Source organism: Telmatherina bonti (assembly GCF_933228915.1).
Source record: "Telmatherina bonti genome assembly, chromosome: 2".
In the NCBI taxonomy this organism is placed as follows: domain Eukaryota; kingdom Metazoa; phylum Chordata; class Actinopteri; order Atheriniformes; family Telmatherinidae; genus Telmatherina; species Telmatherina bonti.
The window spans coordinates 24,187,811-24,259,226 of record NC_136620.1 but is presented as its reverse complement, the minus strand read 5'-3'; the positions used below and the strand labels follow the sequence as shown (position 1 = coordinate 24,259,226).

The window sequence follows — 71,416 nt, the reverse complement described above, 5'->3', positions numbered from 1 at the left end:
TAAGTAGTTTGCAGCAGGGAAATGGGGAAAAACAACATGCAACTAGAATCACTTTCCATCATATTTGTCCTTTCCACCACACCAAAGAGGAACTGCAGACATACAGAAAAAGCTCAGTCTTACCAAGAAATACATGAAGATAATTTATTCTGGGAAAATTCAGATTTCGCCAATGTTGTCACTTTTAAATTGGGAAAATTGAGTATTTAAAAAAAAAATAGTATAAAAATAATATAAAGTAGAATCACAAAAATAATTCAACTATATCTGAATATAAATTAAGTATTTTCTGCTGCAAGTGCAACATAAGCACTATGACAAAAGCACAGGGAGTATTGTATTTATTGAAAGCACTAAACAGTAATTTCCCCCCTGTGGTTTTCATACACACCTCCTCCCCTGCCACCAGTTTAACAGTGATTGCGTTTCCTACATAGTATTAACCTCCTCAATAATTTTTTGGGTGTAGCTGCACACTTGAATTGCAAGCTATCTCTGAAAACTGAAACAAAACCCATGAGCAGAAAAACTTAAATACTGGCACTTAAATTTCCAGAGCTTATACACAGAGTTAAAGCAAACAGAAGTAAACTAAGTCAGGTTATCAGGAAAGATGAACAAAGAAGAAATGAGCCTGAAGAAACAGGAACTACAATATAAGGCATGATTTCATAGTAAAGACAGAATGAAAACTAAATAGCTGAAGCTGTGTCCAGTTTGTAATGTGGTGCACAGAACAATTTTGTTAAAGTGATCAGTTTAGGTTTCTAAAAGTCCTACTGATACAACCAGAATAAAAAAAAAAAGAAAAAAAAAAGAAAAACAGGTCGTAATCATCCGGGGAGCATAAACAGCTGCACTGTAAAATCTGCCAAAAACTGATTTGTACAAATGTTTAGACTGTGTAGAAATGAAAAAGATCAGAGATTTAGAGAGTCTCTGGGACTATTTAATATCAGATAAAATTCAGGGAAACATGCTTTTGGATTGCAAATCAGGGGCCCTTTCTACTCATTTGTCATTAGATCTCAATGTGGATTTAGGTCTGGATTTGGTTTAATTCAATGTGATTGAAAAACAGTCGAAAAAACTTTTAAATGAACCAAATTATTCCCAAGTCTACATGGAGAATACCCTATTCACCCATCCATTTTCTGCAGACACTTGATAAATTTATCATCATCAAGGGGCTAGATCTGTCCCAGCTGCTTTTTAGGAAGCAGCAGAGTATATCCTGGACAACTTCTCAGTCTACCACAGGGTCAACACAAAGACAAACAAAACAAGCAACCTTTCATACTTGTGATGCCAGGTTACGATGGTCTTTATATGCATGGACAGATGCATCTGTTTGGTGTGAATTGAGTGGCAGATATTATTCATGTTTCTTATTAACATTTTGCACACGCGTCAACAATAATTTGTAGAGAATTTCTAGGCAGCTAGACAGCATTTGTTTTCTTCAGAATCTGTTTGAGTAAAATATGCTGTTCTAAGGTTTGTTGGAGCAAAACCGGTTTAATCCAGAGGCATTTATCCAAAGATTATCCTCGTTTGTGGTATTTGGTGACAAACCGGTGTCAAAATAAATTTGTGACCTTTGTGTTGATATTTATGCAACATCAAAAAGACATTAATCCTGCTTGACTTCAAATTATTGTTGTGCACAAGAGAAATCTTAATAAATAGCTTGCCAAAATTTTTTAATAAACATAAAAGTCGATAGTCTTGTGAACATAAATAGTCATTTTTATTTACATTGTTAGGTAATACTGTAGAATGCTGCAGTTGTATGAATCAGGTAATGATCCAATATTTTTCAGTATTTCAGATCTAACCACAGAAGGAAGGAAGACAATGCAGAACAAAAGAGTAATAAAAACATCGAGGCTGTAAAGTCATTATCATATGGAATAATATGTTTAATAGTTACAATATGACACCTACATTAAACTGTTAGAAAATAAAGAAACACTTTGGAAAATTTTTTGGACTATATTGTTGACTGTATCAACCCAGTTTAATGATACTCTGAGAATGTTTAAATGTCATCACATCCTGGGCTTTAAATGAATGAATGAATGAATGAATGAAAACTTGTTTTCATCAAACCTGCATCCTGGCACAATAGCGTCCTGTACAACTCATCCAAGAGTGAATAACATACACATAAACAAGATCAGGCAGACTGAGGACGCAGCCACGAGCACAGTGCACATTTTTTGCAGATGAAGTAAGAGATTACATGAAGAAAGGATGGGAGGGGGACACATAAAAAAAAAAGTGACGTCTCTACACAGCACCTGAAAGGGCACAATGAAAAAACACACCTCAATACAGAAAAGCACATATTCAGACAGTCACAACCCAAAATAAATACGTGGGAGAATTCACATAAAAACAAACTGGAATTTCCATCATTTAGATATTAACTTATGAACTTCATGTGAAAACAAATGAAAGATGCATTTAAGCAGCTCAAAGTTGGCAGCGCTAAGCTGAACTGGTCACTGATGTAAGCTTCTATGAAAATCACTGCTGTTTACATTCTCACTGGGAAATATGTATGGCTTAACAGCTGTACCTTCTTTGACAGAAAGATGTCATGTAGTTTATCTGAACACTTTACTGAAACTATTTTGAGACCTTCAAGCAGTTGGGATTTTCATTGAGAGATGTGAAGTTTCATTTAACACATGTAGTTTGCTGTCACTAAAGATTATGAATTCAAGGACTGTAAATCTGAAAAGACTAGATGTTTAGTTCAGATTTAATTATTCATAGAGTGTCCACTAAAATGACCATAAAATGACGAATGAGACCATTTCAAAGAAAGGAGTTCAGGATCTCTTTGTGGTCTCTGGCTGTGGAGCAGTAACGTTTCCATGTGGCTGTGAAATGTTTAAAAATAAAAAAGTTATCAGTAATAATAAAATGGGAATTAGAAGTATTTTCCAGCTTTTCAGAGGAAGCAAACAAACAAGCTTCCTGAATATCAACAGAAACGTCCGCAGATAAACTGGAGTAAAAAAAGTAGGGCACAAGTCTTTGTTGTTGTTTAGTGTTGCAAAAATATCATACTTTAACTACACACCCTCAATAATTTAGATATTCATAGGTTTAATCCATAAATACAGTAGACAAAAGCTATTGTTGCTTTTTTTTTTAATTCAAAATTAAGGATGTGTTTTATTTTTGTTGTTTGTTTTTTGTTTTTTTGTTTTTTAAGACTTTCACAAACGCAAAGTAAAAACAAAGAAAAATTGTCATGGGTGAATGCTTTGTCAGAAGTGTGTCCATTGTCTGCCTATCACTGCATGCTGCACCCTTTCTGCCACTGAACAACAAAGTTTTAACCAATTCAATGGAAAGACAAAGGAAAAAGGAACCACAGAATACACAAAGAAGCAGAGACACAAATTCACATTGTTTATTGAGAAGTATAAAAAACATGGGAGGAGTATGTAAGACAGAAAATAACCATGTTTCATTTTTATCAGATTGAAATATGAGAGAAAAGAGACAGCATTACACTAAATGCATCTAAGAGCAGCTTGTTACAGAACTGCACAGACTGCATTTAGTGAATATCATTCAAGCTGTCAATTAAAAACCATTATCTTGTTACTGTCAATACAATATGAATTGATTACAGCTTGAACATGCTTCTTTTACATGCGCTATGCAGATCTCTGTGATCATATATCACATTCAATAAAGTTACAAAAATGAAAAGAATGAAGGAAATAAAAACATGAATCAAAATCAGAAAAACATCTCAACCAGATTGACATTTAACAGAATCCTGTAGTTAAGTAAAGTGAGCTGAAGGACATTGTTTGCATTGGACAGAATCTCAAAGCTTTGTTGCAAAAATAATGTCTGGGTTTTGTTCTTGTTGTTTGTTTGTTTTTTTGTTGTGGTTCTTGTAATCTTTTTGGAGATGTTGGCAGCTATAGTGGTTCGGCACATTCCTGAATTTGCATAAACTGTCTTGCATCAGGTGCTTCAGTCATGCTTTCCTATCAGTGGTTCAGCCTGATGTACAGAACCATAACTTTATGCCTCTCACTATCAATTTTCTGATACACTTATGCCAAACCCATTTGCTGCTGCAGCTGCCTCCATTAACCCAGCCCTGAACCATGATGCATTTGTTGCTGCGTATTAACGGCAGTCTCATATAATGTTCGCATATAGCATATATTTGTGAAAAATGCACTTTTCATCCTGAAATTGAAAGTTTTTTGTTTGTTTGCTTTGTTTACAGGTAGTCTGCTGTTTTCTTACCTATACTGGGCACCTTAGAATAGCTAAACATGCACTTGAAAAAAAAATCCCAGAGTGTTTTTAATGAGCATGAGTAATGGTCAAAGCTGTAAAAATTGGCTGCATATATTAAATCAGTCTGACTTGTTGCCAGTTTTCCAATAGACAAGTGATACCACCCATCTTTGTCTGTATTTACAGATGCTAAGATCCTCATCCCCTGATGTTCTTTCTCATTTCTCTTTGTACTTCTTGAAGAGGGCATACAGGACCTTCAAGGTGGCAGCAGTATCCTGAGATACAATATCTGTCACAACATCCACAGGAGACATAATGCAGTATCAGCGAGAGAGTGAGAATATGACAATACTTTCACCAGCATTAGCTAATTGCTTCTCTCACAATCCATCCTCACAGACCAAAGATCAGGAAGACCAAAATAAAAATAAAATCATGAGATGGAAACTTGATCAATATGTCCTTGGTGAGGTTAAATCCCAGCAAAACTGCATGACATTTTGAGATGGGCTAAGTGAATGGATGTGACCTGAAGATTGACTCCACCACTTGCTAACCTAATTAATGCACCCAGCACGCTCCTGTTTTAGGCCCCGAGTCCTGTGATTCTTTTTTTCTATCACAGTGATTATAGTATTAATTAAAAAGACACTAAAAATGAATTAGATTACCCTCTTGCCCCTGGCTTAGATTAATTGTGCTGCTCCCTACATAAACAGTTGGCATGCTGAGGATTTATTTTACAGTTAGGACCAAGAATATATGGCACGTGTGGCAATACTGAGGGGAAGTTTTAGTCATCACTGAAGGGAGGCTGAAGGAAAACAAGGAGCTTGGCTTGTCAGTAATGGATTTGGGGAGAAGAGAAGTTGATCTGTTTGACTTCATGGTCTTAAAATTTCAAACGAGAGACACTTTGCCGCTTTATTTCTCACAATAATAATATGTAGTAAATTAATTAAAAGAGAAACAAAATTAATTAGGATGTAGCTAAATTTATATTCAACTGAACCGTAAAGACTGATGACTGGGTATTTTGCAAAGCAGAATTCACAACTTTAAGATTAATAGGCTCTCCATATAAGTGTGGGTGTTTACTGTGTAAAGCCTTCATTTAAACAGAAGCTTCCTATGTTGTTGAATCTCCTAATTACTAATTAAGTTCTTACTTTTAAAAAGTACACACATTTGCAATGTTTGCTCACATACTTCTGCATGATTTGACTTGTTTTCTGACCTATTTTCATTTGTTATGTGGCTTTTTATTCAATGTGCAAATTGGCAGTCATGGGTGAAAGTCAGGCAAGTGTTTAAATGTAAACTGTAAAATTTAAATAGTTTAAATAAACTCACTGATGTAATTATGAAACCTTAAGTGAAGATTTAAACCTTTAAGGTCTTGGTCTACTATTTGGAAGGGGTAAATTGGCAGTAACTTAGAATTAATTTCTTTAAAAAATTATTAGAAATAAACCTACCTGAGCCATCTCTACCATTTGGTTTGGGTATGTTAAAGCCAAACTAATTGTTTGTTATAAAACAGCTGTCTCAAATGTCAACCCTTCCAGCTATTCTTACATTAATATTAACTTCTTTTAAACATCTCAACCATTTGCTTAAAAGACATGTATTATGTCCATTCTTGTCCAAAACAAACGGAAAATCACAGAGAAACATTTTTCACTGGTCTTTTTGTTCATATCAAAGTTAATGGGTTAATTATTTAAAAGCATTTTTTAAAACATCATTACTCCTAAAGAAAAGCAGAACTTGAACATTTTTTACAACTGTGCTTGTAATGCATCATAAAAATCTCATAGTAATGTAAAGTTTTTAAATTGTATCTTTCTAAATGCATTAAACATAGAACTTTATGCAACAAAAAAATTGTTTCTGATGTGAAATCTGATATTTAGCCGTTCTAAGTTAAATGTGACAAACACACTAATGAGCTTTACAGGACACCGATACAATCACAGTAATTTGGGCATTTACCTGATAGTGTAGTCATATAAGAAAGCACTACCCATGAATACTGATAACATCTCTTCCTCTCCAGGCAAACATTCATACAGTGAATGTAGCCGCAGGAGCAAGGTTAAATCTCTGTGTCTATCTGCGGACCCTTGAGTGACTTTGTCCTCTTGAGACTGTCTCCCCTACCGCTCCTCTCTAAATGAATGATGATGGCCTCAGACTGAGACAATCATCCGCAGTGATACTTATCAAGACGTGAGTCCTGCTCATTCATATTCCGGAAGCAATTCCATCTTGTCCTCCACAACACTCACTCAGCGAAGCGATAGAGATTTACTCTAACTACCACACAAACTCCCCTTCTTGCCTGTTATACAAACAGATTTTGACATTTCTGTGTCTTTCAGATCATTGCTCTTGATAAAGAGCATCAATTCAATGAGTATGAGCCTGCTGTCTTGAAGCTTGAGTAGTTTTTGTTAAGTAGCAATCATATTTTCCTGACAGGCTTTGTTTTGTTACCATTTTCTTACTTTCTGTGCCCAGAATTTTAAACTGTAAATATGTCAGTGTGTTCTGTGAAAACCAAGTGGTTTTTCCTCACCTTGCGGATCTATACTGGGCAGCTGCAGGTCTGTATCATGCAGGAGATCCATCGCCAAGGTAACATTATGAAGCTGAAGTCCAAACAGAAATACGCAAAAAGCCTTTTACATTTATAAGGCAGTTTAATTCATGTTGGATAAGACTTGTATTATAACAGAATTAAACAACTCATATATTTCTTAGCCAAAATATGACATGTCTATCCTTTTATTCTAATTGTGTTAGACTAAGTTACAATTTGTGTGCATCATAAAATTATTATATTTGGTTATTTAATTGTCAAAAAAAAAAAACTTCCAGCATTATTTCTATTATTCATAATACATTATCAAATATTTTCTTTTCTAAAAACATATATCAAGTGCCACACTGTCGTTACTTTGTGCATTATTCATAAACCCATATCTGTGATGAAAGAGGCATAACTTTTTCTGCGGCTGATACTACTGCCGCAAGAAAATTCAGATCAAAGATGTCAGTAAAAGCGAGCCATGACACTGGAGTAATTATGCATCTACATTTATGATGGTAATTGCATAAAATATTCATTACATTACATCATATTTTGTTATAAGCACTGGCTTTAGCCGCTGGTTAGATGAGAAATTGGACATGGGAAAAGTGTGAACTGGATAAACGGGAATTAAAATAAAGCAATCTGTGAATATTTCAATCATCATAAAAAAAGACATATATATATATATATATATATATATATATATATATATATATATATATATATATATATATATATATATATATATATATATATATATATATATATACATATTTATATATACATATATATTTGTGTGTGTGTGTGTGTGTGTGTGTGTGTGTGTGTGTGTGTGAATGTGGAGTTTACAATTAAGTCATTTCTATTTTGTGCCTGCAGACATGATGTGGAATGGGATTAATATATTATTATAATAATTTTTTTATTTTATTTTTTGTTATGTTAATTTTTCCCATCAGAAAATGGCAAGCAAAATTCACGTCATCAGTGTGTCATACCATCTCAGACTCATTGACAGGGGTTAGGTTGAAGTCAAAGAGTGGGATGAAGAAGCCCTCCAACTGACCAATCAGCAGCAGCAGAATGACCCCATCAGCAAACTGGAATAGAAAACATTCCGGACAGAGAACTTGTTAATCAAAGATTTTCTCATTGGGGAGAAAATTAATTTAGTTTGATTCTATGAAAATTTGGAAGAAAGTAGCTGTAAGTTTGTACCTGTTTGTCCATGTCAGCAACCTGCAGACCCAAAGTTGCCATGTTCTGGTTAACAAAATGTAATATCGCCTGAAAATGGAATAATTATGTTAAAAATGATATATTGCTTGAAAGTGTCTTCGTCAAAGCTTGACATCACAAATTGTTACAAGGATTACATCGTCAAGTCAAATTGAGTGAGTCTGCATTTCATGTGGCTGCCTTATAACAATTTGTGCTGATGGGATTACTGAGATCATAATGGTGTGTGTGTGTGTGTGTGTGTGTGTGTGTGTGTGTGTGTGTGTGTGTGTGTGTGTGAAGACAGACAATTGAATGATTTTACAAATGATGACAAACTACCTAAGTAATTATTTCTACAGCCAAATTCCAAGCAAGCAAATATGAGCTATTATAATGACCCAACTTGTCAGCATGTCTTTTTTTTGTTGTATGTTTTCATTATCAGTCAAAAAAGAACAAGTTCAAAACCCTAATAAAATAAAGCACAATATATAATTTTTCAACTGAAATGGAGTCCAAGTTGTTGAACCTATTCATGACCACCAGGTGAGTGTAAACTTCCTGGTGAAACAGGGATTGTGATAATATGGGACTGCCACATGACATCAAAAGGAGTGGAAGACGATCGTCTCTGGATACACCAAATTATTGGCCTACAAGAGCGCTCCCTAGTCCCCAGAAGGCAGGCAAGAGAAGAATATCAAATATCTCCATGAGCACAGACACAGTTATATAAGAGATTCTCCAGAAGTATGCCAAGGATATCATTGTAGTTTTCAACAACAATGACAAAAAACTGTCTGAGGAATAATGAATTATCCAAAATATTTACCAAGACTGCTATCCTTTATGCTTGTCTGTAATTTTAGTGTCAGTGATGAAAGATGTGTTGACTTTGGTTAGGTCTGTATTTCTACTCTTGCAAACTTAGGGTGTTTTTTTTTTTTATTCAAATGAAGAAACAATATATTTTCTTCGAGGTGATGCAACCAATTGACCTTTATGTGATATTTTTCTGGGATTTACTAGTTGTTATTTTGCACTGTGTTGTAGGTTTAACACACAATATGAGATTTATTTTCTGGATACAAATCTTTTCTCACTGAAGATGAGAGCACCAACACCTTAAACAATCTCAGTGTGTCTTCTGCTGCCCTTGTTATACCTTCTTCACTGTGTTGACCTTGTGAGCCTCCAGCTTAAGTAGTTGCTCGATGGGATCTTCCCCTAGGTGACGAGATGGTGAGAAAAAATGTGTTAGCAGGCTTTAATAGTGTTTGGATGACATTCAAGATGTCACATCAGCTCAACCTCTGACCACTCTCACTCACTCTCAGGATTGTTGGAAGAGGCTGAGGCTGTGCCCCTGCAGAAATAAAAAAAATAAAAATAAAAAAGCTCAATTTTTATCATGTTCACAGAATGACACAGATATAAATCTGCTCACCTGTCTTCTGTTAGGACTTCTGTCTGCACAACTGATTTGATTCCACTACTGCTGACCTGGGTGAAAATTAAAGTTAACCCCAACTGTGCAGCAATCCCACATGGTGTGTTTTTGTGGCAAATCTGGAGCAGAGAAGGTGCAACAGCTTGAGCTGCGACTCACTTCGACAATTACGACTTCAACCTTCACATTCGGTGGCAGATCCAGTTCGGGCTGGAAACATTTCACCATGGCAACCAGCAGATGAATAGTGGCCAGAAGATCTTTGTTGTGGATGACTGACAGGCAAACAACAGGGAACAAAACACATAAAAAAGTCAGCCTACACTGATGTGGCAGAAGACATTCAGGATGGAAACAGGGTAGGCCGCGACGCTCTTGGAGTCATAGATAACTGTGTCTACCGTTATCAGTGAACAATGGAAAGTTCAATCTTATGAAATTATTATAATTATAGGCCTGATGTGTCTAATATGTGTAATGTATGGTACTACCCAAATCTAATGAACAGTTTTATGCTGGTAACATCAAATTAAACCTAATTTAAACTGGTATTATTCATCTCATCTATCCATCTTCTTTCTTTGTTCAGTTCGTCCTTAGAATCAATTCAGTTTTGATATGCATGTATCACCATAAATATGTTCAATATCCCAGGTTTTTATTTTTGATCCAAACTGATGTTGCTAACATATGCCAAATTTATGAAGACATACTTGACAATCATTGTGTCATCATTGGGATTGTCATCATCCTAAAGATGCAGTTTCATTGAGGTTTCCAAAATCCAACATTTACGTTTATTACATGTACATAATAAAACTTCAGCACCTTGACTCTAGACCAGTAATTCTCAACCAGGGTACACACAAGGGGGTCCCCAAAGAACAAGGTGAGTCCCTAACCTAATGCTTTCACTGTTCAGAGGCAGTGTCATTTAAATGAAGGCCATGTCCACACAGAGACAGGTTGAGGTGTGTTTGCTTCAGTTTTTTTTTTTTTTTTTTTTTTTTTTAATCATTTGGGTGTTTCAATCAGATGGAAACTCTGTTTTTGAAGCATGAAAACACTAATCATTTCATCAATGAGGCATCTTCAAGACATGCCACAATGCAAATTAATAAATCTTATTTGGGAAAAAGAAACAAAGGTTGTGCATTGGTAAATAGCTTAACTTTGGTTTTATCAAAGGAAAACAGTCAGCCAGAATGCTTTCTTTGTGGTGAGAAGCAGATAATGAAAGTATAAAACCGAGCATGGTTTCAACATGTGGATGGGCGGGTGTGGGGGTCCACAATTTTACCTCAGAGGAAATACGTTTAAAACCACAGATTTAGACACTACATTATTAACTAAAGGTTTCTAGTTTATACTGAAATAATCTGCATAGGTTTAAAATTCCGGTGCAGCTGCATGCGAAGAGCTATTAGCTCATTTTCAACTCAAGGAACAAGCGCCTTAGCTGCAAGAACGGTGGATGGAAATTATCTCTGAGAATAACAGTCTGGCACAAATGATATTTTTCTCTGTTATTAATAAAACTCTACAGGGTCACTGTTAAATGAATAAATACATAAAACTAAACTCCTGAACATTAGACAAGGAGGAGGGGCCTGTTGCAGGGCTATGAGTCAGGATGCAAGTGGATTTAGGTGCTAACTGCTAGGATATATTTAAAGAAACTAAAGTTGCTGAAAAACCAACAGAGAGAAGTTAAAATGACACAATCCAAGCCAAAACAGAGTAAAGAAATTCTTGCACTTGAAAAAAAGGAAACAAATATTTCGATTGAGGGAGTTCATGAACAAATGCTGAACTAGGGTAACAATTAGAAACCGAAAGCAGGTGTAACAGGAAGCAGGAAGTGAACACAACAGAATACATTAAGTGGAAAACCTCTAAAAATAGAACTAGAAGCACATGAGCTGGACCAAGGACAACAGGACTCAAGATTTGCAATTTTGCAAGTTCCCATCAAAATTGAACTAAACCAAAAAAAATAGAACCAAAACCCACATATCATGGTAGAACAACCATTCAATGAGATCTGTTTTCATTACAACAGTTAAAATAATGCAATTACAAATCATGCCACTTTAGTAAGGTTTTTGTTGGCAGAAGAAATAAGCGATCAATCATTTGTAAAGCTAGACGTTACTGCATCTTCGCTCTTGTAGATCATGCCAATAAGTCAATTTCTAAAACTCAGAAAATCAATTTACTCTAGGCTATGCTCTGTTCTTTCCATGTGTACTGACAGTATGAGAAAATGGCATGAACATCTGAAATTTCAGTGATAAGTTGCATTAAAATTCTATATTATTTGTACGTTATTTGTACTTCAGGTTTTAGTTATTCAAAACCAATTAAATACTGCGGTGACCAGTACTTCCAACAAACCCCATATTGTCAGCAAAAGTTATCTCTACTAAAATCCGTCACAGGTGGTGCAAGCTTAGATGCCATCCTTGAGTTAGAAACAAAGCATGTTGTAATGTGAAGCTGGTGCCAGATTGAACATTTGTTCACTTGTTGCTTTGTTGTTGAATCCCAGTCAGATGCATGACTCACGTTTGACGTTCCATTTGATCAAACTGCTGTCCTGCAGACCCAGCCTCTTGTCCAGCTCCTTTAGGATCACTTCCAGCTTGCTGATCTGAGCAGAGCTGGTCAGTGCTATTTCCTCCACATCCAAGTGTACTCCAGCCAGCCTGACTTCAGAAATCAGGACATCTTTATTTAAATTAAAGTTCAGATTAGGAGAACCTAAAGGCACTATTTTTCATCCATTTAAATTTAAGTCTATTCATTTGAACTACGTTTGAGGGTATGATTAATGTAATATCAAATGTGAATTATCTCACACAGCAGGTGATGAAGTACCAGTCCATCGTACAGATCCTCCTCCAGACTTTGAACCACTATGTGTTCCGTTTTCAAAGTCCTATTGATCCAATCAATCAGTGCCTTCCATGACACAATTAATCACACAGTCAGAGACATCAAACATTTTCATCTTTGATCAAATGTGTTTGCAACAGATGAAAAAGCAGCATGGGATCTGAAATAATCTTTCTCAAGTTTCTGAGATAAGGTCATTTAAATAGAATAGGTTACAAATAGCTCATATTTCACTAGTTTTTTTCTTTGGTTTTTGATATTTTCCATCATCTCCTACAATTACTGTTATCAAATTTTACTAATCCTTCCACCTTTGTTACTGCAAACATCAATCATATTTTAAAAATATACACAGAAATATGAATGAATGTGACTAAATATACGAAAGACAAACAGTTAATGATGGAAAAGACTAAATGGGCACAATTACAACAGAATTCTTACCTCCTTTAGCTTTTCAAGTAAAGGGTCTTTTAAGGATCCTGGCTGAATGAGTTTACTCTTCTGTCCTTAATGAAAAGGAAAGACAAACTGCATTTGGAAGACAGTCTTTTTCATAATATAAATATATCTTGCATTGATCAGACTATATTTCTTGTAATTTTCAATAGGATGAATAGCAGTTTATGAATATGAGACATCATGGCTTTAACCCTGTTGTAATTCCTCAATAACATACATGTGGACTTTACAACGCACTTGACCTTTCCCAGAAACACACCTATCATGAATTTATTCCTAAAGTACACTTTCAGGCCTGTCCTCATATTTATATTCATTACTATGCAACATTGGGCTTGGAAAGCTACTTAAAGTTGTATCGTGTACAATCAATAATTTCAGCATATCTTTGTAAATAATATATTTTTATGAACTTATATATATATATATATATATATATATTACAACAATGTGAAAAAATAGTTATTAACTTGCTCTAATAAATAATGGTATTTAGCTTATGAAAGAAACACTTTATAAATTCTGATTTTTACACAGACATACAGGTTAGAATCCCTGTTGGTGCATTACTTTATTTATATCCAGGAAGTAGCAGGTGGAAGACAAAAGTGTAAGTGGTTACTGGTGTCATGATACGTTTTGTGTTGTGTTTTTAGTTATAGTTTCCTGTTTTATTTTGTGGTTTTCCTTGTTTAGCTCCCTTATGTCTTGTTTCTTGTTCCGCTTTCCTGTTCATCAGATTCACCTGGAGTCATTAGTTAAGTCATACCACCTGTGTCTTGTTCTGTTTGTGTGTATATTTATACGACTGGGTTTCTGTTATCCGTTGCTGGTTCATTTTGTTAGCTCCATGCATTTCCTTCTTTTCCTGGTGTGTGTTAGTTTATCCTTAGTCTGCTTGAGTTTAGCCATCCGAATTTGCATTTTGTTTGTAAAACATCTTGATTCTGCATTCCGGCCTGCTGTCCTGCAATTGGGTCCACACCTCCACCATGGATCTTAACAACTGGGCTTAAATTCTTTTGATGACTTTGTTTTATGTCTATAAATAATAATAAACAACTGTTTACATGTTTGAAAGTTAAAGACAATTGTACCACATAAACTTCCATCAAATTAAAAAGGATCACACTCCTTTATTGAGGTTGTAAAGTTCAGTTCACACTTTAAATGTCTGAGACTGGTTGAATTTGTAGTCATTCTGTCCTACACTACTCACAAAAAGTTAGGGATATTTGGCTTTCAGGTGAAATTTATGGAAAATGCAATATGTTCATGCTACAGTGATATAATATCATAAAAGTAAGACATTTAAGTAGAAGGATGCACTACTGATTTCTTCATCTCAAAAAATTCATTCAACACAAAAGGTAACAACAATGGTAGTTACACCACAACAAAAAAATTGAACGTCTCAATATCTCATCATGTGCCCTTGAGCATCAATTACAGCTTGACGACGACATCTCATGCTGTTCACAAGGCAACTTATTGCCTGCTGAGGCATGGCATCCCACTCTTCTTGAAGGGCAGCCCTCAGGTCATTGAGGTTCTGGGGTGCAGGGTCTCGAGCCTCTACACGACGGCTCAGCTGATCCCACAGGTTTTCAATGGGATTCAGGTCTGGAGAGAGTGCAGGCCATTCCATTTGAGGTACACCAGTCTCCAACAGCCGTTCCCTGATGATGCGGCCTCAATGAGCAGGAGCATTGTCGTCCATGAAGATGAAATTAGGCCTGGGCTGTTCATGTAGGGGCACAATCACTGGATTAATGATGTTATTCAGGTAGTATGGGCTTGTCACTGTACCATTCACAAAGTGTAGGGCAGTTCTGTACCAAGTGGACACCCCTGCCCACACTGTAACACCGCCACCACCAAAAGCTCGCCTGGTGACAACAGTGGCTGATGCATAGCGCTCTCCCTGACGTCTCCAACATCGTTGCCGGCCATCATTTCTGCTCAGTGTGAATCGACTTTCATCAGAGAACAGCACTGAGGCCCACTGGTTCCTGGTCCAGCGTAAATGCTCCCTGGCCCATGCAAGACGATGATGCCTGTGCCTGGTGGTGTGGTCAGGTACCCGTGCAGGTCGTCTAGCACGCAGACCACGCTGATGTAAACGGTTTCGAATGGTCTGATGTGACACTTGGGTGCCTCTCACCTCTCTTAAACGTGCCTGGAGTTGAGTGGCATTCATCATCCAGTTTCTCAGGGCAGTGTTCACAATGTAGCGGTCATCAGCACGGGATGTGACCAAAGGACGTCCACTTCTAGGCCTTTCTGTGACTCTTCCAGTCTCTCCATATCTCTGTTGCAACCTGCTGATGACACTCTGTGACACTCCAAGCTCAGTGGCCACTTCTGTCTGAGAACGTCCCGTTTGAAGCATCGCAATGGCAAGGGACTGTTGTTCCATTGTTAGGTGTCGTCTTGGTCTCATGATGTCAAAATGTGAACAGCATGATGAGGACAACTGTTTAAACACCAGCTCTAATTGAACCAGGACTTTTATTGGTCAATTCAAGGATCACACACCTGCCATGATTTTTGCCGTTAAGCTCCTTGTTAGAGAACAGCAACTTGTACAAAATTTATTGAAACATTTAACAGTTGGACATGTGCATTTAAAAGCTTAGAGAAAATCACATTAAGTTCACCTGTATAGGTTTGAATGCATTTTAGGCTTGTTGTGAAATTTCACCCAAAAGCTGAATATCCCTAACTTTTTGTGAATAGTGTATGTAGTTTGTGATGTTCTTAACTCATTTTTAGCTTAGTTTATGTTATAAATTTAAGAAAAGTGGCTCTATATATTTCTATTTTTTTTTATTAGTTTCTTATTTCTTATTATATTATAAATGAGGAAACCATACCTTAATATATTCACAAGCCTCAATGAAACTAAAGCTGAGTATGTGAAACAATCAGCTGAATATCTGCCTAATGCTCACCACATCATGTTGACATGATGTGATTTTTGTCAACAAGAAAATAGGCAGATAGGTGTGACTGATCAAATTATTTACCACTTTGTCAAATGTATTCATACCCTGAAAAGATTGTAAATTCAGTGTGTCTTCCTCTTTGTGATAGTCAAAGAAACCAGCCTCCATCTCTCTTCCTCAGGGTATGTTGCTGGCCAGTTGGTAAAACCTGCAAGAATCAGCTGTGCTCAAATACCTTCAGAGAAAGTGCTTAAATGTAAGGCAAAATGGAGAAACCATCAATGTGCTTTGCAGAAAGTCCCTCACTCAGCAGCAGCTTAGAAAGTGTCCTTAACCATATTGGCTCCACTTTGAGCTGCTGTTGGGAATTGACTTGCTGACCAGCAATGCTGATTGTACTGACAGGCCACTTACTGTAAAGTGGGAAATTTCTACTTTTTAAGTTCAAAGCAAAAGCTCAAGCACAATTCACTTCAATAAAATGTTCTGAGAGGATTTTTTTTTTTATATATATATAACTGAGGGTATTAGAAAAGCACCGAAACTAGTGATCTGGTCAAAAGTTGTCACATCGAGAAAGAAAAATGTCTCATTTCTTCACTTCCTGTTTTTAGTTTTTCAGCGGCACAGACCGCTGATTAAATACTCTATATTCCAACAGTAATGTAGGGTTTTACCTCTGCTTCTGAACATTTTGAACCTTGTGGTTTGAGAAAAAGCACAGCAAAAATATATAGTTACACATTCTGACAAAGCAGACATGACCTGCAGCATGTCAAACGGTTGTTTCCTGCATCTGGGGGAGAGAAAAACTTCGCTGAGCAACTTTTCTTCCCTGTTTGTTTTATGTGCATGTGGCTTCCCTTTCCTGAGGTTGACAGTAAGTTTTAAACAAGGTCATAAACAAGAACTTCTTTTGAATAAGCTTACCTTCAGCAACAATAACAGCAACTGCACCAGAATCCAGGGACCACTGCTGAACCAAATTTCCTTATTGATGTCAACCCAAATGTCACATCAGTGATATAAGAAGCTCAGGGTGCAGTCTAACCTGAAAGGAAACTCCTGTGACATCCAGCAATGTAACAGGCCTAAATGCATTTAGTTAAAATCGTTGCTGTGAGGGAAAATAGTGTCTCGGAGTCAAAAGGGAAGATAAGCACGAATGAGAGGATGTGGCAGAAAAGAAGGTAGCACTTCCTCTTTCTGATACAGGCTTTGCAGCAGAGGTTTTTTTGTGATAAGGACGCTTGTGTTCAGTGTCACGCTCTGTTTTTGAGACTTTAATAAAGATAAGTACATGTCGAAAGGAACAGAACAGGGAGGACTCTTGGGTACAAATACCCACCTCAGGAGAGCCGAGAGAAACGTGACACTTGGAAGCCTGAACTACTCAGACTGACTCACACATCTCCATCTGTGACTGGTCAGATCAATTTGACGACATCTGGTCTCCAGCCTTCTCCGTCCTACATCAAAAACACCCAAAATAAAAAAGAATTTAGGATGGAAAGTGATTGAAACAACAAAAATAAAACAATCACTGTGAGTGTACCAGCCTTGTTGAGGAAAAGAAAAAGGACCACCCATCAGCCAGACGAAGGGGCAATTTGGGAGATGTGGAAGGTTACCATAGCAACAAAGGTATGAGACAAGAAAATAAAGGCCTAAAATAAACCTATAATTCCTTTAGCTAAACCCAAATTGCAGGAATTGGTTGTTCCAAAGCCAATCTTGCTCCAAAGCCAAAGCAAATCTAACCTATCACACACATAAGAGATCAAATGAAATTCTCATTCTGTTTGATTCAAAGCATTTATTTCTTGATAGGCAAGATGAAAAAAAAGAGCACATGGCTGAGCTACCCAGTGCTATCTCAGTCTAGATTGACTCATCCATTCTCTCAATTATTTAGTCTGGCTGTAAAATGCATGAGCCGACGTGAACTGTACATCTTAGCAGGTCCTCAGGTGGCACCGCAGGGCCTACTCAGCACTAGGAGTGCAGTAAGGTCCAGGTCTCCCCAGACGCTCATCTGAAAGACTAGTCAATATGAAAATACTCTGACAGAGACTCTCCTGGGACAGCAAAAACACACTGCACTTAAGGCAGAGGGAAGCGGCAAGAGTTTTTTTTTATGGCTTTAGTGCTGAATGTATAGTTTGGAATCATTTAAAGTTTCTCAAGCTATAAATACATTGAAATAGAGGTAGAAAGAACATAAAACTTTGTAAAATCAAAAAACATATATAACGTCAATCTTATGATTCAAATTTTTGGCAATTTGGGAAGGACCTTTTCACATAGTCAAAAGAAAAACTAAATAACTAAATTATGTCGTTATATATTAGAAGAACTGGCATTGGTCGGCATCTTCTGTGAGTTGTAGATTGTAGTTTTCTTCTTTTTCTGTCTTTGTGCACAGCGAAGGCAAACAAGAGGAACACCAGCGTTGTTATCTGTTAACAACTTGCTAGCAGGTAGTTGACTTAGTTTAAAATGTTGAGGCAAGATTATTTTATAAGGTGTTCTGTTATTGATTTGGTTGTTTGTGTTGCATGAAAACAGAAATATTGATTGTGAAATTGAATAGGACCTGAAATGAAAAGAAAGACAAACAAAAAAAAAACAAAGACAACATTAAAATGTTGAACCTACGGAAATGTATTATGGTTTAGAGAACATAGTCTATATTTTGCCTTTGTCAGGAAGACTTTTACAAATGCTAGGACACAGGAATGTTTTCCACTGTGTTGCATCATCTTTCTTTTACCAACATGTTTTCTGAGTTGAGGAGATGTTACTGCTGTTATTTTTATGAAAAGCAGTTTTTCTATTCTTGCTTTTCCCTGCTCATCATTTGGCAGCTTCTTTATGATTGTTTTATACGTTTTGACATATTTGGACTTCATGTAGGCCACTTAAAACTTTAGAAAGATGGCACAGTGTTTTGTTCAATATAACACTTGGCACTGTCTTTTAGAAATACAGACTTTTCCACAAAGCTAAGTTTTCTGAATAGAAGCATGTTTGCACAACACTTATATCACCATTGGTGTTTGGAAGCTGAGGATTACCCACACCATGTGTGCTAAGCATCCCCACTGGTGCCAAATGGCCCATCTTCTCCTTAGCCTACAGCTCAGGGTGGGCAGCTCCGGTCCTCCAGGGCCATAGTTGCCTACCTCTGGCGCCCAGGATCCATGTACCAGTATTCAAGTGCAAAATCTTGATTTTGATCTATTTTAAACTTGTGTCCAGAAAAGAAGGCAGCATTTTTCGATGTTTGTGAACACTTGTTTATTACTTGACAATGGTTTTCAGAAGCATTCCCTGAGACAATGCAGGGATTCATACATGTTATGTCTGTTAGTGATTTAAAAATGCTTGAGGGGTTAAAAATTTGGGATTTTCTAAATACTTCAATGACTTATATGGCAAACCTTTCTCCATTATTACTCCTCAGAGTAAAAACAAGAATGGAGAAATTTGTGGTCAGTTAAACAAATTAATTTTGAGGTTTTCACTTAAAACTTTTCTAAATTCTCATTTATAATAATAAAAAAAAAAAAGTACAATAGATGTGTTGTCTTTATACTTTTTTCATTCAAATATGTCATTCAAATTATCTGAAGATCATTACATTCTGCCTGAATTAAATGTTTTTAAAGATACTTTTCCAGAAAGTATGCAAGTTTTCCTCAGTTTTTCAAAGTAAGCATACTGAGACAGTTTACAAATGTAACAGCATAGCCAACTTTCCAAAATATTCTGCAGTAGCAGGTAATTAGCTCATTTGAGTATACAAACACTTTCCAACTTTACCATTTCCCCATATGGCTGTATTTAAATGTAGAGCTAAAGGTCACAGTACTCACTGCATTGCGGATAACTTTCAAGGATGGAATAAATAAATACTGACATTTAGCGACATGACGTTTAAACATGAGCATTCAGAGCTACATTCCAAGCAGACACCGCCACCCTCCACTGCCAGATCTTTTAAAGGCGCACATAATGATGTTTTTCAGTCCCCGGCGGTCTCCTCCAGTGTCCAGGCTGCAATAATGTCGGCACAGGCACAGGACATGTTTAGAGTAGTACTAGGAGGTAAAACTGAGAAAAGTAAAGTTCAGTCAGAGTTTTTGTAGTTGCTGAACAGATTGTAGAGAACTCTGAGGGTTGACTTGAGGTTCAGGTTGACTACATCTGAAAAGCAAGAAAAGGAAAGCAGAAACTATTAGTCTGCCAAGTCTACTAGTATTGAACTGAGCTGCTTTTCGGTGAAAATGCAGGCCTTTGATGTGCACAAAAACATATAACTGGCAGAAAAATTGGCTCAATAGAGCAAGGAAGCACAAAATATGAAGGTTGTTCTTCCATAAAGTCATATTTTATCATCTAAAAAGGTCTTATAGGCAAATGCTTTAGTACAGTTTCTCTTTAAGCCAGTTATTTGTCATTTTGGAAAAGTAAAAAAAAAAAAAATTGTAATATTACCAAATAATCATTATATGATATGTTACTTCTTACTGAGAGGTGCAAAGTATGTGTCTCTGTCTTACCATTGTGCTCTACATAAAATATTGTCTGCAATGTGAAATGTATCACGATTAGCTTAAAGTTAAGTGAAGCCAGACAATAGCTGCAAAAATCATTTCAGCATTTTTTTACAGGTAACTTATGAAACTATGCACACCTAAACACACCTATGTTAGTCAGAGGAGCTATGATTTATTTTCTTATAAATTTGAAAATAATTATTTTGAAAAAAAAAATAAAATTGAGTGTTTGGGTTAATGCGACAGAGAAACCATTTTACATTATGTTAATAATTTGCTGCAGGCTGTACTTGTTTTTGTTTGTTGCTGAACATACATATAAAATTTCAAAAGGTATTAAATCTGAATCATTGAGAAAAAATTTAAAAAAAAAAGTAACATAAGGGATATAAAATTTGGAGAAGGCAACACTGCTTTTTCAAGACAACATATAAGAAATATAAGAAAAATATTTAAGTACAGTAAATTTAACTGAATATTTTGACACAACTTAAAGACTCAAGTGTAGTCAACTAATCCATGACACTACTGGTGTCACTAGCAAACCTAATTTTGGTCTTTACGTATCATCTATCATGACAACAAATAAAAAAATAAAGATAAAAACAGTGAAACATTGTTAGCTGTGTACAGCTACAGCTTGAACTTAGGACAAGGTTTCCACCTACTGGACGGTTATTAGTACAGCTACTACAAATGTTAAAGACTTTTTTTCAAATTAACCTGGTGTCCTGTTAAATTTAGTCAGATTGTCACGCCTTACTTGAGTTTGTAATGATGAAATAAAACAGGAAATACCTTCTGGTCGGGCTTTTGGTTTCTTCAGGCCTCCATCCTGCATCAGCTCAAAGGCAAATGCAACATTATGCACCTGAGAGGGAATAAAAACATTTGATCCTTCCCTGCAGTGATGTTTTTCCCCAAAATTGTTTAGTTTGACATATTTTATTATAAAAAAGAAATCACCTTCTGCTCAAAGCTCTCAGGGGTAAGGAAGAAGTTGTACAATGGGACAAAGTAGTCTTCCAGCAGTCCCATCAGTAAAATCAAGTACACGCCATCAGCAAACTGGACACATACACACATGCACACAGACATTCACAAACAGAGAATAAATATCCAAAAACTACACATAGGTAGCTGTCAGATAATATGACTACAGCAATACCTCACAAGAGACTATTTGATTTGACCATTAGAAACTTTGGGCTCTTTTGCAGATAGAAACAGGAAGAAAAATACATTTAATGAAAATAATAACTTCATGACTGTGCAGTGTCAGTAATACAGTGATATGGCAGATGTTACTTGAATCTCTTACCTGAGATTCCAGCTCAGTAACCTCCAGGTTCAGCTTGTTCAGGTGTTTGTTCACAAAAGTGATGAGTGACTGGTAAAAGGATCAGCCATGAATTGTTGTTATAATGAAACACTAAAAACTGACATTTTAAAACATCAAATTTCAAAATAATGAACAAAGAAGTGGGCTTATTTTACCGTTTTCACCACATTGAGCTTGTCAGGTGCATGATCCAGCAAAGTGTCAAATGCATCCCTTTCTAGTGGAGAAGAGATCATATTGTTTTTTTTTGTTTGGTTTTTTTCCCCATGTCAAGATTTTTTATGACAAGTCATCTGACTTGCTAAATGGACTTGTGAATTGGAGTTTTTATAGTATTTTAGATTAGCACTATTTAACTTTCTGATCTTAAAAATCTGTTTCTGACTTATTTTCCCATTCATTATATACATCCCTGGACTTGAAACCATCATGGCTGCATTCTTTAAAAATGCATTTTACAGTTTTTTCTGGGACACAGCATTAAATTACAGCAATATTTTGTTTTGTGGCATCTCACGACAGAAACTGGATATCAGTTCTGGCTGTTTTGATGTGCAGCATTATACATCTACATTTAGTGAGTTATGTCCACTACCTTTTTTTTTTTCTTTAATGAAGCCTTTTCATCAAAGATATATCAGTAATTTTACCACAAAAATACAGATTGGTAGCTTGGACTTACCAAATCTCCCCATCATCATTCTGAAAGTAACAAAAATATAGAAAAAAGGCCATTTTAAAGTAATGCCTGCCAGATTCTTTGGCTTTCTGTTATTATTTTCAACATTTGACATGTTTCATATTTCACAATACAATGCTGAAAGATATACAACTGTGGCAGCTCTTACTCTGTGGTGCTTGTCAGCTCCTTGGTTACTACAGCAGTCTGCAGGATTCCTTCCCGTTTCTGCAGAGGCAAAAATACCAACAATTCAGCCGTGACATAATAGCAAAACATAGTATTGCTGATGTGATTATATGAAAGTCACGTAGGCAATTAGGTCATTAACAAAAAACAGATGATGACAGATGTACTTTTTAAAAAAATATTTTTAAATACATGCTGATGCTGTATTTGTATCACATAAAACCTTATTTCCAGAGTGTTTATTGATATTTATTGATTTGATCATCATTTTAAAGGCTGTTCTCAGTATTTAATTGATATATGAAAGTCAACTGTGTCTGTCTAATGTTGACATGTAATTCACCTTTTATTACTGTCTACCATAAGAACCAGCATTTTTAATCACAAAAATGGGTATACAAATACTTGCTTTTGAAAATATCTTTAAAATGTGTAACATCGTTCCACAAGTTGGCAGAACACTTTACCTTGACTACCACCACCTGTACAGAGACGTGCTCAGGAAGTCTGATGGGCGCCATGAAGTGCATTGCCAGAGCCACCAGCAGGTAAACTATAGAAACCAGGTTTTTTGAATGGATTGCTGTGAAGACAAAAATAACAGAGCTGTCAGCTCCATCACACGGATGGTCGGTTTGGCTCAGAATATTTTTGTTTGGTAGACAAAACTAACATGAGAATTTAATACTTGCTATTTGGGACAAATTAAGAAAGTTATTCAGTTAGCCACTTTAATTCAATTCAGCTTTATTTGAACGGTGTAAAGTCACGACAATGTCTTCTTAAGGCCCTTTAAAAACACAGCCCAATTTATTTTAATCTAATTTAAACCAATCCATTATATAATCCACAATTGTCCAATTTGCACTTGTTTTCATAAAAGCCAGTTCTTAAAAACAAATGCCTAGTTAAGAAAACCCAGCAGATTGCATCAAATCTTATTTTGATTCAACATCTAGGTTTTATAACTTTGTAACTTCTGGCAAAGTCATCTTTCTAACTTTTCTTTGCATCTGATAATTCTTCTCCTCCCACGAGTCCTCCACAACATTGCTGGAATACGGTGGTTTGTTAATGAATAACTAAACTCAGAGGAAAACTCACAGTCCACACTCCATTCAATGGTCCAGCCGTGAGGTCTCAGCAGATCATTGACAGCTTCCAAAACAGTTTGAAGCTTCTGCTTCTGGCCAATCTCTGACTGGGTCACTTCCGCCACATTTAACTTCCTGCCAGACAACTTCTCTGTCACCAACATGAGAGAGAAAAGTAATGAAATTAGGTGTGGTCAAAAGCATTACAAAATAATGGACAATTACGAGGAGAATTATTCAAAGCTGGATTTCATGATTCTGTGTTGCAAAATTTTACAATACTGCACAGATACAAGTAAATATACTTTTTCTCTGATAATGGAGGCTTGCGTCACAAGTGTGGTTCTTAAGAAAATTATTATTAATCATACAGCGTCTTCAAAAGAAGAAATAAATCTCAATGAAGTTATAAGTACTGCCTCAAAAAGAAATGGAAATAAGTAAATAAATGCAGAAAAACTCCAACCAACGACACTTTTGTTCATGCCAGTGTTAGTGTGGAAAATTATAGACATCAGTCTTGTAAGAAACTTGTGAACATAGACAAGAATAAAAAATTATACAAGGAAACTGTGATTTATTAAGTAAATTAAACAAAAGAATTTGGGACTCATAGTTTAAGAGCGTGGGTTTAAATATTATTGAAAGAAAAAAAAAGAAAATGTACCAAGCAGCAGCACGAATGCAACAAAAGACTGATTATATAACTTGTGAGAACGACGAAGGAGTGTGAAAGCTAAAAAACAGGCATCAAGAGAAAGCAACAAATCCCACATAACCTGACAAAAGGGCTTTCTTATGCGCTTATTAACTCCTACTCTTGACACATTTTGAAACATATGTCATAAAATGTGGAAAAAAATTGTTCTCAAAAGCATTTACGGCAGAACAAATATCAAAGTAAAAAACTTTTGAACCATCATTTAGACTCATTGCCAGGAAAATTAGAAACATGTGCCCAATTTCATGATATGTACTAATTATAATAGAGTATACAGTACAGTGTCCGTACACTTCTAATGAGCTTGAAAGTCAATAATTGATATAAGTGCCTTTTTTCTTTATTCTGCTCAGTCTGCTCAACAACGACATTTCCAGCAAGGCATGAACTTAATAAGCAGTTACTAAGCAGCCCACTTATTTACATAAGCTAACCATGGCCATAGTTTTTTTTTCCTTCTACACTTTTCTGTTCATTTGAAGGTATACTGTGTTAGACATCTAGTGGTAAAGATGGATATAGAAATTACTTCAAATGTCAAGTGCAGTTGTGAATGAATAATGGCCATTAGTGGTCAAAATTCTTCCACACATGAACACGTTTTCATCTGTGAGTGGATCCAGTACTTCTGATGCAGTAATGACTGCTCTACAGGTAGGTACTTAAAAAAATTGTGTACATGTGTTCTGTTTTCCTCTATGCTCTTTTTAAACCGTTACTCACACCAGAGCTCTACCACCTATTGAAAATAGCAGCTACTGCAGTTCAGAGGATTTTTACTTCACAGTTATTTTTCAATTTAGAGATACCACAGTAAAAAAAATGTGTCATAGGCAGCTTGCATGTATATGGACCACAGACTGTATATAAAAGATGAACACATCCCCCTTGATGTCACCCATAGGTTTCTGAAAAGCTAAAGTTGCCATCCAAAAATGGGCAAAGAGTTGGAGCTGAAAGGGTGGCTGTGAGCATAGGGTGGGTGATAAACATCTATCAAACTCCAACCTGCATGTAACTAAAAGCTAACTGAGATAACCTGAAGTTAACCAGCTAACGAAGGTAGGGATGGCTAAAGTTCAGTTACGGTGTTAGCTTGCTAAAAACTATGGTTGTGCAAAACTCTGCCTTTTTGCTATTGCATATCAGGTACCTGTCAATCAAAAAGACATGCCCCCAATTCAGCTGAATTTTACTTTACTACTTTATGGAAATCTGCTCCCTTTTGGAGCCAACCCGTTAGCGGATGAGGGGGAAACTGCTATTTTTACCGCTTCCGCATAAGCTTTACTTTGAACCCCCAGAGGTTGCTGCCTGATATGGACCCACAGCAAATAAATTTAAATGGCTCATTCTAGGCAAATAACAGTTATCTTAGTGATAAGATATCAATAAAAGCTGTTTTTAATATTTTTATTTGACCTTAGATTATAATTAAAAAACTCCACCTTTAACTTTTTCTCTTCATTCAGGCACATTTTGTTCAGGCACTAGCTTGTGAATACCTTGTACACTAAATTAAACATTCAAATAATGGATGGATGACACATCATTAGAATTATGTTCATGCGGAATATACTGATTCCCTTTATACTACATATGATTGGAGGTCCAATTCTTTTCAAAGATACTGCTCCCTTAGCACCTCCATAATAGATCTTAAATTATTACCAAAGGTTCCATTTTAGCCCACTTTAGCAGCTCTGAATGGTTTGTGTGTTGGAAAGCATTTGTTCTATTCAGTATTGTTGCCCTTATGTCATACATCTCTGTTACAAACATTATTACTGTTTAACATCTTAATTAAATCTTTACAAGTGAACAATTAAACATTTAAAAACAAATACCTATATATGTAAAGGAGCAACGTGATTGCAAGTGATCCAATTCTGCCCTGATGCCAGTGAGTTGGCATATTTTTTTCTGATTAGATAGTGCAGCTTGTAGTTCTAGTTGCACAATGTTGATCTTTAATGACTTGTATGCCAGAGAATAAGTTATTTTAAATGGCCAATTAGGATAACAAAAATCCTGTCACTTGTCAAACTGCAATGTGGAACATTACAAGCTACATCTTCAAAAATGTGAGTAGTCCTCACCAAATAACTTTTGGAGTACTTGTCCATCATAACAGTCCTCCTCTAAGTCTTTAACAATGATCCTCTCCTCCTCCAACTCGCTGTTGATCCAGTCAATCAGAACCTACAAATAAACCCATAATCAAGTCTTGTATTTTCAACAGCTCTGAAGAAATATTCTGAAGAAAACATGTGCCGGACTACCTTCAAGAGATCTTTAAATTTAGGATTTTCCCGTGATGTTGGATTCAGCATGATCCTTTCAGCATTTTCTTCTGTGGAAAAATAATGAAAAGACAACATTCATGAGAGGAGATTTGTACTTTCACCATTTATTTTTCATGTTTTGATATGAATTCCCCAAATTATCAGTGTATTCACAAGATCTAAGCAGATCTTTTTTAAAGAAAGAAATGATTCACATGGTTACTGAAGACAAAGGCGTCTCCCCCCCACCCACTTTCATTTCCTGCTGCTACACTGTCAAAGTTCCCATCAGTCAATATGAGTTTACACATTCATTTTCATATCCTTTGTGACATGACTAATCGCTCATATGATGTTTCCAGAAATTAAAGGTGCTGTAGTCACCATCAGCTGCAACATCCAATGAGAATTTAACACTTGCTGTTATTATTTAGGCCAAATACTGAGAAAGTGATGTCTTCTGGCTTCGAATCAAGTGTTCTTTATATGTATTGATGCGTAATGTGCACCTACCCAGCAGCGTATCCTCTGGATGGATGTCTGTCCCTGATGGCAGCAGAGGTGCATTGATGGCATTTTTCCCCTCTTCGTGTAGATCACTCACTAATGAGAGAGCGACAGTACATCAAAAACGTTATCTTTTGTCTGCATATCAAAGAAAAATGAACAAATCCCATTATAAATTTAAAGAGAAGCAGGTGAGAGCTTTGGAATTGAGAAAATAAAGCGAAAAGAAAGGAAATGCATGTCTGCATCACTGGTATGCATTAGTGGGCAAGTACCATAAAACTTCTGTGATGTCTCACACACCTTAAGGGATTTTACCACCATCCTCTTCTGTTTTATGTCTGTACCAAGGGGACAAAGTGGCATTTAATGATCTCTGAATCTCATTTGCATGTTGCTGGCATTTAACGTTTTACTCAGTTCCTCCACTTCAGCAACAATTTTTAAGCACTTGTTCTTATTTTGATAGTATGAAACAGAGATTCAACACCAGTATGATAAAGAGAATTTAAATTCATGGTTTTAGTGCCGTTCCATCAATGTGTTCTTTACCACTTCTTTACAAAGTCCAGAAAAGTGCAACACTGGACACTGTTATCTAGTGTTTATTTTGATTTTTAACTTGAGCTGCTGCCAGATGTGTCACACGTTTGCCACTTCCCCACTTTTTCTTGCTCACTTCCTTTCTATTACAGATAGCATTGAGCAGCTGTATCCACCAACAGCCAAATATTTCACTCACTTTTTGGGAAAGCAAATGCAGTTAAAACAGTAGCAGTCAAATGTCTGGACACACTTTCTCATTGGATTTGATTGAAAAATGTGTCCTAACGCAACCGGTACTGTGTGGTTAGTGTCGGAATTTAGCTGCTGTTAGATCTTTAAATTGGATGTTAAAGGACATGAAACTTTAAAAATAAAATAAAAAAATAAAAAAACTCTAAGGCAAACACTTTCAGTGGAGTTTCAAAATGAATACATTTCAGCTGACATGCTTTTCAATGCTGATTGAAGTAGCACTCCTGGGATTTGGAGGCTTTTTACCCCTAATGGCCAAAAAGCTTTTATCTTCTCCTGCATTTCAGTTCGTACAACTTGCAACAGGCTGAACCCCAATCAATACTCTCAAATCTGTCATTTCATTGACTTGGTTGACTATAACATTTTCAAGGACAGGCAAGGAGAAGGTTTGCATGCTGAAAGCACAGAAAGAAAGACCATTCAGTTGTACATAAATGAAAGCAAGTCTAGAGGAATATGTTTATGGTGAAACCACAACAAAAATGCATCTTCAAAGCCAGAACGAGGGCCCTAAACAGATATACTATCTGATTTAGCCCCGAATCTCACTACAGATCAGCAGTTAGCTTTGTAATTACAGAACAGACTTACTGCCTTTCACCATAATTGTCCTGCTTCCTGCCTGTGTGACCATCTTACTGCATTATTGCTACTTTGGACTGCTGGACACAGTGTTGGCGCCTGAGCAGTCATATTATTAAACATAACTCATTTACTACAGCAGAATCATGACAAATGTTATTTGGAAACAAATAAAAGTGTCTCACTAACTTCTCTTAACAACTAACAAAATGTATTGCTGGATTTTAACACATGAAGGTAACAGGTCCCACTTCTCAATTTCCCTTTCCAAGTTCCTCACAGCTCAACATTAAAGTCATATTACCTTGTTTCTTCTTCTTAGTCCCACACAGCAGCCCCGCCATGTTGTGACCAATAAAACACTGGATTATCCCTGACAGCAGCAAGCGATGGAAGAAAATGTAGGAGTCTACATATATTTAGTGTAAGTGTGTGTGTGTGAGTGAGGGAATTGCAGTCAGTGCAGCTAAGCAGTATAGCAGGGGCGTCATCACGTGTTTATTTCTGTCACAACCCTCCACCCCACCTCTGCGGTCCAGTTACCAGAGAAGCTGAGGGAGGTGTGTGTGTTCGTGTGTGTGTGGAGGAGATAGAAAGGAGGAGTCATACTGGATGTAAAGGTGTCAAAGCGTCCCAATACAGCAGTTCCTTCTTGGAAGTGGACACGGAGCTGATGTCAGTGACTGAATGCAGGTATTGTGATAATATTAATATTCACTTGCAGGTTGTATAATGCATTCAGCATGGCATATTTTATTATATAATCACAACAATTATGCCTGACTTTAAATGTTTGCTGCTTGTTTAATAGCAATACATGACAGAGTGGCTCAGTTTCAGGGAATATGTCGACCCTCTCCGTGAGCAGATGAATGGGGCCTTTAATATGTTGTTTGCAGCAGATAATCAATAAAGCAAGTCTATGTTCTTCTTAACCAAATTACAGTAACTTAATACCGACGAAGTTTGCAGTCAAGAACAATTTATCTTCTGGCAGTCTCATTGCGCAAAGTCATAAAAGAGGCTCCACTGTTGAATTGCAAACAGTAAAATTAAGAGACACAATTTAGCCAAAACAGTAGGGGTATAGTGTGAGATTTCATTAACTTCAGAGTTATTCTAAGTAAAGTTAATCAGCGTCATAAAACACAGCATTAAGCAGATTGAAATCGACCTCCTCTAGTTGGGGCGTTGGTTAACTGAGGCACAGAGGAAGGATATAAATAATGCGGCAGTATGGAGAAGACTGACTGGAACTTAAATATAGCCGTGGTTATTTACACCGATGCCAGCATCACTAAGTAACAGCAGTCATCAGGGGTTGACAGTGTTTGTAATCCACAGGGGGTCCTCAGCATTTACCATGACGTCTGAAGTTAAAACAACCCATGGTTATTTAATATTATGCACTTAACCCTATTTCTGTAACTGATTCTTTCATTTTTCTCTTCTGTTAGAAATCTTTTTGTTGTGCAATTTGTGATATCGGTAAGCCCAAAGCCAAAGGGTTTTTCAAACTGGACAAAACCAAACAATCTGCCAGGAATCCAATATTCCAACATATATACTCGAAAAAGAAATTAGCTGTTCAACTTTGTAACCACTAAGTACATTTTAAAGTGGAACTATTATGTGCATTTCAGGATAATTTATTTTTATTTCTGAGACCAGAAGGGCTGGGATTGATCGAGTTATTGTCACAAATCGCTTTATTTACTTCAGACCGACCCATAGGCTGTCAGATCAGCCTGTGGGCAAAACGAGTGGATTGAGACTCTTCTGCATTAAGCCCCGCCTCCCACCACTGCACTACATCGGGAGCGCGCACTGCAACTGCTTTTGCCGTCATTGTAACATCTCATAAACAGAAGGATTAGGCTAATATGAACTCAATTAAAAAAAAATAAATACAATGTTAACACACAGCATACAGCCCTACATGTTGGAACCTGAATCAGACCCTGAAAACGAAGTGGAAAACAGCAACCCACAGCAACGAATGCAGCAGGATGTCTCTCTTTGGTAAACTCACCAGCCATTGTTGGAAATAACTTTATCCGACGTTTTCCACCCACCTGATGTATTTGTACACGCCCCTGTTAACCAGTAGAAGGTAACCAATCACCGAACCTTATCCCCCGGGACGTCACAAGGATTTCGAAGTAGAAAAAACTCTCTTTAAAACGACGCGATTTTCATTGCCATGGAAACCGAACGGAGAGCGTGCTGGAACTCAAACTCAAACTTGCGTTTAGGTGATAAAAAAACTGTGTCGTTCACATGTCTGATGAGGATTCAACACTGTAGAGCGCTCAGAAAACTCAAAATACCATAATAGCATCCCTTTAAACTTTTCCACTCCATCCCAAAAAAAAGTAATTTTACTTCATATTTAGTTATTCTTGTTGTTTTCTTTACTGTAATACACTCACAGGGACAATAAGTTAATAAAGAGTTTAATCTGCATTACTCCCTTTCTCTTGCATAGTCTGCTTAGTTTTGTCGTTGTTTGCATATTTTAATAGTAAGTCAAAGATTAATTGACCTACAGCAAATATAGCACAATGTGTTAACAAGAAAAAAATTATGCCAAAACTATAAATATATTAAAAAAGATACTGAATGAGATATACTGTTAAAAAAAAAATTTTTTTTCACCTTCCAGTAAACTATAATAAATGACATGTTGGACATAATGTCACAATTGTACTAATAATCTAAAATTGGCTACCTTACCAGTCTATTTATGCTGTAGCTCATAAATAAACAGTTTATATTTCCATTAAGATGCTTTGCAATATTAAAATGATCACTATAAGGAGCAACAGATGCAAAACAACAGTGTAATTTTGCTTGAGCTCCTCTGAATATTTGTCTCAAGCAATGTTAATAAAGTAAAGGAAACCTTTTAAAAATATGCACAAGAAACTGAAACCTGCTGCATATTGGTGAAATAAATAAAATGAGTACAAAATAGCGATGCAGTTTGACACCTTGGCTGGAAAAACAGATGACTTACTTTTCCATCCAACAGCAGTCTGTATTTCAGCTATATCTTGTTTTGTCAGTGTTGCCACCCTGTTAAAATGATCAGGATGTGGCAATCCACTCATCCTCTTATTCCTTTTCCAACAAACCATCATTGCTACTCTGCTGACAAAGACACTGCAGCCTTGTCAGAGAAATGCAGACTTCCTTTTAGTTTATCAGGGTTTACATAGGAGTCATTCACTGTACTCAATGAACCCAACTATTCAACTGTAGGAGTCTGGATGGTGCAAGTGGCTCATCAAATAGTAAAATGTTCCATCCCATTTTGATTCAATAAGGGGAAGACAGGCTTAAATGCTAAGCCACAAGTCTATCATTAATTGTGATTACTCAGCAAAAGTGAAGCAACTTTTCCCGGGGTAACTCATCTAGCTAGGCGTTTCCTTAAAAGAGTATAAGGTGCCACACCCAAAAGTAACAGACCACAAAGCAAACTTTCACAGTCAGCATGAACTACTGTCCATTTGTGACACTGATTTCTAGGATCCCCTCCTACTAAACCAGTGTTTCTCAATTCCGGTCCTCAGGACCCGCTGCATGTTGCAGGACATACCTGGATGAAATAAAAGGCTTGTTAACAGGCTGCAAAAACTTGATTAGGAAGTTCAATAATCCGGTTTTGGAGGAGGAACGTGTCTAAAACATGCAGGGCAGGGGGGGCAGACCTGACCTGAGCATAACTGAAGTTTGACCACACAGGGGCACTGCGCTCTCACAATCTGCAGGAGCCCCTGACTGTGACTCACCACAGTCTGTCTGCACTGTTAAAGTCATCCTGTTGAGGCCTGACATGTTCCAAAGTGAAGCTGCGGGCTTTGTTGAGGAGTGAGAGGTCTATAAACAAAACAAAAATCCCATTTTTCATGGATTGACAAGACTCATCAAAGCACAGATTTTGCACACTCTCAAATCTACAACAGGTCTTCTTATCAACTTTATGAAGAAGGAAAGTAAACTTTGTAAAGCCTGCTACCTGTAAGACTGATCAGCAGTAAAATCCAAATCACTACAGAAGCAAAACAAAATTAAAATCTAAACATGGAAGCAATCATAATACAATTGAGAAACAGAACTCCACCTCTGAGTTATCATCTGATTAACCCCATCCTCTTCCATTTCCCAAAGAAAAGCTTAAATGTCACCTGGTTCAACTCTGCTGGGAAAGTATCATATAGGTCTAAACTTTGTTTGGTTGCACCACAAGCATCTTTTAATGGTTGTCTCGTTGGTTTAAGAGCTTTAAAACTGTTCAAATTCCTTTTAAACGTGTGGTAAACATCAACATTTGGAAGAGAGAGGGAGATCAAATTTCAGGAGACTCCTTAACATTAAAAATGTCTGACCTCCAACCGGTGGCCCTCCTCTAATGGAAATTACAAACACATGGCTATGGGAGGAAACACACAACACACACATACTCTGAGGTGCCAAACCTTGCAGCTGTCCCTTTCACCAGACAGTGTGACTGACCTGTGGGGGGGCAGAAAATAGTTCATTCTAAGAAACAAAACGTTAAAGAGTGGGGTTGGTGTCCAAAACAAAGTAAGCACAGTAATCTTCTTACACCTTTATCTTTATAAACTCGCATTCCTACCACAGTTCACTGAGTGTATGATCTATTTATATTAACTTAGCTCATGTCTAATGCCAGGAGGGCTGCTGTGAAGTCTTTGTCCGCCCTTCATTGGAAAACAGAGTATTTCATTCTCATCAGAAAGAGTTTTAAATGTATGAAAACCATAATAAACTTTCTCTTCATTCATTTATGATCCTAGTGTTAGGTCATTTAATAATATGGCCCATCTCAAAACAATAGGGGAGGAAAATCCAAGTTTTTATAGCTGACTACTAAATAAAAAGTCATAAACCATATGTACCGCCGATTAATAAGATCCTTTTTATGTCCCGAGGAAAGAACATAACAACGCATCTTGTGATTGCAGCACCATGGACAGAAACACAACAGGACAAAGTAACAATAGAGGCCTTTCATCAAGTAAAATAAAAACGACATCCTCTCCCACATATCTCACCTTCCTTAGACTTTTTCTTCCGTACCAGAGTTCCCCCTAATTTTCCGAGAAACGACTCGTCCTTTTTCATTTTTCCGGATTGAAGGGTCGCAGATGCGCTCGGGGTGAAAGACATGTTTGAAAGGTCGCTGCTCGCTGTCTGTTCATCAGCTCACTCCTCCCTGTGCTGCATTCAGGGACGGGACGACCGTCCAATCACAGTAAAAAAAAAATAAAAATAAAAAACCACACACAGGCGCACCGAAGGTTTCAAGAGGTAGCAGTGTTTGCTCATCTACACCACATGAATGATTCACGTGTGAGTGAAGGCTTCATGTGCTGCCGGTGGGCCACAGCGCCACCCAGAGGCAATACGATGAACACAATGTTGCAGGCTAATGACTGCACCAAAAACTGCTACAAAAAGTCCAATTTCACCAAAGCAACAAAAAAAGACCCCTCAAAACACGATTAGCCACCATGAAGAATCAAAAGATTATTATAAGCATTTGTAGGAGACAAAAAACAAGACAGCAACTGAAGGCAACACAACCAAAGCGAAACAAAATGTCACGCAGATAGAAAACATTTGTAAACACTGAAGTAGGAAACATAACTTCTATGAACTCTCAAGTGGACATACTGAGTCACCAGATATAGCTAATTATAGTGGTAGAAAATGACCAAAAAGACATGCAAAAAGTTAATATTTGCAACATATTCTATTAGAGACATTTAAACAACTTGTCTGCATAGTTTGAGATTGTTTTGTCTCTTTCAGTCTTTGTTTTCCATATGTACATGGAAATAAACACTGCCATTCATTTGTGATGATGTTGTTAATCCTTCACTTACATTTGCCTCAAAGATGTGTTTTAAACTCAATCTCTTATAAGCATGGCAACAAAAAGTTTGGTTATAGAAATATTTAGTATTCAGTTATCAGCTAAAATGACCAATACACTGGTCATGGTCAACATTTCCACATCATGCCATTCTCTCACCTCTACCATCATTCTCACGTCGCTGTGGCACATCACCACTTATCAAGCTTCGTTGCACATACCACATGTGGTGATTCTTGACCAGACCAATAAGCTGTTCAATAAACCTATTCGTGAATTTCTGTGTCCCCAGCTGTTACAACCATTACAAATAAAGATGTTGCGGAGTTGAGAATGACATTTAATCTTAAATGTAAGCATTTGTCAAACTAACTTAAAGGTTTCCTATTTTCCAACACCTCTGTGAAACACATCTGAACATTTCTGACATCCAAATCGTTGAAACATCAGTAACTCATAATATGTACATGTGCCAACTCATAAACAACGTTCTTATATACTCTACCTTTAAAAACATCAGCGATAACAACATCATTTGGCATATAAGAAATAATTTAACGAGGACCATATGTTATTAAAATCTGTTTATTTTATAATATAATGTAGGTTTCATCATTGACGCTCGAAATAAAAGCTGCCATAAATTTTAAAGAAATGTGTCAGACATCTTTATGATCATGATGATTATTCAGGAACAGGGAAGTTTCACAATTCGTCAGCTCCTCCACTTTCTGGTGGCACTTTTAAGAGAAAGATGTTTTAGTTCATTTGGTGCAGATTATTTTAAATTATGGAGATGTGGTTAAGCTAACTACAATCATCGTGCATCCATTCACCTGTTGTCTGTAGGAGTTTCCATTCAGTCTGCAACCTGTGCCTCAGCATCTCCAGAGTCTTTACATCCTCTGTGGGTGGGGCCTGAAGCTGCTCCAAAGGAAGTGCAGGTTCCCCAAGGAGAGTGGAGGCCGTAAGGTCTACAAGTGCCTTCTCATCCTCCTGAAATTAAATGGCAGAAATAAATGTTGATAGCAGACAAACCTGCATAAATACAGAAATTAAGAGCAGTGACATAACAAGCATGTGTCAGTTCATGGAATGTGCCACATCCTTCTCACCTGCATCAGTACCAGTGTGTGTCCCTGTGCAAAGCTCCGCAGCAAGCCTATTAGCTGCTGCCACATGCTGTCACACACCCCACTATCTGGCATCTGGACCAGCAGAACAAGACTGGGGTCGTACTCGTATCCCAGAGGTAGAAGGAAGCCAAAAACAGAGTGTATGAACCCCGACATGTCACTGCACCCCTGTCAGATGACACACAACACAAGCACAAACAGTACATATACATGGTGACGAAAAACATGAACAACACTGTTTCTGTAAATATGACGTCAAACTGTGGCATTAAAAGTTATGCTTACAGTTTAATGAAAATTGCGAGAATATTACTGAATTACAATATTAAGTAAACTAAACCTTATTCATGAATCCATGTAGTCTACAACATGAACCAACAAATCTTGCAAGCCATTATGTTTCACTGTAACACACAGTACCTTCTTTAGGCACAGAGGAATATAATATTTGCTCTTCTGTTCCTGTCTGTCTTCACTGCTGATATGCACCAACAGCGTTTTCCTTAAAACACAGAGATTTTTATTAGCATGTTGCTATTGCCGTTATGGATATTTTATTCAGCTGTAAGAAAAGACAAGGTTTGATACGGGTAACTTAAGGATAATTACCCATCACTGGTTACATGGCTGGGGATCTTCCCGTTACCAACACACACAACCAAAACCCTGCATTAAGACAAATGGACATTAATATTTAGCATTAAGCTTTCAACAAAACTGAATTTCTCTCCATGATCTGATGTCATTTTGATATTTCACCATTTTTAAACACATTCTGTAGAGCATTTTGCTAATGCTCACTTTTGTACAATTACATTGAGAATATACCACTAAATTTACAGACAGCTAAATACATAAGCTTAATGCAAAGTGTGGAAACAGCTGGCCTAGCTTTGTCCATAAGAAACTAAATGAGCCTAAAACTCAAAGAATAGCAACACTTATACTCTACAATGGCTCTTACAAATAATACAAAATAGCATTGAGAGGTTAAGTTTCTTAAAATTTCTCTCCAGACACAATGAAAAGCACAAAAAAACGTCTTTTTGATTAATATTTCATTTGCATTGATTGTCTTACAACATAAAATAATTTAGTTAAGTAAGAACTTAGAGAGATATCTATGAACTTTCTCATGTAGCAGCAGGCAGCCAGTGATATTTGACTAAATTCTCATTTACTCTCTTAATATAGATGAATAATTCTTACAGGTAAATTGCTTTAAGTTATTTTACTTTACCAACTAATACTCAACAATGCAATACTCTTTGTATAAGTTTTGACAGAATCTATATTTCCATACCGGTTGCCAGGAGTCGCTGCAGAATGCTGGATCAGGCACATCATCGCCGTGGTGACGTTGCGGACCAGCGCCAAGCCATTGCATATCTTAGAGATAGAAACAGACAGAAACGTCAGTCTTTAAATTGAAATCAGCTGGTCAGCAAAGCAAAATATGTATTTACACCAACAATCTGAGCACAGTGATGAAACAGAAAAGAAACAGAATACATCATGGCTTTACCTGGTTCATTTCCATTTTCTTTATCAGGGTAATAAGGTTAGAGAAGGCCGTGAAAGCATCACTGTCGTCTGCATCTTTGAGGAAATTCTCCCTAAAGAAAAAGATAAAAACAATAATGAGGAGGATAAAACTGAGTAAAAGTAAATGGGTTTGCTGAATAATTCTCACTTCAGTTTGCTGACTATGAGTGGGTCGGGATCCTCAGAGGAGGTGAGTGGTTGACATCCACCTGGACACACAACATCATTGGGAAGAACTGAAGCTGTGTGAATAGGAGGAGAGACACGCTGTGGAGGCTCGGGCCAAACTTTTTCTTCTGGGCTTTTCTCTTCCTCTCCTATTTCGGGCCTTTCATCTTCTTTTTCTGCTAATTTTATCCGTTTGGTGCTGATTTCAGAGGTAGGTGCATCAGCTAGGAAAAAGGAGTAAGTTCATGAAGCAGTGACTGTGAGAGTAGCCGGTCATTAAAACAATGAAACTGAAGTAAACCAAGTTCAAAACTGTCAACACTTCTTGTGCTTCTGTAGAGGGTTGCAGACAGTGACATTCAGACAGTAACTGAGCTAAATTTGCAAATAATTATATGGATGTTTCACCTGCATATTTGAGGCTGGACCAGTACTGCCGATGAGCTGATCGAGCACACTGAAGGGACTCAAGCGCACTGAAAGACGGAAGTAAAACTGCTGCCGTTATAAGACACCTTAAACAAGTAAAATTTGATTGATGATGACACACACCTTTTGCAGGGGGCGCTGAGGTTTGAAAGTCGAGGCAGAGGATCTCCAAGCAATGTCTGAACTGTTTGACACACAGACTGGGACAAGGAAGTCAAGTTGTATCCTCCCTGGAAAAATAATTACACAACATAACCTTTTTAAAATTCTGTGTTCCTGTAACATGATCTTTCACAGGCTGGATGGAGTCTGGAGGACTGGAAGCAACATATGAAGAATTAGCACTGAGTGATGCATGGGACATGTTGCGTGGCCTGACCTCCAGCACAGCACACAGCTTCCCTCCAGCAAGGTTCATCAGCAGATGAGTCAAGTGGGCAAAGATGTCCGGAGTGGCACACATTTCCCCCTGAAACCAAAGAAACATCAACTTCAACTAGTTCTTCAGGTTCTGCCTCAGTGACTAAATGAAATGGGAATGTGATGCTACTCATGTTCAGCATTCTAATAAAAACAATAAAATGTGCTAAAATACTGTCATTTCATGTCACATTTTATTTGACTGCATTATATTTGGTACCTCTGGGTCACCGATGGCTGAGTCAAAGCCTGCGCACACCAGGACCAAGTCTGGGCAAAACTATGACAAAGAATTCCACGCTGAGAAAAACATTTTTTCACATAACGACCATCACTTCACCAAAAGGGAACTTTTGCAAAGGAAGGCTTACCTCGTATGCGACTGGCAGAAGAATGTGACAGAACACAGTGAGATAGTCACCGTTTTCCATTCCCACCTGAAATATCACAATGGGAACTGTCATATAAATGCACCTGCACAATACTTTCACACACCATTGTTGAAAGAAAGTTTGAGGTTTGGTCTGAATGGCAATTAGGTGGCGGTGGTTTCTACAGAGTTACCATTTTAGATTAATTACTCATGCAAAACACATATGAACATGTTCTCTGCATCATTAGATGCATTTTTTTCAATGATCAGAAAAGTAAAACAATTAAAACCTCATGTAAAATTACAATTTTAAACATTTAAATTAATTGACCTATTAGAATAAATTAGTTAACTGCAAATTATAGCATAAAAGCTGCATTCTGTACATAGTTTTAATGACTTTGAGACATGGCTCCAAATACAGATGCAGGCTTTAAAGTAGGACACAAAGCACAAATATTAGCTGTAAAAAAAACTAGCTATTTTCCCTATGTTACAAAAAGCTTGGTGTGGAGTTGTTCTGGAATCATTAAGAAACTAATCATCTCTGAACTTAACCAACCTTGTATTACTTAGAAAATTATTTCATGTCAATTTATTGCTATTTCACAAGCCATTTATATAAGAAAAGGGTCATTTTAGAAATTGCAATAAGTCATTCAAATTAAATACTGCATAGAGCAAAATATTTTATTTTGCATTAATCCCTCATAATGAATGCAGATATTAATAAAAATATAACACACGAGTATTGTTCATTTTATGCAAAAACAGGGAAATCTGTTTGAAGTCTGTGCAATTTCTTATAACAAGTAGGAATTTAAAGACCCTACATAATCCTGCTACTAAAAATTGTAAACAAAGAATTTAGTACTCTACGACCTAACGTCGCTTATTTAGAATCTAAGCTTCAATTTAATGCCATTAAACCATATTTTAACATTGTGTTCAGCAATGTTTAACAGCATATCAATGGTGACATCCATAACCTAAGTGCATGCATTGTATTTTCTATTTCATACCATTTTTTATTACAATCTCTCACATCAAATTACAATTAATGTAAAACCCAAAGGAATTATGTTTGTTACAGATACCAAAAGTTATCAATTTATGCATGTGCTGTTTTCTACTGAGGTCATCAAATACAGTTAAATTTTCTGCTTTAACTCTAAAAACTGAAGCTTGTGACTTTTTCTTTTGTGAATACAGTAGTAGTTAAAATAATAAAAAGTTTAAGATAAAGTAAACCAAATGCTTAAGAGCAAAAGTCCAAAAATATCTATTTACAAATAACTTCATGTGCAGTGTTCACTTACTTTGTTCCATGGTACATTTATATTGAATCCTGCACCATAAGCTTTACCCACACTGTCATAGTCTGATTCTCTAAGATGAGGCCAGAATTTCTGATGCTCAAAGCGGTGCCAAGAAAAGTAGAGAACACTAGTGGGAAAAAAAAACAAAGGTTGCAAGAATGAACAACATCCAACAAATCAATATAACGTTCCCCCACCAAAGACTCACCTTGGATCATCTTCAAAGCAGTACTGCACCCCTTGACCATGATGTATATCCCAGTCTATTATCAAAACCCTGAAGAAAAATGCAATTATTATACAACAGGCAGCTTTTAGAGAAATTAGAAATTTAATGAGAGGATAGCCCCTTGAGATGATACATCTCGTTTTCGAGGGGGTCCTCAACACAGACAGACAGATACAGATAACAATGCAACTCTTACTTAGACATAACCACAGCATTCACACTAGACAAAAACTCTCTAATCGCCCCTATAAACCCAACCCTTGGTACCAGCAAAATAAAATACATTTAACAGAAAAGTACAGTATATCCATGGACATACACATTTAAATAACAATTGTGATGGGCCATTGCACAACATAACTCAAAGTAAAATTGTTTAGAAGAATACAACAATATCAGAAGCAAGAGCAAGTTGTTTGTAAGTAGCTAAATATAGCTGTCCTAAAGCTTTGCTGAGAAGTGATGGATCTGATTGACACAGGTAAATTGTTCCAGTCTGATAGGGCTTTGAATTTGAATGCTCGACAGCCAAATTCTTTCTTAATTTTGGAACATAAAAAAACAAATGCTCAGTATGTCCGAGGTTATATGAAGACCCAAATGGAATTAGAAATTGAAGCCAGTGAAAATGTCTTCTTCATTTTAATGCTAACCAGTTCAGCGATGCATACATGTGACAATGATCTGTTCTGTAAGGACACCTTAGTACAAATCTACACAGACTATGATAAATAACATTGAAAGAAGGGAGGTTTGTATCAGAGGTATTCTGGTAAACAACATCAGCATAGTCAAGTATTGGAAGAATTAACTGAGTAATAATAATAGAAATAATAGAAAAGGTAAAGCAATTAATAGAAGAATAAAGAGATCTAAAAAAAATCAGATATTTTTTTAAAGTGAATCACATTAAACAGTTGCCAGTATGAACGTGTACAATAAAGACTAAAAGTCAAGCTACCTTTTAACTCCATACTTTTGTTTGGCGTATTGAGCTGCTATGGCCACATTGTTGAACACACAGAAGCCATTGGCAGCACTGTGCATGCTGTGGTGCCCTGGTGGTCTGTAAACAGGGACAAGGATGACAAGTCATAGTTTGTTTAACCATACATTGGTTTTCATTTGGTCTCCAAGGCTCATGGACAACCCCGTTGATATTAGATGTCCTGAACTCCTGAGTTACAAAAGCCTTTTTGACAAAAGCTCTTGTGTTTTTCTGATGTGATTTCTTCAAAGATTGTTTTCTTTTACCCTATCCACAGGCAATAAATATGTTTACATCATAAATCACAGCAATGGACCCTTGTTGCACAAAGGCAAACAAACAAAAACACCCAACAAATAACCAAGCACACAAATACTACATCTGTCTTACCTGACTAAAGCCATGCCATTCCTCACCTTTCCTGTCATAACGCTGTCCACCAGGTGAAGTGCAGACCCTGCAGCGAGTTTGGCACAGTGGTAGATGTTCTAAAAACAGTACATGACAAAGAGTAGTAAAAGTAACCACCACAACATGACAACTCATCCAGTACAAATGTCTGACACAACAGCCGAGTGAGAGACTAACTGGGTGGAAGTAGACATCGCCATACTGGAGGGTGAACTCCTTCAAATCCTCCAGAGTCATGTAAGGAGTCTTTTTCACTGCCTCCAAGTATTCTTCACTGTTGACAGCAATAAAGCATGCAATTAAGGGCTCAATTAAGGGACATACTTAATCAGTATAAAAGGACCCTGGTTCATCAGGGCTGACCTGTGAACCAGCAGAATCTCTTCATCAGTAGCCTCACGAACAGGTACGGAGATGCAGCGATCAGCAAGACCGCCCCTGACCAAAGCCTCGTAACTCACTGTCAGACGCTCAGGTACCTCAATCTTACATGCAGGACTTGAGGAAAAATCAATCAATAAATGAATAATTAGTGTTGGTGGTCTGTCAAATAATCCACTTTCACTTGTATAATAATAATAATATTAATAACTTATAATACTTATATCATAAGTATGATATAGGTTTATCATACTTATACAAGTATGATAAACTTGTATAAGTATAAACTACAAAAACCTTGACCTGTTACTTGTTCTGACAACAAGAACTTGCTTTTTTCAAACTTAACTATTCTTCATTGTGAAAACTTCATTTGTTTTCACAATGTTTGTTTCATGTATATATATATAAAAAAAAAAAATTGTAGTAGAAATAGATCAAAACAGTTAAACAAGTGCTGGCTTTGAAAGATTATTTTACTAATGTTAAATGTAAAAATAATTTAAAAAAAAAAAAAAAAAAAGTTAAAAGAATATTTACTACACAATTTAATTGAACAGATTAGGTGTCAAAGAAAACCTGATCAACCTGTATTAATGCTAAGCCAAATGGACTAAATACAGGACGTGAGTGAGATATTTGTACACCAGTATCATACCACCACTCTAACAATCATGCCGATTAACATCCCAATATTACATCCGCCAGTGTGGTAAAACAATGTAATACTGCAGAAGACAAAAAAAGTTCTTTTCGCTGGTAACATCAGCGTCCATGCTGGGAGCCGTTTAAGCAACAAATGATGAGCAAGGAGAAAATCAATTGAATTACAAATACTTTTCACTCATGGTGCACCCACTTTTGGCGGTGCCGCAAAGCACCATGGGGAAACTTCATAATGACCCGCCCACATCTACAATAATGGAACGTATGGCTACAATGCAATGACCGACGCTAAAGTGAAAAACAAACAACAACAACAAAAAAAAAGACCAAATTTCACCAAACAACTGAATCACTGAAAGTTGTTTTTTAAATAAAAAACAACGTAAAAAAATCAAGTAAATAACAACTGTTTTAATCAGTAAATCGTTGGAACAAACCATGTTAATTCGGCGTGTATCTTTTTATTTGTCCGTGTAGGAACCACAAGACGTTACATATTTAGTTCCTTAATTTAAGACGATTTAAAATGAGTAAAATAAGTCAGGCTCATAACACGACTCACTAATTAAATTTAACGGTTTGGAAATCCAGGAACTGAAATCTCAAGGTATACACCCCTTGATAAGCATTTAAACTGCATGAAAGTTTCGCAACAGTCCCTATGGGTTTGCTGGCCTTTGATAACATTAAAGTTACACGTTTAAAGAAAACAGACTAACTCTTAATTTACGAATCGTGTCTTTATTAAAGCATCTAATTTATCAGTACGTCAGCAACAACAAAATGAAACATCAGAAGAACGTCAGAGGAACATATGAGTTATAGTCAGTGACTTCGAGGGTATACTCGCCAGCTCTCATCAGTCTATGGCTCTCATTCAGGTACCTAATTAGTGTTTGTTACTTACTCAACCCAGAGCAGTTTATATCTTGTCATCTCCACATCGTAAATCAAAGCTGTTCCCATTGTAGAGAAAGCGATTGCAATACTTTCTGTCTATATCTCACTGAAAATTATGATATTCGGGAAAAAAAAAAAAGGAAGGAAAATCGATAAGATTTAAACTTTGATTTTAGAAAGACTGTATCCTTACAACCGTACTGTTTGAAAAGATCTCAACTGTCTTTTTACTGCGCAAAAGGCATGCAAGTAGTGGCTGTCTGATGGTCTGAGAATCAGCACGGAGGCTATCAAGCAACAGCTCCATCTGTTGGACGGAGTCTGGTACTGCTGCAATGGACATTTGGAATTACAATCTCCGATAATGATATTCAACCAGTATTTTTCTTGCAACTTTTTTTTTTTTTTTTTTTTTTTTTTTTTACAAATCTTTGAAAAAAGCTCTTTGAAGAAAACCTTAACAACATAGGATTTAGATCTAAAACTTTATAATTTACTTAATCTAATTCTTTGTCTTTTCTGTGAGATGTGAGAAATATGTGGGTGCTTGTCCATGTACATCCCTGCAGGTGATAGTATTCAAGTATTTTGAATTTAATCTGGGTGACTGGGGGCCATTATAGAGAGCAAAGCGGGGAGATAACATGAGAATATTTATTTGGCCGGGTGGGTGACCATGCAGAAGGATTCTCTTCTATTTGCAAACACATTAAGTGCTATGTAAAACTTCTGTCATTTTCCCATTTATATTTTTCACTTCAATTTCCATTCCTCATTTGCCATCAACTTCTGTATTTTATCTAATAATTACTGGCTTTCAATATTGGGCTCCTTTAACGTCACTTTTCGGAACTGAGCATTTTTTTTCTTCATGAATGCTTACATTCAGCTATGATGCAGCCTAATTCCATAATGGCACAAAAATGCTTCCAAAATGAAGAATATATATGTTTTCAAGTTTTCATGTCAAAGGGTCTTGCTGTAACTCCTCTGAAATTGTCAGTGGCTGTTTTTACTGTAAATTTGAAATCAAGTGTGAATTGGTCTTTGCCTCATTGTCTCAGTGTTGGCCCTGTGGTAGACTAAATACCTGCCTTGGCTGCAGCCCACTTCTTGCCAGATAGCAGCTGAGAAATGTTCCACGTCCCCACAGCTCTGAACTGGATTAGATGTATTGGGAAACTATAGATATATGGACTGCTGAACTGTGTTTTGTTATACTTATTCATTAAATATGGTGGACAAAATTGAACAAAAACTCCAGTATTATACAGTAAACACCACAAACTTTAATTCAGTCAGCTTCTTGGAGGCACTTTATTCAAAACTGAATATAATACTTTGATAAAACAGGGGGTTCTTTAAAAAATAGCTGTCCTGAAAAGATTTTTATTTTCTTTAAAGTGTAAAAAAAAAAAAAGAAAGAAAGAAAAAAGCTTCTTTTAACTGTTATTTTAACAGATTGTAAAAACAGTACAACACAAACAAACAGGACAGTGTATATTAAGAATACAAAATAGATAATGTTACATGAGAAGCTCTGTAATGACCGTAGGTCATTTCTGGATATAGTTTTTTTGGAAAGCAAATTAGTATTTCCTGTGGGAAATTTTGCCAGTGAAACCAGCAACTAAACTGTTTTTCCAAGATGAAGATGTTTACTTTGACAATATTGACATATGACAGTTTATTTGCAGAGTGCCAGTGTTACTTTGAGACTCAGGCTTTACTGCTGGCAAACATCAAAATGTAATTTTCTGCTTCCTAAAAGTGAAATTTTATTTCATTGTGTCACATTTTCCAGTATTTGAGTTCATGTGGCCTCTTCTTTGATCACATCGACCACCCTCTCCCTCTCCTTTCTTTCCTCAGTTTTATCTGTTGTTTCCTCCTGCATCCTTGTGGGGAAAGCTGAGCTCCTTTCCTCTTCCTCCACTTCTTCTCCTTGCTTGTTTCCTTCCATTTCCTCCACCTCTCCTCTTCTACTCCTGCACCATACAAAGAGAGCCCCTCTGCATCTCTTCCTGAATGATGGGTCGCAGGCAGCATAGAGGAGGGGGTTCAGGCAGGAGTTGAGGTAAGCTAAACAGGTGACATATGGATGAGCAGCCAGTAGAGTTTGGTCTAAAGAGCATGAATATGGGACAAACCCAAACTCTAATAGCATGGACACAGTTTTATTAATGTGCAGTGGCAGCCAACACAAAAAGAAAGCCATCACTAAGGTGATGATGACTCTGAGAAGTCGCCGCTGGCGTCTTCGGTCAGGTCGAGGTCCTTGTCCAAAATGTCTGCTGAGCAGGTGGGCCAGTGAACAGTAGCAGACAAGTAAGATGACAAGAGGAAGCAGGAATCCAATTATAGTAGATTTCAGACTCAAAGCAGCAGCCCACCACATCTCTACTCTCTCTTTGTCAGCCTCTTCCAGCTCTGCTCCAATCAGCATGGAGTAGTCCATCTGACAGGAAAGGACAACAGATCTAGAATCAGTGGATTCCAATTCATCTTCAGATTCTGGATCCATTTCCACCTCCCTGACGGAGCGCAGCAACAAGCCAGGGAGAGCAAGTACTCCTGCAATCACCCACACTCCTCCAAGTATCCACAAAGCTCTGCTGGGGCAGCACTGGGGAGCGTGGTGGCTGGATTGCCGGCGTCCCGTCAGAACCCAGTACCGCTCCACACTGAGCATGCTCAGACTGAACACGCTGGCATACATGTTAAGAGCAGTGAGGAAGCTGCTGATTTGGCAAAGTGGTCGCCCAAAAGGCCAGTGGTAGCCTGTTGCTGTGTAGACAGCCCAAAGGGGGAGAGTAACGAGGAAGCAGAGGTCAGCTAAGGCTAAACTGGCTATTAAAGAGTCTGTTAGTGAGCGGGAAGGACGAGGGAGAGAGGGAGGATGAGAGGACGAAGTGGAATAGGGGGAGAGTCTGAAGCTTTGTGTTGAGGAGTCACCAGAGTTTGTTTTGTTTGTTTGTGGAAAAGACCTGCGGTGAGCTCTACCTGCATCAGTAACCCTTTGCTGACCGGTTCTGAATGTGCAGCACAACTGTGCAACAACAGTTTTCAGTGTTTTCCTCGTTCCTGTCCTTCTTCTGTCATCTCGTTCCAGGTAGGCCCAGAGCACCAGGCTGTTTCCAAGACAACCAACCAAGAAGGCCAGCAGGTAGACAGACGGAATGATAGAAAAGGATGGTGACCACTCGCTATAGTCACAATGGAAGATGGGAGAGGGAGAAGGTGAAGGGGAGGTAAGGAAAGCTAAGTCTGACATCTTTGTGTAAGTTTAAAAAAAAAAAAAAAATTGCCAATAAAATTCAATGAACACCAAACTGAAGTGTGATTAACATGATGTCTAGAGGCAGGAAATAAAAAAAACTCCCGTACTAGTACTTCTGTTTTAGATAAAAGTGGTCCAAATTCCAGAAGTGAGTTTGGTTCCTGTTCACTCTTTACTTCTTCTGAATGTTGACTTGCTCTGAAAAGTCAGTGAAACACAATTAGGGTTTTACAACCTTTGAAGAACCATACATCTGTAAAAGCACATTCACACATTCATAATTGAATTGAATTGAATTGAATTGAATTGAATTGAATTGAATTGAATTGAATTGAATTGAATTGAATTGAATTTAATTTAATTTAATTTAATTTAATTTAATTTAATTTAATTTAATTTAATTTAATTTAATTTAGCTTGATTTGTATAGCCCCTCTTCACAACAATGTCAATTTAGGGCACTATACAGACACATCAATTTGAGCCAATACATTAATAAATTGCCTAACTGAGGAAAACCAACAGATTGCATCGAATCTTGACTTCAATCCCATCCCCCATGGTCACTTTGGTCAGATGGTCATCTTGTTTCTATAGCTCAGAATTTAGACAGAAATTTTCACTACTGGATTATGTTTCTGCTTCGTGCAGTGTGTTATGTGCATAAATCTCTGGATGAGCGCATTTTATTTGTGATCAGATTTAAGATTGAATAAAAAAAATCCCCCACTTAATCAAACTTTGATGTCTCTTTTATATAGCAAAAAAAATGTAAGTACTTTTAGCCCCTTTTCAGGATCACCTGTAAAGACGTGTTTTAAAGGATCAAAAATTAGAAAACACCATATTCCACAAATACAGCACTAAACTTTGTTGAGCAACATTTTTGCTTTTCTCTGACACTTTGAGGAATTTAACATCACAGCTATTATGAAGAAGGCCTTGATTTTGGAAGGATTTAGATTAACCTCTTAGATGGCACTTACCACTGGGGACTTCATTGGTTTGCACAAAATCCAGTTGCAGATGCAGAAAAGGAAGTGATTGTCACTTTGAAACAAAAATCATCCTCTATCCTCTCATCCCCCCTCACATTTAATCCTCTTATTGGGAGTTCTTCTGTTTCTGTCTGTTCCTCTGAAGTCTGAATATATATCAGTGCCCCTCTTCCATTGACACACACACACACACAGAAGTAAGTGTACACTCAGGTCCCTCCTTCTTCTCGTTCCCAAACCAGACCACCCCAGCAGATTTTTAAGACCTGCAAACACCAACTGTGGACCAACAACCCAAAACAAACACACACATACCTCCAAAAAGACACAATACCCCACAACCCTTCCCCCCCTACCAACACCACCATCACCAACAGATCCCGGTGCTGGAACACACAAATAAGATCTTCCATCCTCTCTGTTGCTACATCTCTTCACAAACACAGTCACATCCACATGAATCTACATAACACAAACATGTGCACAGACAAGTAAAGACTCCCTTTGTCCTCAGTGTCTTACATATTCAAACAGTATGTAGTAAAATGTAACATACAAAGAGAACATCCGATAGCATAAGATTGCAATGTTATAATTACAAAGCTCCTTCATGAATACCGTTTTACTGCTTAAAAATGTCCTTCCATGAAAAAAGACACAATAAAAACCATGTAAGCTCACTACAAATGAAAGGAGACTGACTTCTAGCAGAACTATACCTTGCCTTTTGATGGCTGTCAATTATTAACAAAAAAATAATTCTTTGGCATCCAAATAGTCTCTCAAAAATGTCATTTACATCAAAACATCTGCATCAGGAGATATTTACATTCCCACTGTCTTCATTGCTGAAATATCAGTAAACAAGAAACAAAACACTAAAATGATGATGATAAAAGATTGAGACGTTAGCATTTTCCCCTGAAATGTTATTATCTTTTCAACCACTGTAATGGCTGGATGGGTTGATAGATGACAGGGCACCAGTAGGTCAGCACAGAGTTACAGTGTAAATAGTGGCAATGTTCGGATAGTAAACAGGAAGAGTTTGTTTCCATAGAGGTCATTCTGCCATCAACCTGTTGTTATGGGAACAGATGTCTCAAAGAAACATTCCTCAGTCCTTTCCCTAACACTGCAACACATGCACAACTTTACTGGCCCATAAAATAAATAAATAAAGGCACATCCTTCTATTTTCCAGATGAGAACTCCAGACTCAGTATCACACCAGGAGATAACAAGAACAGGAGAAACATGATGCATAAGGATACAAAGTAAAATTCAAGAATGCCAACTTATGAACCCATTTTTATTAAACTTCTGAAAATTGTTAGTGTTTGAATAACACTAAAAAGTGGTTTTAAAATTATATTATCTGATGTGGGGAAAAAAGAAATATAATTGTACCTGTCAAGAAAACGTATTGGCATAACATTTTTTTCTCTCTTTTGTACTGAAGTGTATCTCCTTTAAACGTGGAGCTTACCATAGATCTTAATGTTATTAAAAGGGTACTGTTGGCATTAAATGTCAATGAGTTAATATTTTATGAATATGCTGACAAGTAAAAATACTGAATTTTGCACTTGTATTAGTATTAGTTGTATTTGTAATGGTTACATTTTCAAACCACAGTGAAAAGTTTCCACTTCACTGTATTTTAGAACATTTAAATGAATCAACTGGTTCCTCTCAATGCGGAGGAGCAGTGACTCTACTCTGAGCCCCTCCTGGTTGACCAAGCTCCTCACCCGGTAGGAGCGACAAAGTTCAGCCGTGCGTGTTACATAACATGACAGTGTGTGCACCAGACAGGGCAAGTGAGAACATGAGGCCTCCTCTGATTTGTGAGGAGGAGGGGGGAAACAATTCAGTGTTTCCACAACGTGAGACTTCACTCCGCTCAGAGGTACCCCTTTGGATAAAGTGTGGGGATCTCACCAGTGAGCCAGGTCAGCTACCACAGAGGGAGGAATCACAATCATGCGTCTCTTCTGACGCACAGGATCTATCTGTAGATGTGTGAATCATCTCTGCAGGCATCTCATGTGGCACAGACAAGCACAGACCACGGTCAGAACCCGTCCCCCCACCCCAAGGTGGAGGGGAACTGCCCTCTCATCCACCGGGTAAACCCCAATGTGCAGGCACCAAGCCGGGGGCTAAGGAGAATGTCCACACCTGCTCAGCACTTTTCACCATGAGTAACTCCAGAGTGGAAGAAGGTCCAGCCCCTCTCGAGGGTACTGGTTCCAGAGCCCAAGCCATGCGTCAAGGTGAGTCCAACTATCTAGCCAAAACTGCTCAACCTCACGCACAAGCTCAGGCTCCTTCCTCACCAGAGAGGTGACATTCCACATCCCCAGAGCCAGTTTCTGCAACTGGGGATCAGACCGCCAGGGTCCCCGCCTCTTGCTGCCGCCCAGCTCACATTGCACCCGACCCCTACGGCTCCTCTCGTAGATGGTGAGCCCATGGGAGGTGAGGCCCATGTAACCCTTTCGGGCTGAGGCCGACTGGGCCCCACGGACAAAGGTCTGGCCACCAGACGCTCGCTCTCGTGCCCCACCCCCAGGCCTGGCTCCAGAGGGCGGCCCCAGTGACCCGCGTCCAGGCAAGGGAATATTTATGCCCATGGCTGTAGTCATCATAGAGGTCTGTTAGCCGTACTTAGTCTGCTCCCTCCCCTAGACACCTGTTTGCCATGGGCGACCCTACCAGGGGAATAAAGCCCCCAACAACATCGCTGCTGGGATCTTCAAAACACCTGAAATAAATGCATCGGTAGAGCCAAAAACATGGCAGGACTTCTACTTTATTTCTACTTCTACTTTGTATACCTCTGAACATGGGAGATACTGATGACGCACGCTTTGTTTATTTTCAGTGTCACAGCCGTGATGGCCTTACCATTATTTTGACTTTAATTGTTTGTCTCTGAGCATTTGCAGGTGCCATCCTAATCAGTGGCATGAGCCACACCTGGGCCCGGTGTGCTCTGCCACCTGTTAAAAGCTCCATCCAGCCAGAGCTCAGGGTGTCTCCCAGGCTTGGGCTGGGAGATCACTCTGGGATTGTGCAGGTGTGGCACTGTTGTTTTACTTTGGTTTAGGTTGCTTTGGTTATGTTGTGGTTAAGTTCCTAATTTGCTTATGTTTCTTTAATAAAGTTTTTCTTTGTAAACATCCACTTTTGTGCCTGCCTCCCTTCTTGGTTGCTGCCTTTTGAGCTGGGCTGTAACAAGTGGGGGGCTTGTCCATTTGGTTTGACCCGGTGTGGTTGGTGAGTATCTGGTGGTTGGTAGCTGTGGCTTTGTTCTTTTCTGGTTGGTGTGGCTTTTTGTCCATGCTAAGCTACATTTTGTTTGGACTTGGCTGTGTTTTGGTCGTTGGGAGGCAGTGTTGCTTGTGACTGTTAGTTGCTGGCCTGTTTTGGTGGTGCTGTGAAGTTCTTGTGGCTTCAGTAAATTGCTGTGGTTCTATACCTGTAGGCTTCAGAACGGATTTCTTTGGAGTTTGTTTGGGGGGGATCTGGTAGTGGTTTCAATGGTGGTTAGAGCAGTTGTCTCTGTAGCACATTCGAGGTTGCAGATGGAGTCGATTAGTTGCTTTGCCAGGCTTGCAGGTTTTGGTGCATAAGTACCCACTACTCAGTCACTTGAAGATTTGTGCAGGGTTAGCTTAGTGCTGTTAGTTGGACTCAACCTTGGTAATGTGTTAGCTACATCTGGGATAGTTTTGGGGAAGTGTGTGTGGGGGGGGGTTTGCATCAGTGTGTTTTGGCTGATCTTGTTTTGGCATTGTGTCTGCTGCAGAGGAGTTTGAGAGCTCCCTTGGAGTTGTTGGAGTGCTGTTCACTGGAGCAGTTGGTTAAGATTGCTGAGCACTTTGAAATGGATGTTGGTGATAAATGCTTAAAGGAGAATAAAGGACACATTTTGAAGGAGAATTTGGTGGGAGCTGGGATTCTCCGGTTAAACCTGTCTGGGCTTTGGGCGCAGTGCTGCTAGTGAGAGCGCTGAGCTGACTTTTGAGAAGCGTGAGTTTGTCGCTTTTGAAACTTGACTAAAGAGACTTGAGCTGGAGGAGCGTGAGGTATGTTTCTTCATTTGGTCCTTCTGATGTCTCCAGTAATCTTTGTTTGGTTCCCCAGTTTTGTGAGAAAGATCTGGATGGATACTTTTCTCTTTTTGAGTGGGTAGCTGACAGTTGAGGTTTGACTGATGCTGAGCGGACATTGCTGCTGCAGTGTATTTTGACTGGGAAGGCCCAGGCTGTGTATTTGGCTTTCAGTGTTGCTCAGAGTGGAGTTTACTTGACGGTGAAAACTGCAGTTTTGAAAGCCTACGAATTGGTGCCTGGGGCATATCCCCAGAGGTTTAGATCTTGGTGAAAATCTGGTAAGCAGACGCACATGGAGTTTGCTAGGTAGCTGGTTACTCACTTTCACCGTTGGTGTGCGTTGCTGGAGGTTGACTCCTATGAGGACTTATGTGACTTGGTCATGTTGGAGTTTAAGGACTCTGTTCCCGGTCATGTTGCAACTTGTATCAGTGCTTGCCTGGTAAGAACTGCTGCACTGGCAGATGAGTATGTGTTGTTGCATAACACTGACCAGCGGTCTGGGGGTCGCTTGGACGCTAGGGTTCTTGCCTCCACGGGTCCTCGGCGTGGAGAGTTTTACAGACGTCGTGCCTGGGGGTGATGTGCGATGGCCCCACCATTATTTTGATCTTGTTTGTCTCTGAGCATTTTCAGGTTCCGTCCTTATCGGTGGCATGAGCCACATCTGAGCCTTAAAGTTTTTCTTTGTAAACACCCACTTTTGTGCCTGCCTCCCTTCTTGGTTGCAGCCTTTTAAGCTGGGCTGTAACACAGCATAATAAACTCCATTATTATTCAGCATATGCAACAAAATAAAACAATACACAAAGAAGTTTGTGTGACTAGCCTAACTTGCGGTCAACAAAAAAAAATTTACTCCTGAGCCTCTACATCCTCCAACACAGGTGATGCACCCAGGTGAGTTCAACTATTTGTAACTGCAAAATACACACCTGAAGTTACACACTCACAACCCAAGTGCCAATGAAGTACACGCACATCAGCATACTCCTGTCCCTACTATTAAGTCAATTCATCTCACTCCTGGTTTACCTCTGTGCGCCAGTATACCGGGGCACAGAACTGTGGCGATTCCTACAGTCTCTCAGTAAAAGACATGACTTCCTGTCACTAATTCATTATCCAATTATGTAGATGTGTTAAGGATGTGTCTGGACTCGTATCTGAAAAACTTTGTGTGGATGTGTTTTTTTTGTGTGGGAATTATATCAATTCCATTTTTAATCGCAAGACATCAAACTTTGAGGCCCTGCTCCCCTCACATGCCTTCTCCTTTGAGAAAGTTTTTGATAACTTTTTGTGACACATGCCTCCTGAGTACCCTGACCAATTTTATTGTCAGTTTGATAAACTTTCTTGGAGTTTGATCAAATGCAATGGCAGTGAAAAGCCAAAATGGCAATTTTTTAAAATTAGAATTTTTTTACATGTTCAGGCCCCTAAAAGTGGTATTCATTTAGAAGAAGAAAAAAACATTAGCAAAACCACAGGCCTTTACCTTGCCTTTGATGCTCAAGTCTAATAAATTAAAAAGCACTTAAAAAGTACAGATGCAGTTGATGTGAAGGAGTGACTGTTCAGATCATCCACTTCACTGTCAAATTTTTGCTAGCCATATGGCTGAAAAAGGAAAAGTTTTTCTTTCAGTTGTTGATTTTGTTATTGTATTCAGGTTCTAAAACCATTAAGATTTTGGTATTGTACATGCAGGTCAATATTAAAATATTTTAAAATCTTAAGTCTTCTCTCTTCAAATGTACCTGGTGATATGGCAGTGAACCGCTTCATTGCCAATGTGACGTTCTATTGTAATTCCCAGACTTTTTACATATTTTTTTTTTCTGTAGCCAGTTCTTCAATTTACTTTGGGAAATATTTCACACTTTCATCTGTTCACGCTTCATAAGCATTGTTTTTTTTTTTCTTGCCTCTTTTTTTTTGTAGTGGTTTTAGGTGGCTGTTTCACATCTAATTTTTTAGTTATTTAAGTTTTGTTGTCTGCATTATTTGTATATATTGATTTGTTGTTGTTTGCATATAGACTCAGCTCTGCCCTAAAACTTGTCAGCCAGTATTCACAACAGACGAAAGGAACGTTTTGGTTTGTGAGTATTTCTGCGGCTTGTTAGGTGTTCTTTGGAGGCAAATACAATTGCATCAGCAATTACTGGGTCATCTAAAGATATGCCAAGTGTTTTTTTCTTTTTAATACACACCTTGTGAACATCTTTGCAAATAGCTTTGTCAAGGCCAATAATCTCCTTAAGGGGGACAATAAATTCTTCATCCTTAACTTCTGCCCATATTCTGTTGAAAAGCCATTCTTTGGCATCATCAAATGTTTGATGAGGGTAAGTCAAGTTGATTTTCTTCATACACTGCATGAGCAACTTCTCTCCAAGGGTGTTTACAGCCATTTTTATATCTTTGTTTTCTGGATCTTTGTGTGTTTTGCTATGTATCTCATCAGAGTCTGTTGCAACTTCTGGTACTTTTTTCGATGATGTTTTGAATATCTTTTCAGTGGTGTTCCTTACAAAACATACAATATTTTTGGTAAAAGTAGCTTTCTCTGGTTTCATCAGACGTTCTTTGAAACAAGAGATGATCAAGTCATCAATCACTGCGTTTTTAAAGTACTGTTCAATTATTTCCTTTGACGGGTTATTACACTTTTGCCTGATATCTTTGTAAATTTTCATTGAGAGTTTATGAATATCTCTTTTGGGGACTCTATCATTCTCTACCTCTTTGAACTCAGTCCATATTTTATTTAGCAACCTGTTTTTGATTTCATCAAACCTTGATCTTGTAATGACCTCTGCAATCATTGCATCAATATTTTGGTTCACATATGATTTCAATGATGCGTTCCCATCACCTAACTCTTCTCCATCTACCATGCAAGAGTCATCATAGATTGGTTTTGTAGCCTGAGGCACAACAGGCCTTGCGGTGTTTTGTTTTAGAGAACTTTGTTCTCTCTTAATTGGACAACTTATGTCGTCTTCTGTGCCTATGTCTATGATTTCAGTATCGTCCAAAGATTCTTTGTTGAGGACATAGTTCTCTGATACAACTGTGTAAGTAAATTGTGCTGATTCAGAAGACTCTTCTTCAACAAAGCATAGTCTTCTTCCATTTTGGGACTTGGCTTTGGCGTGAGCTATTGAAGATATCTTTTTCCGATCGGATTCAGAACTGAAGGTCCAACCTCCACTCTGCAGAGCAGAGACAGGTATTTCCTCACAGTCTGTTATAAGACACTTTGTTTCTTCCATTGTGCTTAGATCTATAACTTCTATGGAGTATAAAGATTCTCTGTCAGAGTCCACCGGGTTCAGTGGTTTGATGTTAATCGGGTTACAAGAAGCGCTTGATGTAGGTTTTCTTTTTTTAATGCCTGGATCAACCGCTTTCAGTTTAGATGGACAACTTGACTTATCTACTGAAGAGATGTCTGTTGACATTGCTGGGCACTTTAAACTTGTACCAGATGTATTTTCTTTAAGATTCTCCAAATTCTGCAAAGGCTTGCTTTGTATCTGCTCTGTGTCTGTTGAAATTTCTGGTGTTTTGTTCTTTGAGGTTTTGAATACCTTCTTGGCAGCGTTGTCCATAAAGGAAACAATTCTTTGGGTAATATTACCTTTCTTTGGTTTAATCAGGTGCTTCTTGAAACACAAGATAATCATGTCATCTATCACTGCCTGTTCAAAATACAGTTTTATCATTTTCTTAGATGGGTTCTGAAAATTTTGGCAGATATCTTTAAAGATCTTCTTGGAAAGTTTCTGAATATCTCTGAAGGGAACTCTGTCATTCTCTATTTCTTTGAATTCTGCCCACATTTTATTTAGCAGCCTCTTTTTGATTTCATCAAACGCTAATTTATTTTGAGATCTTTCAAAGACTTTTGAGAGTGTTGCACCAATATTTTGGTTTATAAACAATTTCAATGAAGCTCTCGGTGGATCTAACTGCTCTTCATCTGGAATTCTGAGAAAGAGATCATAAACGGATTTTTTGCCCGGAGGCTTTACAGGTTTCTCAACCTGATAAGACGTTTCTCCATTTTCACCTTTTGTTTTAAGTTCATTCACTGTCTTGTTCTCTGGCATAGGATGAATTTGTGAAAATAGACTCTCCACATTATTTGTTTGTGTTTGATCTTGGTCTTCAAAGGAGTCCAAGGATTCTTCATCAGAGTCCACAGGGTTCAGTGGTTTGACCATAATTATATTACGATTATGATACGGTATTCTCTTGCCTGAATCCGTTTTAATTGTAGATGGAAAACTTGACTTATTGTCTGATGAGTTGAAGTCCTTGGACATGCGGGATTCAAAACAATCCATATTTACGGGCAAAGTTCTTTTCTTGTCCATATTTTTAAAAATAATTCTGATGTATGATTTTCTTGGTATAGTTCTTTGTTGTATTCTATACTTTCAGAATGCCTTAAATTTCACAATAAAGACTAACTGAACTTGCTATAGAGTGCTCCTGTGGTATTATATCGATTGGGTTGAATCAGTTTGGAGTACACTTTTATACATAGAGCTTGCGTCATTCATTGTACGTCATACGGGATCAAAGCAGATTAAAAGGCGAAGATCGCCCCACCCACAGTGTTCGAATGAACTACTAAATGACAGTTACGAAATAACACTGGCCCCACGCATCTCGACACCTCGCTTTTCACGTCACCTTGGCAACAGTTGCTAAGCTCTCTTCAGCGACCTGTGCCTTCGGCGCTATACAAAAGTCAACCGAGATAAAGTTAGTTTGATATTTGATATTCAACAGATATTCGGACACCCAGTCTCCCGACCCGAAGCCACTTAGCCACTTCGTCGTGGGGTTAAGATGCAAGATGCAACGGTCTTTTCAACTTTATACCTTCCATCTATATTCGAACACCTAGTCTCCTCGTTATACATTGCCGACCCTATGCTGCTTTGTGGTGGGGTAATGACAGCCAATTTCACCGCAGCGGTCTTCACTACCGGTGGATAGTTAGGGACCGTCAGCAAATTACCGACAGCAGATTTTTAAATTAACTATCGACTGAACCACAGGAGCTATCAGTGTCAAAACAATTTTAAACTTTTTAACATTTAATTAGCTACTCCTGCCACATGTTACATAGCCTTTATTTTCTCAATTTTCATTTTGTGGTATTTTGTATGAATTTTTAAATATTTTAAAGTTCAATAGCTTTATAGTCATGGGACCTACACATCTAAAATCACTGTCTAATCACTCAGCAAGCCCTGCAACATGTTGTGCAGCCTTTACTTTCTTTATTTTCATCACGTGGTATTTTATATGAATTTTTAAAAAATATTTTAAAGTTCAATAGCTTTTTAGTCATGTGACCTACACACCTCAAAACACTGTCTAATCATCCGGCAAGCCCTGCCACATGTTGTACAGCCTTTACTTTTTCTATTTTCATCTCGTGGTATTTTATATAAAAAAATTTTATATTTTGAAGTTCAATAGCTTTTTAGTCATGTGACTTACACACCTCAAATCACTACTTAATTGCTCAGCTCATCCTGCCACATGTTGCACAGCCTTTATTTTCTCCACTCTCATCATGTGTTATTTTATATGGTCTCAGATCTGGAGGTGTTGATCCTCATCCCAGCTGCTTCACACTTAGTTTCAAGTAACTGCAGTAATAGCTGGAGATCAGGATCACATAAAGGCAACATAACCACACCATCCATTCCAGGTCGGAATTGAGGCCTTGTCCCTAGTGCAGGAGTCCAAGTACCTTTGGGTCTTGTTTACAAGTAAGGGAGAGATAGAGCCTGATATTGACAAGTGAATGGGGGGAGGGGGGTAATGTGTATACCCACACATGCTCAGCGCCTCTCACTACAAGCAGCTTCAGAGTGAAAGAACATCCAGGCCTACTTGAGAGTACGGGTTCCAGAGCCCAAGCAATGCATTGAGGTGAGTCCAACTACATCTAGCCGGCGCCCCTCAACCTCGCCTACCAACTCAGTTTCCTTCCCCACCACAAAGGTGACGTTGCAGGTCCCTAAAGCTAGTTTCTGCAGCCGAGAATCAAACCACCAGGGTCCCCGCCTTCCGCTGCCAACAAGCTTGCATCACACCCAACCTATACAGCCCCTCCAGTGCATGGTGATGCCAAAGCAGGGTTAGAAGGACATCCTGCTCTATCAGGCTGAGCCGAACCGGGCCCCATGAGCAAAGACTTGGCCACCAGGCACTTGCCTTATTGCTCCAACTTCAGGCCTGGCTCCAGAGGGGTGTCCCAGTGACCTGCATCCAGGCAAGGGAAACCTTAAACTCATGTGCAATGTAAAACATGTAGCAGGACTGGATGAGCAAATAGGTAGTGAATTAAGGTGTGTAGGTCACCTGACTAAAAAGCTATTGAACTTTAAAATATGAAAAAATTCATATAAAATAACACATGACGAAAGTGGAGAAAATAAAGCCTGTGCAACATGTGGCAGGACTAGCTGAGCAGTTAAGTAGTGATCTTAGGTGTACAAGTCACATGACTAAAAAGCTATTGAATTTCAAAATAAAATGAAAAAAAAATCACATAAAATATCACAAGATGAAAATAGAGAAAAAGTCTGTATAATGTGTGGCAGGACTGGACAAGCATTAAGTAGTGATTTGAGGTGTGTAAGTCATGTGACTAAAAAGCTATTGATCTTTGAATTATTTAAAATTTATTATAAAATAGCACACGATAAAAATAAAGAACATAAAGGCTGTCTAGCACTCTCATACAAACGTTGAATAGTTTAAATTTGTTTTGACATTCATAGCCACTGTGGTTTTGGAGATTGTTATATTTAAAATCTGCTATCGGTAATTTGCTGACGGTCCTTAACTATCCACCGGTAGTGAAGACCGCTGTATATACACACATACACATGTACATGTACACGTGTATACATATACATACACACACACGTACATGCACATATATAATTCAAGGAGTTTCTGTCCTGTATGTATGATTGTTTTTTTTAGATAATGTTGAATTTAATAAAGAGTGGGACATAATTTTATATTATTATTTATTATATATATGTTATTTCACAACTTAACTCCAGTACATGTGACACGATGATATTTATCTCTTTTTAGCATGCTTGTACCTCATAGTGCATTTGTACATTACCTCATCAGAAACAACCCCTGGATACTTTTTGATGGATTATTGAGGACATGAGTTATATTATTTTAAAATGGACTAATCTCTAAAGTTGAGAGCTTTTAGATTGAGAAAAAGTTAGTTTGTATGTTGTTTTTACTGAGTATTGCATACAATTCTTATTGCTCTTTTCTGGATAATGTATATTTGATCTACATTTGTTTTGTATGAGCTCCCCCGAACTTCCACACAATAGGTCAGGTATGGGAGTATAAAGTTGAATTAATGCAATTTTTAGTTCTGATTATTCCAATTGATTTAGATATCTTACATTATTGTATCTTACATAACTTACATAAATGTTTCATAAATTTAGCATCTTCACATGAAGGTTTCTTTTAAACTATTGTGCAAGCGTTTGCCAAAAGCAGTATTACGTATCACTGCACAATGACAACACTGGAAAGTTCCATACTGGGAGCTGCAGATGCTGCTCAGAAAGCTGCAGTATTTCTATTAAGACAAAAACAAATAATTATTTGTTTAAATAAAGTGTAATTTGTTTGACCCTTTTTTTCATTTTTTAAAAGTCCTTCAAATTTGGCTCACCTGGAAGCCATATATGGTAAATATTATTTTGCTTAAAAACTATTTTTAAAAAAGCCCTACATTTTCATCAACTGAAGATGAGCCACAAAATATGCAACCTCAAATAGTTTAAATATGTTCAAGGAACCAGATTAATGAATGGGACTGAAATCAAGGTTTTTAAATATTTTGGCAGCTTTCATTATTGTTGGGTATCCACTTGTCTATATCCGACACACTGTGTCGCTCTGCAGATATCTGCAATTAATATCATTCAGTCAATTCTACAACATAATTTACTTATTCAGGAAACACCCACAGATAAACTGATGATGCCATAACCTAATGCACAATATCATGTAATGCTAGTTGTTGCATTTTCCACTGTTTATATGAAAATATACTAAATGTATTACTTTAATCTGACTTATTTCAAGTTAGTTTATTGTGAGCAAGAACACAAAAAAGAACTTGTGGTTATGAACTCATTTCACACCAAAAAGATTAAGGACGCCTTGATCTTGGAGGTCAGCTTTTCCTTTGCACAATTCCCCCTCCCATTCACATTTTCCCCTTGTTCACTCTGAAGCCAGTTTTCCTCAAAAGCTTTCTCCATGGAGGTAAGGTAAGAGTTAGGACCCTGAACTTCTTGTTAATGTAATATTTTAACAAGGCAGGTTTATCTGTATACCTCATGAGCATGCATATGCATGTAATGTACATGACAATGTGCTTTACAGACAAAAATGACATTGTTTTGGTTTGATTCTCAAAAACTTGCAATTGGATAAAAGGTATTTCACTGAATACCCTCACAAAAGTATTGTACACAGACTTCTTTTCATGTAAGTACTGTTTTTCTTCTTTCAGTGTATAATACCTGTGTCTGACACTGGATCTGGATAACTGCTTTTCAAATGTGGGAATGGTTTGACTAGTTGAAAAGGAACTAAGATAAAAATTTGCATTATATGACTGAAACGGTAAGGGATAGAACAGGTAAAGCATCACTCAGTGAGACAGCTTTTCAAAGAGATTAAATGCACATACTGGAGGTTTCACCATGTCTGTCTACAAAACAGATCAAATGCTGGTCTTCCTTCTCATTGTGATGGCAGGAGCAGAAGTACAGGAAAACATTTCACCAGAGTGTAAGCAGTTCTTGTACATGGGGACGCTGCCGCGAGGGCTTGAGGAGCATCCGCTTAAAAAGATTTGTCAGTTCTACGCAGGCAAGCCACGATTCATCACCTTGTACGATACCTTCAGCCACATTCCTGTTTATTCTGCATACACCTTCAAGCGCTCAGATGGCTCCAAGAAGGTTGATGTTCCTTGGATGTATGAGCCACAGGTATTCAAAGAAAGAAATAAGTAGCCTAATGTTCATTTTAATGTTTTATTTTAAAATGTCAATATTTATCCTGGCAGCTCTCCATGGTGTCTGGCTCCAGAGAGATGCAGCAGTTCCCTTCAGAGGATTTCCATAAGAGTTTGGAGGATTCTCAGGCTGTGCTTGACGACTACTCGGACTCTGTAAACTTTGAACGCGGTCAGCTGAATCCCGACGAGCACCAGGCCCACCCCGACGACAAAGCTGCCACATACACTCTGACCAATGTGGTCCCTCAAGTGCGAGAGTTCAACATTGGTCCGTGGAATAACTATGAGCATACCATACGGAAGAGGCTGAACAACTACTGCCGTGGCACGGCCTACGTGGTCACTGGGGTCACAACGTCAGGGCACACAATCCGTCGCCATAACATCAACCGCCTAAGAGTCCCTACATACCTCTGGTCGGCCTACTGCTGCATTGACTTTGACCACAATGCGCCGTACTCTGAGCGATCAAAGTTCCCAGCATTTGCAGCTCATGGGCTCAATGACAGGGAGAATAATAGGGTGCAAGAGATGACAGTGCAGCAGCTGGAGGACTTCCTGAAAAGGGTAACTTATGTTGGCAGCTCCTTCCAGATATTCTATGATAACTGCATAACTTCTAATAGTGCCCTGCCATTACCTTGAAAAGATAAAATGGAATTATACTTTGAATAATTAGTTATATTGTTGTGACAATCAGTTAAAGTACTCACATATAAGTTAATATTGAAGAAAAAAATCATTGCTGAAGCTGTAAATGATGTTTCAAAAGTTGCTTCATTTGTTAACTATGCTTTACTTATTTTACCATGTACCTTATAATCCCTGTTAGAATCAAAGCTATTATGTTCAGAACCACAAAAAGCTTGTTTTAACCCTAAACTTTGTCAACATTGATGATACACTTTTATCATATATTAACAGAAAAAATAAAGTCCTACATACACTCTAGTATTACTAAATCTGTCTTTTGGTGATGCAGTGGTTAAACACACATGCATCATAACCTTCATGGTTGTAATCCTCATTCGCTTTATCTCACACTAGCTGAGCCTATACTGGGTAACTGGGAATGATACCTGCCTCTGTAGGTCTTTTGTTCCGCACGGGCAGATTAGACAAGAGTTTTACATTTTCTCTTACAGCCTTTTACACACAACACTCTGCACTTCACCTTCTAGTTCAGGCAGTTCAAGCAACTTGCATTTGAATGACTATGTGCTTCACAGAAGTTCCGTCTACAAAAATTCTCATCACCGCTGACTGGACTTGAGTTTATCTCCTACCATGACTGCCTGTTCCGACTGATTTTTTAGTGTCATCTTCACCTTTTGTTCATATTTGAGTTTCTGACAATGAAATTGTATAAAATGCAAAAGATTAATTGAATTTAAATAAAGTGAGTTGTGAAGACAAAAAAAAAAAAATGGATTTAGTCTTTTTTGTTCTGTTATGGTGCTACAAATCAAATATGATAGCCTTTAAAAAAGTAGAGCAATGATATAAATGTAGGAGGACAGTCATTATCCCATGCTGCATGATATGATTAGTAACCTCATTTAGTCTGAGAGCAGCTGTATCCTGCCAGCTGGCATATGCCGCAGTGCCAGATGGTCACAGCCTGTCTAGAGTTGTCCAGAGCCTGTTATGATCGAAATCAAATTGTGAAGAGCCCAAAACACATAAGCCAAATCTTAAACTGCTGACCAGCAGGGGGGGGGGGGGGGGGGGGGGGGGGGGAGTCTTACAGCAATCTTATTGATGTCATGTGGAAATCCATCCCTGTAGGAAAGGCTTTAAGGCAGACAACAGCTAAAAACACAGAAACTGCATGTCAAAATCTTGCCAATTTTATTTATTTTTTCTTCTAGAGTGTTCTCTTATGCACAGCAAAAAGCTAAAAGGACAAAAAAAAATGTCTTCTGTACATATTAGAGGCAGGAATGTCTACATCTGCTAAGCACAAAGTTTACGTCATCTGTTATCAACACATGCAGACTCACTGTTGTACAGAAATCTTTACAAGATAAAAGATAAAAAATAAAGATTTAAATGATGCTCTTTGTTCTTCAAAGAAACTAAGTCCAGGATCATACAGAACCAAATTCCTCACTGATTCATGCATAAAAACACTTATTTCACAGAAAAAAGTGACTGCAAAAGTCCAGTTCCTGCCTGAAAGAGCGTTCAGTTGAACCAGGTTGTGTTTAACTGTGTCTGTTTCTTAATGCTAGTGTCCAGCTTCAGCACCTCTCTGATTGCCATGGTAGCATAGGTTGAGGGAGGCAGGGAGAACTCCATCCTCAGAGCCCGGAACTTCCCCTCTGTCAGGAGGAATGAATTTATAAGCTCAAGTAATCAAGAAAATTCACACAAAAATTATTGCAAAGTATTTGTTTAAAACATTTCTCCCTTGAACAGTCTTTGTCGGCATAAATAATTGCGTGCTACAACCCAGCATCATTCTGCAAACCTCTGAGCTCACAATTCATGACACATCATAACCTTTAGTTTAACTCTACTTCAAGTCAGCTACACTTTACTTTGACTTGTGTTTTAGTTCGGATTAAAATGATCTCACCTTTGTTGAAGACAGGGGCAGGTTTGCCCTCAAGTTTTTCAAAATCATTATGCACCAAGGAGATCCTGGGGTCATCATACTGAATCACCTCCCTGCACACAACCATCATAAATACAAGTTTCAATAAAAAGATGTGAAATATATAAAAGTAAAAACTGTTACACTGAATCACCAGCATTAGTCTTACTATTTAACTGTTAAAGAGACTGACACAACCACAACGCTACTGGTTAAGATGTAAGTATAGGAACTGCTGACCAGCTGACATCAGTGGGTCTGATGATGATGCGCCTGTAGGCCCCTGCTAGAGAATAGTCCTTCACTTTGTGTCTCATGTTGTTGATGTCCAGGCCATCCACAGAGAGCAGCTCTCTGTAACCTTTACCAACTGACAGAAACTAATTACATTTACAAGTTTGATTGCCATTATGGTGACAGATTTATTTGAATCTGAAACTACACATTCCTTTCTCATCACGCTCACTTTAAAACCATCCAGTGTTGTTTTTCTCAACCCAGTTTTTTCTGTAAAGTACAAATAATAGCCAGATTAAAAAGAAGTGTCTTACCATGGTGAGAGGGATAGATGACATCAAAGCCAGGAAGCGGCATCACAATGTCATGGATGGAGCGAGTCTGAGCCTCCTCTGCGGACAGCACATGTGCTGCAGCTTTAGGATACAAGAGACACAAACTTCAGGAGGCAGAAAATGCTATTTGAGCCGCTGTTTTGGTGGGGATATTAACTCTGTTTTTGACAAATATTTATTGACTTTGAATGAATGTGTTTTTCTTGTCACATTGATGATCTTTTAAAAGTACCTCAATAAGATTAAGGAAGTACTACAAAGAAATGAATGAACAAAAAAAGGAATGAATTTAAATCAGAAACGGATCATTTGTTAAAAAGTCGCCTTAGAGTCAAGCTCATCATATAATTTCTCCCCAAATGTCATAAACACCCTACAGATCCACCATTAAGTCCTACAGTTTACAAAGTTCTGTAACAGAACCATTTGTTGCCTTTTTAAAAGGATAATTTGAGGAATTTAACTTCCTATCTTGGTGATATTAATGATGAAGAGGAAGGTGAGACCTTTCAATCCAGTTCTGAGTCATAACAATATGCAATAAAACTTCAGTTGGCAGCAGGATGGAACAGCAACGGGGACAGCAGTGGCATGTTCAATTGCTGGATTAGTGGTGGGCAAATGGGAAGAAGCGGCCATAAATAACTGACTACAAACCGATATCTTCAAAGGTAAAACTGCACAGACGTTATACTGATAATATTTTACTTTTTTGGGAGGCACACAACATGAACAGGATGACATCTTAGTTTATCTCAACAAGAGCTCAAGCTGTACGACATTCACTTGTGAAATTATATATTAGATAATAGATTGATGAATAGATTGATCATATTTTCATCTGACTTTGATCCCAGTACAAGTGTAATTATCTAGAACCACCCTTTTGTGTTTTCTTGCAAACTGTCTGCATTTATACTATCAACCTGCAGTATCTTTATCTAAATAACACATCAGGACTAAAATTGCATCTTTTTAGGGGTATTCAAAACATGCAACTATTAAGGGTAGCTTTTTAATCTTTTCTCCCCCTTTATTACCTCTGCCAAGGTTAAGTTTTTTTTTCCCCAGGCGTTTGTTTGTGTTAAAAGATAACTCAAAAAGTTATGGACGGATTTTCATGAAATTTTCAGGGCTTGTTGGCAATGTGAAAATGAAGAACTGATTTAATTTTGGCGGCGATCTGGATCACCGTTTGGCACCAGAAATTTTTTAAAGGCCTTAGCAGAGGTTTGCACTCTCTGAGTGCTTTTCTAGTCTTCTCCTGTTTTCAAAAAGGTAAAACAGCAAATCAGCACGTTTCTCTCCAACAATCAATGTTTGACAGCTAAAGATTAAGGTGAGTAAATTACTTCCTCTGAGCACCAGATCCCCCTCCACAGCCTTGAGGCCAAAGGCTTCGATTCTGCGGCTTACCATGGTGTTCCACACCATGCTCTGGTAACTGTGGATATACATCAGGCGATTGTTACGGGGGATCTGGGAAAAAAAAAAACAACAAACAAGTTTTATCAGAAAGAGCACAAAAATCTGTTCAATTATCAGTTACATATTTACATAATTAGGAAAGTAAAAAATTTCACAGTTTTATTGTGAGTGCAACATACGTGGTTACTTAACACAGCAAGTTATTTTCTAAGACTTCTTTCTAAATTAAAAACCTTAATAAGGAACCAACCAGTCCAAAAGCTGTGACGATGTTTTTCTTGCCGTACATGGATAGACCTCGAAGCAGCTGTCCTTCCACACAGCGCTTGTTGGGCAACTTTTTCAGCGCTGCCTCTGGGTCCTGCGTCTTTGCCCACTCCTCCCTGCAGCGGACCAGAAATTCTTTCTCAGCTGCAAAAAACAATAGTGGATAAAAAAAAAAAAAAAAGTGTAAAATTCTTAAAATTAAATTCATGTAGAGTAACAGAGACACGAGGAAACAAACAATATATTACCTCCAGGACGAGGTTTCAGAATCAAATCTACCACCTCATTCCAGTCATTTTTTAGAATAGCCCTGAAACAGACAAAAGAAAAACAAAACAGGACTTTAATTTAACTCAATGCCTGCAATTTCTTTCTACCATTTTGTCCCAATCGGTTTAAGTATTTTACCTGCCAACTTGGTACGTGGGCACGGCTGTGGTACCAAAGCGCTGCATCCCGTAATAGTTGATGAAGCCTGTCTGTTTGAGGGAAGTCATGGCCTGATGGACCTGCTCATCTGTTCCTGAAATGTTCCTGACAGGTAAAGCCAGTGATTAATAAAAGTGTATACGGCTGTCATTATGAAACAGAAATAATAGTTTGTCTTTTTTTCTTTTTTTACTACCTTCAATTTGAATTCACAATATTAAGGACAAAATACTGCATTAAAAAGGACTATACTAAAATCGTACATAAATCCATGAAAGCATTGGCAGTTAATATTAGAAAATACATTACAGAGACCATTGATGTATTGATTAACAATTTGTGTATTGTATACCATAATGTGAACCTGATAGTCTGAGAAGTTTTGTGGGGAAAAAAATAAATGAATGATTTTTTTTTTTTTTCCAAATCATCCGTTTACCTAAAGAAACAATGCCTCTGTTTTAAAGGTTACAGATAAACAGCATCCAAAAAACAGTAGTAAAGATGATGCAGACTGTATCTTGACATCTGCTGACCTGATGATCACAGTGAAATGGTTGCCCTGCAGCTCCCCCAGCTTCAATGGGTGGTTTTTGTAGCAAAAGTTTCCAAGCTTTAGGTTAATGAGGCACTTGTTGAGGTGAGCCAGCCTCTCTGCCGTGATCCTGTATGAAGTTTAAAAGTGACTTTAGTCAGTGATCCTGAAAAAAGACCTAGTCTGAACTGAAGCATTAATCTGACTGATGTCTGAATAAGGGTCTCAACAACAACGTGTGAATGACTCTGTGTCACCACACCGTGCTGGCAGTCGTATACATAGTTTCTCACATCTGAAGAATGCCAACAGAAAATGTGAATATATAGAAAACTCATTACTGTAAATTTCTGAAAACATTATGCACTCACTTGAGGACTGCTATCTCCTGCACAGTGATGGCTCTCTTGTCCTTGGTTCCCATGTAGGAAAACATGTTGGGTCTAAGCCTAGAAAAAACCACATCATCATACAGATGACAGACCTTACTATTGACACTCAGATGTATTGTTAGCATGGCCATCTGTCACTTTTGTCATTAAATGACGGCTACTTACAACAAAAAGAAAAATTAATAACATTACATCCAAACCTGAGAAACTTTGAAAGCACATTGATAGCATCCATGGTGTCTTTGTTCTCTTTGTACAGGACGAAGTGGCAGAAACTGCCACGGTTTTTGGGCCAGAAGTGCTTCCTTGGAGCTTTTGTGGAGACAGGGGGAAAAAAAAGTAATGTAAATGTAAGAGTTGGAAAAAAATTATTCAAAAGGGTAAAATACTTTATTTACAGATTAAGTGTGATCTTATCTTACTATAGAGCAGCAAATTTATTTGAATATTTTAAATGGTCCTTTAATCTGGGTTTTTTCTTTTTTATGACACTTGCAGATGCTATTATACTATACTGCCACATTACAACCAACTTAGTTTTGTCATGTCACTAATATGACAGCTTTAAAGCAGATATTGTGACTGCCACCTCACTCCACATTGGTTTCAACAGTTCCCCTGTGCTGTATGGAGAATTTGTTCTTACCTGCAGTTGTTTTAACTTTTATCCACAAGAGAAGAGCAAAAGGAGGATAGAATAATGTTACTGAGAAAGAGATTCTTACAGGCTGAGGAACCACTAGTCAGGGGGGAAATCTCATGCAAGTGCCAAAGAAAGAAGTGGTTCTCCTAAATAGTTATTTTGTCTAGAGGTTTTGCCGATTTATTGACCTTTTAATTGTTCAACAAAAATGACTTCCAATCATTCCACTGAATTTAAAAAGGTCAAAGTCTGAGAAAAATCATGCAGGAGTGTCGGCATGCATATGCATGAAGGGTCCATGCGTCATAACTTTGTTGCACTGCATGCAATGAAGCAGACTGGATAAAAAAGCAGCAAAAATGCATTTATTAAGCTTTCTCTTATTCATTTACTAGTTTAGAATATTACATTGGTGGTTTAAGTAAGAAATCCATTTGTTTTCCCTCCACGTACCTGCTAAAGCCTTCTTCCCAGCAGCATGGTAGGCCACTATAAACTTGCGCCCATCTTTCTCTTCTGTTTTAGTTTCCAGACCAGGAAACTGAGTCTTGATGGCCTTGTGGACAAGTGTCCGTTTCTCCTTTGTGTCATCCATTACCTAAAGATGTTGAACAGAATCACTTCAGAGAACTCTGAAGAAATATCTATCTATTTATATATATTTATCTATTTTCTGGATGATTAACTTTCTAAAAACACACCTCAATTGAGACATTCCCCTCTTTATTCTTGAAGAGCTGCAGCTCACCAAGTTGCTTTTTCTGCTCATCAGTTAGCACATCACATTCCTTTGGCTGTTGTTCAGCCTGTGATACCTCCTGAAAGAGAAGAAACAGAACACAACTGTTTGAAGGCCCATTTATTGTTAAAACAGAAGATGGATATGCAGAGAGGCAGTTTTGTCCACATTTTGCACTGGTTGCGTGAAAATTTGGTCTGTTTTTCAAGGGGCTCAGCTATCCGTCACATGACAGAAAACTTAGCAATACCATCAAAAATTGCAGGGGCAGTTTTGATGGTATTGCTGACGCACAACCAGCGGGGGAAAAAAATTAAAAGAAGAGATGATTATGAAGAAACTGGTAGAGTAAAAAGCACTCAATGAAGAAACTGAGGAGGACAACATCATCTGCAATTGTACACATGATGGGAGCAATTGCAGACAGGCTGTGTGAATATGTTTGCAACTACAGTCACCAGAGTCAAAATGCTGAAGTCAACTCTGAACTCTGACCACTCCTGGACTAACTGACTTAACCATGGCAACGCAAGAGTACTGTGGAAATATGAGGGCTGTGACCTATGACAACATTTTAAATGGATATTTCCTTTTACGTACATTGCCAGTCAAAAGTTTGGACACATTTTCCTAGTAAGTTTAATGGGAAAATATGTCCAAAAATTTGACTGGTAATGTGTGTAAGGGAGCATAAATGGGCTTTTACATGACATGCAGAAAATCTTTTATACAAGAAAATAAATCTCACCTCAGTGTCGGGTGGGATAGAAAGGTCGTCTAAATGCACCACCTTGCCTTGTTTGTTGATTTCATGTACAACAAAATCAGAGTATCTACAAACAAATCACAACAAATCATGTGTTAAACAAACCAAACTGAATCCCTTTTAACCAAAACATGTAAATCCTTTACAGACTCGAAGCAAACCTTTCCTTCAGGATTCCCGAGAAGCCTTCATGGTCACTGACGTACTTCAGGATACCCACGTCCATCTCAGTCAGGCCGTGCTTCATCATGTCAGCAAAGGTCTCATCATCCTCTTCTCCATCACTTGCACCCCCTTCGAGCTCCTTATCTTGATTTGGAGCGCTGCCATTTTCATGGTCATTATCAACTTTTGGCTTTTTTGAGGGTGCATCTTCCTCCTCATCCTCCAAACAGCTTCTCTTCTCTCCAACCTTTGCCGAGAGAAGTGCAGGGTCTGATTCTGCCATTGCAGAAAAGCTGGAACCACAGAGATAGAAGTAAAAGCTTTTAGTCCAACTTTGTTACTGGCTTGTGTTGGTGCAAATTAATTATCAATAGTCTGTATGAGCGGAAATTAAAAAGCTTATTAAAGAGAGAATTAAACTTGTAAAAGTGAGACTTACAGAGTCTGGTGAATTTCTTAAAAATAAAAAAAATTTTTACTCGCAGAGTGAAGAATATCTAAGATCTTTGAGGCCATCCTTATCTTAGTGTTATGTTTAAGGCCTCTGTGCAAGAGTATTAAGAATAACCATTTCAGCCAGCAGAAATGGTGCAAAAATCTAACTCTTTCTTCCTGTTTCCTAATCAATTGCATGTAGACAGCGTAGCCCATACTGTTGCAGTTAGAATATATACTATTCACGTAATAAATTTTATGGTTATATAAGCAAAGAAAGAATAATATGACAAAAATCAAGAAATAAGACATGATTAACGAACAAACATACACCCTCAGTACCTTCTCTGACAGAGAGTAAAAGAGAAAGTGGATGGGAAAACACAGCAAAGATCCCTAGCTGCACTCAACCCAGCAAGTCATGTTCAGGAAAGACTGCAACACACACATTTACACACAAGCGTCTGTGTGGAAGAGAACAAATATGAAGTGTAAAAGAAAATGATCTAGACTACTGTGAAGTTGTGATCGCCATGTAACGACATACTATCACAATGCACCCTCAGCAACCGCTAATAGGATGCCATTGCAATACTTTACAATCCAGACGGTCTGCAGCGTTTGTGGAAGTGATGAGAGAAAACATTGACACCTGCGTCAACAAACTTACGGAGAAAGGAAAGGTGGAATTAAGAAACGGGTGAGGATTTGGGAAGTCCCTCTTATCTTCTTCTGGTCAGACACTGGAAGAGTTCTCTTAATGGACCAAAGCTCGATGTATGCACTGAAACGCATAAACATATACATGACTATTACTCAAAACTTAGCAAAGCAACTAGCGTACAAGCTAGCTAATGTCTCCAGCTAAAATGATGACTCAAAGCAGGGAAAGTGCACTGAATCGTCGACTAAAACAAAACAATAAGGCGTTTCTTTTGAATAAAACCACAACTTAACTTACCAGCATCTAGGAATAATCAAAAGAGACTTGACAACATTGAACGCCAGCTTTTCCCACACGTGTGGACGATGCGTGATTCCGGAAACACAACCTAACCGAGATCCCGCCCACGCGTAACCTGTCAATCACGAAAGAGATTTGAGGGTTTGAAAGAGAAGTTTGCTCTCTTTTTCAGGTCGTTTTGGCTTCCAATTCACTACATTTGTAAGGGAATATTTTTCTTTCAGTATTACGATTCTCTGTCAGTTTTATTTCTTATAGAGCTAGTTAGTTTACCATACAAAACAAATTAATTGGTCATGAAAAAGTGTTTGGGTCGTTTTAGCAATAAGTGACAATACCCAGCAATAAGCGATAAAAGATATGACCATGTGTGATCTGTGTATCATTCCACAATTCCTTATCTTGAACATGTAAATCGTATTGCAATAATGTTGTCATGAGACATTATTTCGA

At 37.8% G+C, this 71,416-nt stretch overlaps 6 protein-coding genes across 7 annotated transcripts; 1 reads left to right on the top strand and 5 right to left on the bottom strand.

Annotated features, from left to right (window-relative positions):
- Positions 1-4,502: 4,502 nt before the first annotated feature.
- parvg (parvin, gamma) lies at positions 4,503-13,222 on the bottom strand (the record flags this gene model as incomplete). Its single annotated transcript, XM_079256979.1, has 11 exons — positions 4,503-4,576; positions 6,869-6,941; positions 7,885-7,986; positions 8,105-8,173; positions 9,273-9,372; positions 9,555-9,610; positions 9,717-9,832; positions 12,126-12,269; positions 12,419-12,521; positions 12,900-12,964; positions 13,177-13,222. 11 exons carry the CDS (start codon positions 13,220-13,222, stop codon positions 4,503-4,505), a joined length of 948 nt encoding a protein of 315 aa, XP_079113105.1.
- Positions 13,223-19,149: 5,927 nt separating this feature from the next.
- Positions 19,150-34,272, bottom strand: parvb (parvin, beta). Of its 2 annotated transcripts, none has more exons than XM_079258864.1 (13): positions 33,712-34,272; positions 27,251-27,340; positions 26,735-26,805; positions 26,552-26,654; positions 23,742-23,882; positions 23,105-23,220; positions 22,618-22,676; positions 22,452-22,471; positions 21,925-21,986; positions 21,749-21,817; positions 21,394-21,495; positions 21,226-21,298; positions 19,150-20,074 (listed from the first exon to the last, which is right to left on the bottom strand). In XM_079258864.1, the coding sequence occupies exons 1-13, from the start codon at positions 33,824-33,826 to the stop codon at positions 19,998-20,000; spliced, it is 1,098 nt and encodes a 365-aa protein (XP_079114990.1). In that variant the 5' UTR covers positions 33,827-34,272; the 3' UTR covers positions 19,150-19,997. The 2 variants fall into 2 exon arrangements, with proteins under 2 accessions (XP_079114990.1, XP_079114991.1); XM_079258865.1 differs by lacking the exon at positions 33,712-34,272 and adding an exon at positions 28,932-29,095.
- A 744-nt stretch (positions 34,273-35,016) lies between these two features.
- On the bottom strand, positions 35,017-43,705 carry hdac10 (histone deacetylase 10). Its single transcript, XM_079258884.1, has 20 exons — positions 43,508-43,705; positions 41,917-42,051; positions 41,731-41,827; positions 41,533-41,630; positions 41,116-41,220; positions 40,134-40,202; positions 39,926-40,052; positions 38,605-38,670; positions 38,454-38,513; positions 38,193-38,282; positions 37,937-38,043; positions 37,793-37,860; positions 37,365-37,608; positions 37,197-37,287; positions 36,975-37,060; positions 36,281-36,337; positions 36,092-36,173; positions 35,651-35,839; positions 35,372-35,531; positions 35,017-35,275 (listed from the first exon to the last, which is right to left on the bottom strand). The coding sequence occupies exons 1-20, from the start codon at positions 43,564-43,566 to the stop codon at positions 35,241-35,243; spliced, it is 2,025 nt and encodes a 674-aa protein (XP_079115010.1). The 5' UTR covers positions 43,567-43,705; the 3' UTR covers positions 35,017-35,240.
- A 1,608-nt stretch (positions 43,706-45,313) lies between these two features.
- On the bottom strand, positions 45,314-46,774 carry aplnr2 (apelin receptor 2; the record flags this gene model as incomplete). Its single annotated transcript, XM_079256969.1, has 1 exon — positions 45,314-46,774. One exon carries the CDS (start codon positions 46,772-46,774, stop codon positions 45,314-45,316), a length of 1,461 nt encoding a protein of 486 aa, XP_079113095.1.
- Positions 46,775-60,709: 13,935 nt separating this feature from the next.
- Positions 60,710-61,674, top strand: LOC306768552 (endonuclease domain-containing 1 protein; the record flags this gene model as incomplete). The annotated part of the gene is made up of 2 exons (XM_079256957.1): positions 60,710-61,000; positions 61,078-61,674. The coding sequence occupies 2 exons, from the start codon at positions 60,710-60,712 to the stop codon at positions 61,672-61,674; spliced, it is 888 nt and encodes a 295-aa protein (XP_079113083.1).
- Positions 61,675-62,907: 1,233 nt separating this feature from the next.
- Positions 62,908-71,045, bottom strand: pus7 (pseudouridine synthase 7). Its single transcript, XM_079254178.1, has 17 exons — positions 70,961-71,045; positions 70,670-70,783; positions 69,561-69,857; positions 69,382-69,466; positions 68,596-68,712; positions 68,348-68,492; positions 67,452-67,563; positions 67,231-67,308; positions 66,861-66,989; positions 66,304-66,429; positions 66,144-66,205; positions 65,879-66,039; positions 65,553-65,679; positions 64,180-64,281; positions 63,869-63,998; positions 63,611-63,702; positions 62,908-63,353 (listed from the first exon to the last, which is right to left on the bottom strand). The coding sequence occupies exons 3-17, from the start codon at positions 69,845-69,847 to the stop codon at positions 63,217-63,219; spliced, it is 1,890 nt and encodes a 629-aa protein (XP_079110304.1). The 5' UTR covers positions 69,848-69,857; positions 70,670-70,783; positions 70,961-71,045; the 3' UTR covers positions 62,908-63,216.
- Between the last annotated feature and the right edge of the window lie 371 nt (positions 71,046-71,416).

Excerpts from the sequence above, each read along its gene's own strand:
- pus7 (XM_079254178.1), bottom strand. The coding sequence starts at position 69,847 with ATGGCAGAATCAGACCCTGCACTTCTCTCGGCAAAGGTTGGAGAGAAG. Across the intron at positions 67,564-68,347 it reads TGGGAAGAAGGCTTTAGCAG|CTCCAAGGAAGCACTTCTGG; the intron begins GTACGTGGAGGG and ends TCTCCACAAAAG. Across the intron at positions 65,680-65,878 it reads TCGTCACAGCTTTTGGACTG|ATCCCCCGTAACAATCGCCT; the intron begins GTTGGTTCCTTA and ends TTTTTTTCCCAG.
- hdac10 (XM_079258884.1), bottom strand. The coding sequence starts at position 43,566 with ATGGGAACAGCTTTGATTTACGATGTGGAGATGACAAGATATAAACTG. Across the intron at positions 37,861-37,936 it reads CTCAGCGCCCCCTGCAAAAG|TGCGCTTGAGTCCCTTCAGT; the intron begins GTGTGTGTCATC and ends TCCGTCTTTCAG. Across the intron at positions 37,609-37,792 it reads GTCCAGCCTCAAATATGCAG|CTGATGCACCTACCTCTGAA; the intron begins GTGAAACATCCA and ends CCTTTTTCCTAG.
- parvb (XM_079258864.1), bottom strand. The coding sequence starts at position 33,826 with ATGTCTTTCACCCCGAGCGCATCTGCGACCCTTCAATCCGGAAAAATG. Across the intron at positions 26,806-27,250 it reads TCCAGAGGATACGCTGCTGG|AAGAAAATGCTGAAAGGATC; the intron begins GTAGGTGCACAT and ends ATTTTTCCACAG. Across the intron at positions 20,075-21,225 it reads ACCAAAAGCCCGACCAGAAG|ATGTAGTCAACCTGAACCTC; the intron begins GTATTTCCTGTT and ends CTTGCTTTTCAG.